General features: G+C 37.3%; 1 pseudogene; it reads right to left on the bottom strand.

Moving 5' to 3' along the window:
• Positions 1-17,733: 17,733 nt before the first annotated feature.
• LOC101614152 lies at positions 17,734-67,668 on the bottom strand (annotated as a pseudogene).
• Positions 67,669-72,089: the final 4,421 nt, after the last annotated feature.

The following is a 72,089-nucleotide window of genomic DNA, read 5'->3' as shown; positions in this document are numbered from 1 at the left end:
TCATGGCCTTTGATGTTTTTTGTGCCTACTCTGAGTTTGGTTATTATGATCAGCTTCTTGTAGGCATTTGAGTTTGGTTATTTGTTTCTTCTCTGTGGAGAATTTCCTGAAATACTCTCTGTAGGTTTGGTTTTGTGTTCATATAATTGTAAAGCTGAGTTTTGTCATGGAAAAGGTTTTCTTTCACCCTCTATTATGAGGGATACTTTTGCTGGGTAGAGTAGTTTGGCTTGGAAGCCATAGGTTCTTAGACTTCAGAGTGTTTCATTCCAGGCCCTTCTAGCTTTCAGGGTTTCCATTGAGAAGTCTGAAGTAATTCTGATAGGATTACCTTTGAAAGTGGTGTGCTGATTTTCCCTAGCTGCTTTTAGGATTTTCTCTTTGGTGTCAATGTTTAGAGTCTTAATGATAATATGTCTTGGGGAGTTTCTCCTTTGGTCCAGTCTGTTTGGAGTTCTGTTGGCATCTTGTATCTTGATGGGCCTTTCTTTTAAGAGACTGGGGAAGTTTTCTTTAATTATTTTGTTAAATAAGTTCTCTATGCCTTTGGTCTGAAATTCTCCTTCTGGTATTCCAATGATTCTGATATTAGGACGTTTAAGTGTATCCCACAATTCCTTCATGTTCTGTTCACAGGAACTTTTGAGCTTACTGAAGCCTTTGAACTCTCGAACTGTTTCTTCCATCTTGTCTTCTAGATCAGAGTCTCTATCCTCCACTTCGCTGACTCTATTCTTGAGAGCCTCTAGAGAGTTTTGGACTAGTTCAATTAAGTTTTCACTTTCTACTACTTTTCTATGTATCATTTCCATTGTCTGTCAATCTCCCTTTTCACATTATTTTTTGGTTTTCTTGATGATTCTTGGAATTCATCCTTGTGTTTCTTTATGTCTTCATTTAGTATGGCCAGCTGATTTTTAAAGTCCTCTTTTTTTCACTCTCCCTAAAAACTCTTAACTTTCTTTGAACTCCTTCCAATCTCTTATTAATTTATTCTGACTTAGTGATGGTAGAATCCACATGATTATTGGTGCTTTGTTGCTTTCCTGAAAGTTCTACCAGTAAGGTTGGTCAGGGTTGCATTGTTCATAGTTTCAATTTGATGTTCTGATCCTAATGACTCTTCTATGTTTTGATTAGATGTATTTTTCATTGTAGGACTGGGTGATCTAACTGTATTTTCTTGCATTTGATGTTTTAATGTTTTTTCTTTTGCACTGTGGTCTGCCCATGACAGTGTATGGCCACATAGGTGGGTGGATCAGCCTGGGTTTTAGCATAATGGGAATCTGAGGCAGCCTGGGGCAAAGGATGGGGCACCACAATGGAGCACAGAGGGACAAAGCACGGGATAGGGTGCAGGACAGGGCACAATGCCAGGGCATGGGACTGGCATGGGCCGGGCATGGCATCTGGTCACCAAACTATTTGGTGGAATGGGTGTTCTACCTGCCTGTGAGGGGATCCACGATTCCCTGTTTTCCACCCCTCTGAGCATTCACACTGACAAGAAAACCCAGAAAAACTTTAATGTCTTGCCTATCTTTCTCTGGGATTTGCAGCACAGTTAGGCGGTCTCCATCTTGTCCAGAAGCCCACCCTGCAATTATCTTAAAAATTACATCCATATACTTTGCCCAAAACTTAAGTCAATTTGTTGTTTAATCTCATAAAAGAAAACCGAGACAAACCAAAATTACCATGTATGTATTTTTATCTGTGAGGAACAACCTTTTTTTTTTTTTTTTCAATTAAGAAACTGAGATACTCAGTAACAAAAGCTAGGTTTTTAGTTTATGTTCTTGCAAGGTCAGCACCTACCAAAACAAAATGACACTTTTATAAAGTTGAGCATAGTTCCCTTTCCACTTTTCCTTCTTGACTAAGTACTAAAAGGATACCGTCTTTCCCTGGACTCACTGAGGTCTTCTTATTTATTTATAATGCATTGTTTCTTTCGCTTCCTCACTTAAATTTGTATTTCCTAATGATGACATTCTCCTCTATTTAGCCGGCCCCCCAACATCCATATCTTGCTTGCTTTGAGATGTACCAAGTACATGGACTTTATCATATCCATTGGCCTATGGGAAAGCATGGCTGTTGATTTATAAGCTATTTGTCAAATGCTCCTATCACTCAGAAAATTACAAAGATCTTAGGAGGTCTATGTCAGTAACTAGGAGTCAGAAAAGAAATATTACAACAGAAGATTCTTAAATATAATTGTTCCTTGGACTCTGTCAGGACCTGTAGATGACATGTGTATCACAGACATATCTAATTTTCCATAATAACTTTTTTTTTCTTTCACAATTCTATCAATACCTTTTTAGATAGCTTTTTTTCTACATATTCTTATTTCTTTAGTTATGCCTGCAGTTTATGTTGTTTCACCATTTACTTCTTGACTACACATTTATAATTTTTGATATTTCTTTAGAAATTTGATTTAGTAACTCTTTTAAGCATTTTATTGTAATATATACTCCCATCAAAGCACTAAACAGGCCTGATAATGTTTAGCTTCCAAGAGCAGACTAGATCAGGTGCATTCAGGGTGATATGGCTGTAAATATATTCTAATATTCTAATATATTTTCATTTATTTCTAAACAGTTTTGCTACTTTCCTTTTTTCCTGTCAGTATTTTGGTGTTATTGATATGCCAGTTCTTTTCTATGTTATTCACTGAATGTTTGGTATTATCCTAGACCCACTTCACGTAAAATTATTGTAATAGGGGACAGTTCCTTTCTATACTTTTTTTACTTCTCTACTGCCTGAGAGAAATATGAATCATTGCAAATATGACCTAAGTGTGTGATTCATTGCCTGGGTCTCTTATTATTTAAAATGAACTGAGTCTAATAATGGTAGCATATTTATTACAGTTACTGTGGAACAAAAGGTATAGACTTTGCACCTCATGGTCATTGTCTTTCCTTCTGATAATTAACACTTACGGTATTTTTTTTCAGTCTGCTACCTCTGAATGACACCATTACTCTTCATAGTAGTTATCTTCATTCTCTCCCTAGTGTCTTCTTATTCCTCTATGCATTATGTCTGCCTCACAATTTTATTAAAAATGTTTTATGGATCATGTACTTATTGTAATTTCTTATTTAGCTTCTATTGTAATAGAAAATCTAAAGATGGAAACAGATATGACTAAGTTACTTATTTGTTTCTCATTTGATAGTGATGTAGCACTCCTGTCTAATGGCTTCTTCTTTCTCAATGAAGTATGAGACATAAGGCAATGGAGAAACTAAATATTTAAGAATAGACAAGGTGTAAAAAAAAAAAGGTGATTTCAGAGGGTGTAAAAGCAAAATTATAGAAATTCTTGCTGAAATTGCTGGAATCTGTTGAGAGTTCACTTGATTTGCATGATCATACATTTAGGGTAATAAAACCAGGATAAATGTTTTTATATCAATTTTTATAGGTGAATGTTATGTAAAAATAAAGCATAATGACTATATAATCATAACAATAGCAGGGCTTTTCAGAAATTAGGAAGACGACAGGTCCAAATACAATACTGTGGAACCATAAGGATTTCAATGCTAACCCATAAGTTATCTGGGTTAAGAAAATAATACAAATCAATGCCCATTTGGGGTGATTGCAGGAGAACTTTTAGATTGCATAAGTAAATGAAGTAAATGTCTAAAAAGTTGAAAACTGAGCATTTTCTAATAATGAAATAGTAGCTTCTACATTCAAAGTAGAGAAAGCTGAATATCGAAGCCGAGTCATCTACCTATCTCCAAGTTTAAATATTCAGCAATTTTCCTACCTGTAGCTAAATCAGTATGAGTAAGTTTAAACTCTTGGGATCAGAAATTCTACAGATTATACATAACATTTAGTGGTAGAATTGGGTGAAGATTAATGAGGACTGCACTTACATGAAGCACTAAGCAAAAGGCCTTGAAAATAAGTCAGTACAGAGAATTATTGTACCTCCTTTCTTTTTATTCTATGTGATACTTAATAAGGACAGACAAAATGGCTTCACTACTTAACAGATGTTTCAAGGACATGCAATAAAGACAACTTTGAAGCATTCTAATAAGCTCTATCTTTAAGCTATTTTGGGTCAGAGACTACTGGTTGGGTCATCTCTTCTCATGTTCCCTTACATAAGTGTAGTATCCCTTTCTTACTCTCATTTCTAATTTTCTTTTATTTTTATTAGATGAGGACATACTTAGTATGTAAACAACACATGTTGGTACCAACGTTTCCCACCTCCTTGCCCCTTTTCTGATGAGGTCTTCCTCCTTTGGGATGCAGGTCAACCCCATGGGGATTGTGGGTCATGCATTAAGGGGAGGGAGAGGCAATGTCTCTGTGCAAAATGTACCAACGTGTGGCTATAATGATCTTTCTGCTCCCTCTTCTGCAAAAATTTCCCGAGCCATACTGGGAGCATTTTAAGTTTTCTTCAATGAAGGACACTTAGGAGCCTCTGGATCTTTGCTTTGGTAGGTATTGAGTGTTCTCAGTGTTTATCTCCTTCACCCTTGTGCTGATATCAGATTCACTAAGAATGTAACACTCTTTATCATTTCCCCAATTCCTCTGTGGTTTCAGCTAGGGCTGGGGTGGGGAGTGTACTGGGTCGTTTATCTCCTCAGGTCCAGCTCCCACCTGAAAAAGAGGAGGAGATTCTCCAATGGAAAATGAAGTCAGCACCAATTAAATGGTTAGCCATTATTAATTTAGAGATAATTAAGGGCTGGAGAGATTGCTTAGTGGTTAAGTGCTTGCCTGTGAATCCTAAGGACCCTGGATCGAGGCTCGGTTCCCTAGGACCCACGTTAGCCAGATGCACAAGGGGGCACACGCCTCTGGAGTTTGTTTGCAGTGGCTGGAGGCCCTGGCACACCCATTATCTCTCTCTCTCAGCCTCTTTCTCTCTCTATCTGCCTCTTTCTATCTGTCACTCTCAATTAAATAAAATTTAAAAAAATAGAGATAATTAAAAGGATGTAGATCCTCTTATAGTCTAAGGTTAGTGGGAGCTTGACAATGGAAAGCAGAACCATTATCTGGATATGATTCTGACTTGTTTCTCAGTTCCAGATATGGTTTCCTTTCCACTGAGCAGATCTTATAGTCAATCCAAGAGCAGTTGGTTACCCGCCATGGCTGTGTGCCACTGTTGTACTTGTGTAATCATCTCGTCAAGTTGTTTGCTTCTGAGTCACTTATACTGAGTTGCTTAGACAGGTGTTGACTACTTTCCCCAAGTAGCTCACGTAGCACCTTCCAGCACTATATGGGTTAATTGTCTGGGGACTAGTTCTCTTTCAGATTCCAACCAGGTCTCTCCATCATCCCTGACAATGGTGTATGGCATCTTCAGCAGTAGGGTCTTACCATTAACCTCTGGTGGGTAATCAAGTGCTCTGAAAGAAGTCAGTCTTGTTTGTCTTGGGACATCTAGTAGGGCTTTCTGATCAACAGCTCATTGTGGATGTAAACTACATCTTAGTACAGGGAATTATAGAACAGTGCCAAGGGAAAAATAAAAGACAGAGAAGAAAGGGAAACAGGAGAAATTTGAAGTTAGGTTTCATCTCACATTGTCCAGGACCCTTAGATTCAGGTGCTTGTTCTAAGGTCCTCTTGAGGGTTGCTCCTTTTTGTCTAACTTCCAGAATATTGTTTGGTACCAGTTCAATTTGGGTTCAGTTTTGTGGACCCCACCCTTCCTCTTCCCTCATGCCCTCCCTATTATCCAAGCCTCAAGATGCTATTAAGATATGTCAGCAACTTGAGCTGATCCAGGTTAGGAACTGTAGATAATGAGATCATGTGATGGTTATTTTTCTGTGATTGTGTGAGTTAACTTAGAATGATCTATTCCAAGTTTGACCATTTCCTACAAGTTTCAATGTGTCATTTCTTTTCTTACAGCTGAGTAGAACTTCATCGTGTATATATACCACATCGCGGTTATCTATTCATCCAATGATGGGCATCTGGGTTTATTCCAGTTTCTTTCTTCATTGAAATCTATCAGAAGAATTAGATTTGGTTATGGATATTTTCTTCTCTTTTTCTATGGTCCTTTTTCTGAGTTGGCTATGTGATACATTTTATCAAAGCTTGTCTTAGGAACACCTCAGGCTCTCCATTCAATATCTTTTGCTACAGAAAAGACAGGGACATATTAACTTTATATTAAATTGAAATTCCCAGGGGTAATTGCCTAAGTATACATGTCACATAATTTTGCTTTCAAAATCTATATTCCTCTGATTTGTGCAGTATAAGAATGTGCTACTTAATAAAAAAATACTTACGTTTGGTAGAAATTTTTAATAGTTGAGTACTTAACAAAGAGCTCTGTCATGATTTGATAATTAATCATAGATATATTTCAAATGTTTAACGTTCCTTCCACATTTGCTTTTCATGTGACTATTATCATAATCAGAGTATGGATGACCAAAGCCCCTCCATATTGAGATGAGAGGATCCAAGCAATTAGACATTGTTGCCTCCCTGATCCATCCACTGTCAAACTGTGACAACAGTTGACAGGGTTAGAGGATACCCTGGGAATATTTCTAGGAGCTCAAATGAGAAGTCTTTTCTTCAATGTGATAGATGTTGTTTATAGATCCCTTGAGGATAATGTGTCTCTCTCAATATGACTTAAATGTTAATGTCTGCACTACACTAAGAACGTTGTCCAGGCTAAATAAGTCATGCCCTTTTATTCAATTTTTATGCAACTGAACAAAGCATCCGCATTGTAACAGCATTTAAACATCGAATGTCTCCAGGCAGCAGTGTCTCTTTCAATTAGCTGTAGATAATATGGTGTATAATTATGTAATACAATTGTGTACTGCATTTGTAGTCTCTTCAAAAAGAAATGAGATGCATTATTCCAAATTAATCATGTAAAATACACATTCTTTGTTAATTAGCCAATTGTTAGGTAGGTACTAAAAGTCAGAGGAATAAAAGGGCATAAAAGTTTAATATTTGCAAAATCCTTACTTTCTACGGGTTCATAACCTTCTAAAATAAACATATCCAGTGACCAGATTCAGAGCACAGCTGTGCCAACTGTAAGATTGAATGCATTCTGAATTCCCATCTTCATTCTATTTTCACAGACTGCTATGTCGTTATTGTGGGTAGTGGCCCACTTAGTTTCAGAGTAGAATGACAGTTTAATATCCACGAGTGACTGTCAGGGGCTGGTGATAGTGGTCTAGAAGAAGAGAGGAAGAAAGCCAGAGCAAATTACACAATAATAACATGTTTGTTGGGAATGGCTATTATATTACAGCAACTTAGCATATTAGAAAATGTAACAAGGGAACAATATATCCGACAGAAGAATAATAAGAAGTGCATTATATGATTTTAAGTCATATTGACTTTTGATTTATTTTTTAAAAATTTGCATACAAATCCAAAAAACTAATATCTGAATGGATTTGCTCTCATATATTCTGGATAATGAATTCAGACTGTGTTCTATATAGTAAATCAGAGAACTGCCTTGATGATGATCACTCTGAACTACAAAGATCTCCAAAGTGGATTGTGTATTTTCTCTGTAACCTTGTCATTCTACATAACATTACTGTACGACTAGGATGAAGAAGAATACTGTAATTGAAATTCAAAAGTTCCATATAACAAACTGCTCACTGATACCTCATAATATTCCTCAGTTATCATACTTCAAAGAAATAAATATTACCTTTCAGTCAAAGCTTTAAAAATGAAAAGGAAACCACAAGAAAACACCCATATAATATTTGGAAAATAATTACAATATCTTCCTGTTTTCATTCACAAAACTTATTTGGTCCCAAATATTTCATGTAACTCAGTATCCTCTGAACATGGTCAATATGATAACACACACACACACACACACACAAAGAGAAGGCTTTCATCATATGTGTTTCATCTAGTTAAGCTGGGAATTTGCTTCAGTAATATGAATGCTGAACTCTCATTTCAATTGTGTGTTTCCTTTTTATACATTTCTAAAATGTAAATAATCAAACTGTTTCAGTTTGTATGTTGTATAAATTACCATTACTAAAATTATGTAGAACTTAGAAATAAGACAAAAAAATTTATTTCAAATATTGCCTGCTGAAGGCAGCAGCTCTTGGATCTTATCTTGCTGGAAAAATGAAGTGCCAAGGTGGTGAATTCACATCATGATAAAGAATGAACTCAGACCAGAAGAGATGACTTAGTCATTAAGGTGTTTGTCTGTGAAGCCTAAGGACCCATGTTGGACTCTCTAGTTCCCACATAATCCAGATGCACAAGGTGACATAAGTATGCAAGGTTGCACATGCCCACAAGGTGGTTCACGTGTCTGGAATTCGGTTATAATGGCTGGTGGCCTTAGTGTGCCTATTCTATCTCTTACTCTTGCTCTTGCTATCATTCACTCTCATAAAAAACAAAAAGGTAGTCTGAAGCCAGGTGTGGTAGCACATGGCTTTAATCCCAGCACTCAGGAGGCAGAGATAGGAGGATCGCCAAGTGTTCGAGGCCACCCTGAGACTACATAGTGAATTCCAGGTCACCCTGAGCCAGAGTGAGATCTTGCCAAAAAAAAAAAAAAAAGAAAAACCAAGAAACAACAAACCACCACCATTAACAACAACTACAAAAAAACGTAGTCTGTTGTGCTTGCTTCCAGAAAAATTATTTAAGAGAGAATGAACTTTTTCTTGTATAAGACTCATAGTTTCAGGCACCTTAGTTTCCTGAAATCAGCTTCCCAGTTTATTTTCTTAATTACAATAATTCTTAAGGAAGAAAGAGGCCATATTTTACTTTTTCCTTAGACTTCACAGAATTAAAGACAACACTGTATAGAAGTAGACAGAGGCCTGGAGAAATAGCTCAGTGGATAAAGGTGATTGCCTACAAAGCCTGGTGACCTAGGTTTAATTTGCCAGTATCCACATAGAGCCACATGCACAAAGTAGTCCATGAATCTGTAGTTAATTTGCGGACACAGGAGGCCCTGGTGCACCGACCCACTTCCATCACACAAATAAACAAATAAATAATTGTTTTAAGTAGAGAGAGAAACTAAATATGAGGAGAAAGGACAAATTTCCAAGTGGTACTCCTAATGATTCATTCTGGCTTAGGTTATTATTATTTTTTTTTTTAGTTGTATGTTCCTTAGTTTTTCAAGTGTCACAAGACTGGAAGATGCATATTTGCTCACCCACACCCTGTATCACTCAAGCACAAATGGAAGACCAGGCATTATAAGAATCACTATGATGTTGGCTCAGAAGAAAAATTCCACAACAACATAAAAGAAATAGCCAAAGTAATCTGCCATAATAATGGTCAGGGAGCTTTCTGAAGATGGTGGATAAGAAAAGATCTGACCTATATAACTTTGTAAAACAGAATTTTGACTACTGTTAAACTGAGGACAAATAAGTGCTATAGAAACACTGGGATCTATATATTTGTCTATCACAGTGAAACACTGTAAGAATTCTGAAATTATATGTATACTATATTTGACCAAATGAGTAAATATATTGTAAATAAGGTGGTCCAGGTTTCACATGGTTATAAAAATAAATTACAGGGCTTGAGAGATTGCCTAGCGGTTAAGGAGTTTGCCTGGAAAGCCAAAGGACTTAGGTTCAATTTCCCAGGATCCACATAAGTCAGATGCATAAGGTGGCATATGTGTCTGGAATTTGTTTGCAGTGGCTGGAGGTCCTGGAGTACCCATTCTCTTTCTCTCTCTCTCTCTCTCTTTCCCTCTCAAATAAATAAATAATAAATATTTAAATAAACAAGAAAATAAAATACAAATAAGCAGGGCATACCATGAAGCTTAGAAAAAATGATACCTGAATCACAAAAATCCTACCCAAATCTTGCTTTGTAATTGTTATGTTCTTACATTAATTTTTCTTGAGATTATATAAAAAATTCAAGTTTTGCCAAATGCCATTCACCAGTTAAAGGAACTATATTAGTTACCTTTGTATTGCTATGGTCACAATACCTGACAGAAACAATTTAAGGGGGGACATTTATTTTGACTCACAGTTTCAGGGTATCTCAGAGAAGGCATAGTGAAAGAGCTCAGTTTATGATCGTGGGACCATATGATGAAGGTATGTGACATTATGACAGACCAGGATACCAAAAGCCATATATGAACCAGGGACTAAGCTATAATCTTCAAAGGACTACCCACTTGACCTAATTCTGCCAGGTAGGTCCCACCTCTTAAAATTTCTAGAACCTGACAAAATAGTATCATTATGCATTCAAAACGTGACACTGTGGAACATGTGTCAGATTCAAAAAATAGTGGGAACCAAAGATATTTTGAAAAATGGCTAACTCTGGGGCTATAGCAGGTAAAATAAAATCTCACTTATAGAATATCATGGTGCATGAAAGTAAAAGTGTTCAAAAACTAAAGAGGACAGAGAAGTTAGTCTAAAAAAATTTAATGGACAAAGTTGGAATAATTTGGGTGGAAAGAAAATAATAGTATTTGATTATAACAAAAAACAAGATGCACATGAATTTATACTAAAATAAATATATAATTAAAAAAGAGATATGAAAAGATAGTCTACAGAATAGGAAAAAATATTTGCCAATTATACCTCTGATAAAGGGTCAATATCTAAAATATATAAAGAACAGCAAAAGTTAAACAAGAAAAACCTTGCTAATTAAAAATAGACTGATGTAATAAATGGAAAGTTCTTAGAAGAAAAGCTGTATATATATGTATGTATATATATATAACTTACATTGGTCTGGTTCTCATCAATAAAGCCATAGAGGGCTGTTGAGATGGCTTAGCCATTAAGTGCTTGCCTGTGAAGCCTAAGGACACCAGTTCGAGGCTCGACTCCCCCAGGACCCACGTTAGCCAGATGCACAAAGGGGCGCACACGTCTGGAGTTCATTTGCAGTGGCTGGAAGCCCTGGTGTGGCCATTCTCCCTCTCTCTCTTTCTCTCTCTCTCTCTCTCTCTCTCTCTCTCTCTCTATATATATATATATATATATATATATATATATATATATATATATATATTTCTATATAAATATATATATATATATTTCTATATATATATATATATTTCTATATATATATATATATTTCTTTCTCTCTCTGTCTGTCACTCTCAAATAAATAAATAAATAGATAGATAATAAAGCCATAGAGACTGCCTATTGAGCCCCAGGGCTCTTTCTATTTCCACCACCCCAGAGCTGAGATTACAGGCATGAACCACCACACCTGACATCTTATACATATCTGTGGATCCAAACTAGGGTCGTTATGCTTGCTTGCATAGTAAGTACTTTTACCCATTGTGTCATTTCTCCAACTACCATTTAATTTGACACTTTTGACAAATGTACCATGGTGTTAGTGAAATCTGGATGAGGCATATAGAATGACTCTCAGTTTGTGCCACTATAACAAAATGCCTTACACAAGGTGACTTTAATAAATTTATTTTCTCACTGTTCTTTTGATGGCAAGACTATGTACACATTGCAAATATGTTAGGTTTATCCTGAAGGCTCTCCTTCTGCCCTACATACAGCCACCTTCTGCCTATGTTTTCAGGGAAGCTTTCATTAGCATATGAGAGAGGCTAAGTAGGAGAGTCAAAGAGAAAAAAGACAGAGAACAAGACTGAGAGCTCTCTTGTGGATGGCAGCTCTATCAGACCAGGGTTCTACCACTATGAATTTATTTGAGCATAATTTCTTAATTAGATGTCCTCTCTCTGAATTGAGTGGTACTAAGGGTTACTTTAGGATTTAATATGTAAATATAGGAAGAATGTAAACCTTCAATACATAAGTGGTCTGTACTACATTAATGATTCCTTTGTTAATCACGTTGTTAACATAGAAAATGTAATGAAAATGTGAGATGATAACTTCTGCAGAGTCACTTTAATGATTTTCTCTTAATCAATATATGATGTCCTGGTGTCTGGCTATAATAAGCAAATAATGTACCTAAAACTTGGGTTGTGACCACCTTTACTTTCATAAACACTAATCTACCCATAAGTATTTTTATATCTGTTAGTATAGCAGAGACACAGGTTTATCTGTGCAACATGGAAGTTGCTCATAAAAAACTAAGAACTGACACTTTTATTAATATATTATAAAACATTATGTGCATACCAATAAATATATATCAATGAGGCAATGGATTGCAGAACTTCATTGTGACAGCAATCCAGCTCTCCAAGGTCATGAGTAATGAGAAAAAGGTATCAACATTTAAGTTAGAAAATAATTTCTGAAGTTTGTTTCTGCTCTCTTTTAATCTCCTATAAAAACTCACACACATGGAAGTAAAAATACAAACTAACTAATTTCTGTGGTTTGTTAATAACTAGTCTGTAGTGAATTAAACCTGAATTCATTCTGTTACAAGTTTTTGGCAGCTTGGAACTCACTATATTTTAGTTTTTCTCTATTCCCTAAATGCAGATTGCTTGATGGTGTGTAAGAGAGCTAATTAGATATAAATACCAGCCAGCACCCAAATAACAAGGATCATGATGATCATACAGTGAGCAGCTGTGCCACTTGATAAATTGCTTTCTTTTCTAATACTGCAGCAATTCAAACATTTTCGAGCTCCAAAAATGGTTTCCCCTTCATAGGCCAGATTTATTTTTTTTAATTTTTATTTTAAATTTCAGTTAATACAGGACTTTAAAAGGCAAGAAAAATCTCAGTCGTGGTGAACTTTTGTTACAAAAGCTAGATAGGATCCTTATTGACTCTGGCCTTCTCTGATTTCTTGATTGAGAACACAGCAACATAGAGGAGTAATGCTAACTGGGTGAGTAAAAGAGGGAACACTGGATTCTTTTGAGAAGTAGTAAGTAGTCACCCTCTATAAAAATGAGATACATGTACTTTTGTTTCTTTCTTACAGGTTTCTGTTTTGATCTGTCATTAAAACTGGCTATAGTGTTTCATCATTATTTAGAACACCACATCTAAGTTTAATTTTACTCTTATTTAACATCTATTCTCTGTCTGAAGCTATTTAAATGATGTTAAACCAAAGAGGCACTGTCTGTCCTTCCCTAATGGTCTGATAATCTAGCATGAAAAAAGTCAAATTTATTTAATGTTATATAATAAAAGTACAGATAGGTAGGGGATGAAAAGTTGAGAAACTATCCCTGAAAATAACAGAGGACTGGGTCATTACCTATGATAAATAGGTCTGGATGATTTCTCTGATGAAGTGATAGTTCAACTGAGACCTAATTTAATCTGATAAAAATGAATAATTCCATACTTGACCCCAAAAAATCAGCAGCAGTCCACATAGCATACTTTGTAAGCATGTACCTCAGGCCTGTTTTGAAGTGATAAAAATTGCTGGCAACTTGTAGTTTAAGCCCAGCACTTCATGGCTTTGCTAGCCTCCATTAAAATGGTAGCAAAATGATTAAAGCAGAAAGGGGCATAATGTTAATAGGATCAAAATAATAGGAAAATGATAAGAGGAAACAAAATGTTGCAATCTGGAAAGCTGGTGGATGATCAGAAATTGACTCAACACACCCAGTAAATGATGTCAGGAAGCAACTACATTTCTATCCCTCTGTCTCCAAAGCACACAAGGAAGGGTAGTTAGTTCCCAGAAGCTTTCTGGAAGTTGAGTGAGAGGCAAAAAGCAGGAAAATAGGTTTTCAGAGTTCACATGAATTTAGTATGAGTTAGAATTCAAGCCTCTTGTCTACTTCATCTAAGTGGCACACTACCATTTCCTTATAAATATGTATAAATAACAATAAAAGTTAATTCTCTAAAGAAGGAAAAAAATTGAGGATCTCTAGAATAGGAGTATGAAGTATAACTAAAAATTGAGCTGCTGTATTAAAACAGGGATTATATGAAAGTTCACATGGTGAATATTAAGAACCTCCTAATACTTCTCCTACTAAGACTTTAGACTGCTGGCAGCCAGGCTTATACCCTAAAGGAGATTAGAAAATTCAAGTGTCCCCCCAAGGAAATAACTTACCCACATCACATTCCTCTGAGGCCATGGTCAACAAAACTCATCCTGCACACAGAGCTTCCAATATGCTCTTTAGAAGATTAACTGTGAAGTGGCAGTCAAGAGGAACTAGGCATTTGAAAAGAAAAATCTCCAATATGAAAAATGAGTATAAAACAAATAGATATAACCAGGCAACTTGTAACAAGCAGATACTGAATTTTAAATATGATTTTAAAAACCACTATCTTCAGCCAACATGGGTATTAGTATGGGAGTATCTCAAAATATTATGACCCTGCTATACCACCCTTGGGCATATACCCTAAGCACTCTTGCACTCTCACACTCCACTTCAGAGATACGTACACATCCATACTTATGGCAGCTCTATTTACAATAACTAAGGATTACAATCAGTCTAGATATTCATTGGTAGATGAATTGGTATGAAAATATGCTACATAAAATAATATAATTCTATTCAGCTCTACAGAAAAATGAAATCATGAAAATTGTAGGAAAAATGGATAGACCTGGGAAGAATTATATTATGTAAGTGACTGACCTAACTCAAAAAGTCCAAAACTGCATGCTCTCTCTGATGTGCAGATTCTAGCTTTTAAAGTCTTTAAGTATATAATTTAAGTATATAGGGGGCAAATGTTAGTAAAACATGTAAAGGAAGAATGGTAACAAGGATTGAATATAAAGAGATGATGTGGAAGAGGGATGAGGGAAGGGTGAAAGAACACAGTGACATGTAAACAGAAGGGGGTAGATGTAGGGGAGATGAGGAATGATTATAACCAATTGTATTTGAACATGCCAGAATCAATGATACCAAAATCTCTGTATATCAACTAGAACTATTTTAAAAATAAATCAACAACCTAGTATGTTTAAGAAGATGACAGAGGATATTAATACATGAAACAAAAGCTTTCTGCTAAAAAACCACAAATGCCATTTAAAGAATACAAAGAATACTTGACATTTAGAAATAATTCATCAGCCTTAACTTCATGATAAGAGTTAAAATGTAAAAATTGAGACAGATTCCAGGAAACAAGAGTAAACAAGGCGATACACATAGGAGAGAAAAGTTGGTAGAAGTACAAGACCAATTCATGAGAACCAAGACTTAGATAACAGGAGTTTCAGAAAAAAAAAATATAGAACTTAGAATGAAGAAAATAATCAAAGAAATAATCCAATAAACACTTCCGGGATCAAAGGACATGGTTTTCCATTGAAAGGGCTCATCAAATGCCAAGAACAGTAGATAAAATAACAACCTTCACTAAACACATCAAAATAAAATTTTAGAAGACTAAAGGATAGATTATACATTTCACACAAAGGATCAAATCTCAGAATGGTGTCAGACTACTCAACAATATCCAAAGTAGAAGACACTGGCACACTTATTTAAAATATCCTAACATAAAAATGTCTGCCAACCTAGAGTTGTTTGGTTATAAACAATCATCCAAGTCAAAGTTAGACATAAAACTTCATATATATATATATATATATATATATATATATATATATATATATAATGATCAAAAACTATGCCACTCAGACATTTTTTCCCAGAAGCCTACTATACAACAGGCAAAAATATCCCAACATGCATACACACACACACACACACACACACACACACACACACACACACACATTCTAAGAATCCCCTTAAGAAACTGCTACAACTTGTAGCAAATGTGCACAATTGGAATGAGTTTAAAGCCAAATTGCTGATAAAATACACTGAAAACTGAGAAATCCAAAAAGAAAATTATAACTGAGGGCAGAACAAAAAGATAGTTTTGAAAAAAGAATGCTTTGTATACTTGAAGTTCAGCACAGCTTAGTATATGCTTAATCCTAATTATACAAGCTTTGAAAAGTTCATTAACACTATTGAGAGGACTGGGCACATGGCCTATAGTTGAGGTTGTGAAAGAAAAGACTCAACTGCAATAAAAGGGAAACAAACAATGTTAAAATTTAGTACCAAAATTAATTTACAGGATAAGTACATTATTTAGCTACCTGGAGGTAACTAAACATCTGGTATTATAAGAATGAGAGTAGTTGTTTCCAGGTGGCTGAAAACAAGGAATAGAGGCAAGAAAATGCATTTAATAGGCCTTACAGAACTATTTGAGTATTTAAATTGTATACTTGTATAGTTTTGATAAAAATAAAAACTAAATTTAAAACAGAATTGAATAAATGCTTCTCTCACTTTTGGTTACTCTCTCTTTTCAGATGGAAGTGGCCACTGGTGTGATTCAAAAGTCACCATAGTGCTAAGAACAAGTGACAGTGTAATGTTTAGCACTAAGTGAGACACCACTTTCCATCTTCCAAGGATCAGGATCCTTTGTGGAAGAAGTAGAAGAAAGAATGCAAAAACCAAAAGAAGAGGAGTACTGCTTAAAATACTATCTTCTAGACACAAGGTGGCCCTGATATTCATGACCTTGCAGTGTCTGACAGAACCTACACAATATTTTCATAATAGGAGGGAAAGATGATGACACCAAAACAAAAGAGAAAGCCAGGCATGGTGACACACATCTTTAATATTAGCACTTGGGAGCGAGAAGTAAGAGAGTTACAATAAGATTGAGGCCACCCTGAAACTATACATTAAATTCCCATTCAGCCTGGGCTAGAGTGAGACCCTACCTCAAAACACCAAGATGAGAGAGAGAAACTAATTGGAAAAGGAAGGGAATTTGATATAGGGTAGAATTGAGAGGAGGAAAATGGGGATGGAGTGGTAATTATCATGATTTTTATGTATATTTATGGAATCTGTCAATAAAAAGTTTAAGAACAAATTCAATAGCTATAAAAATAGAGGCCTTGATATATATGGATTTATATTATATTATCTTATATTAGCAGTTCAAACTTCTTTGAACTGGGTTGGTGGTAAAAATATAGGAAATGATTTATCTCTTATTAAGACTTAATTGAATACAAATTCTGATTTTATCTCTTTAAACTCATTGATATAGAGTCTGGCAGAGAATTTTTCTTATGGAATAGTCATTCTTACCATTTTATTTGGTTATCTTTATCTGTTATTTTAGGCTTTTCCATGTGTTTCTCCCAGTGTGTCAACTGAACACTAAATATCTTAATTCTGAGTTTATCTCCAACTTTCTTAACCATGAACACAAAAAATTTTGAGGAGCGTATTACTTTTTTTTTTTTACAATTAAGACAACAGAGTTTATATATATATACAGCAAGACCTAGTGCTCTGATTCCTCTGTGTTTACTATCAATACACTAACAGTGGGACCGAGGTTGGAGGAGGTGGTAGCGACATTCATTACAAGACAACGTGACAGCGGAACCCCAGCTTGACTTTAAGGAATGGATTCTATCCAGGCAGGAGCAACCAATTCAGCTTCACACACATTATCATTCTGGAGCTCAGGAACAAGAAACGTGTGGTTGTACATACAACTCCGTCTGTAGGTCCTACTTTAGTTTCAGAGAAGAAATGCACTCACTGCATTAATATTATGAGTTGGGGTTTCTTATGTGACTCCTAAATCCATCTACTATTTTTGTTTGGATATAATTTACACCTATGGCAAGAATACTAGCACAAAGAGCCCTGGTTCAGGGGTGGTCCTCAGTGCCACGGAGCTGGCTGTCACTGCTAAATCTGCTGCTTGCGGCGGCCTCGGTGCTCTGGGTTTGCCGAGTGGAGTCCTCACCATTTAGGCTCTTCCTACACACAGGACATGTGCCATGCAGTTCTAACCAGGGCACAATACAGCTACTGTGAAAGAAGTGGTTGCAGGGTAACTGCCGGACTTCCTTTTCAACTGTGTAATCTTCTTTGCATACCGGACATTCTAAACCCTTGTCAACTTGTTCCTGAGTTACTGTCACTGTTGGAAGAGATGTGATTTTTCCATGTCAGCTGGGCATGGCCCTGTATTTTCCAGTTGTCCTAAAAGCTGGGTTACAATGGCATCAAGCCCTGTCTGACCCCAGGTATAGTCCACAGGGTTGGAATGCAGTATCCCGCTCCAAGAAAAGGGGTGTAGAGATCCAGGAATTGCAGAACTTGCAAAGAACCCTGCAAATATCTGTTGTATTATTCCTTCAATAGCTGGAGATCTGTCAGGACGAGCACTTCTTGTGTCATTTGCAACCTTGGAGGCTGACTTGGTCCTCAGAAGACAGTGTGAGTTTGATGACCCCTCTCATTGGCTCTATTGTCTTGGTCCAATGGACTGCTACTTAGAAATGGTCTAAACTCTTGGAAAAACACTGTGTGATCCAAATGGACCCAAAGCTCTGCGAAGTGTGTTGATGAGCTGTTGTCTATCCGGCCACCACCACCACCTAGAAAAAGAGCATGGGTCCCTAGAGCAGCCCCACTGTTGCAGTCAGGTTCGTATTGCTCGAAGAAATCATTCAACGAGAGCAGTTTATGGGGGAAAAATGTTTATTTTTGCTTACAGGCTGGAGGAAAAGCTCCATGATGGTAGGGCAAACAATGGCATGAGCAGAGGTGGACATCACCCCCTGGCTAACATAAGGGGGACAAAAGCAGCAGGAGAGTGTGCCCTGGATTACTTTTTGACAACAGAACATTTCTAAAAGATGAATAGACTTGCTCACTTAAAGTCTATGGATCTTACAATAGATTTATATACACTCCAAAGTTTGTTCTTTTCACCCTAAAATTTGTACTCATAGACTCATGAGATATATAGCTTGTGGTCACACAAAGATAACTAAATAAGGACAAAATATTTTATGGAATATGTGCATATTTGGTGGTACAATTATTCATTCTACTAACAAGAAATATTTTGAAATCTATGTTAAGATATGTGTTGAAAGTCTGAAATTCTACCATTTATATCTAAGTTGTCATTTAAAAAATGTAAACTGTTATTACTCAAGAATATGCAGAGGGGTTTATATGAAAATGAAATAGTGGCATGGACAATAATAGAATTAAATGATTCGTTGCATTGGTTCCATTATTGGCATCAAATAAATGTTCCCCAAAAAGATTTTCAATAACAGAATTTATATGCATAAGAGTAAAGGTCACAATTAGAATATTCTGACTAATAAACTGCTTACTAACAGATGTAGTGGGAAGACAAGTCTGCTTATCCTTTAAGCCCAAGTTGTAGGCAAATCATAGTAGATCTGTGGAACATTTTCATTCCATGTATATTCAGTTCATAATATAATCTTTTTCTTATTATCAAAGTAAAATGAAGAAAATATGATAGAGCAAAAGCATAACAAAATAGCATAATATACAAAAGCACAAGTACAAACTAAAATGAAACATGTATGTAATACTATGCCTAGAATCAGAGATAAATCCATTAATATCATGTCAAGTTAACACACGTCCTCACAATCCCCATTCTAATGATATGGCATATATTTGTATGTACAGACAGACCTTTACAAATTAGATTATGTTGTAGACAGTAGATTTCACCTTGGTTTTTAAAAATTTAATATTGTACCGGGCATGGTGGTGCACGCCTTTAATCCCAGCACTCCGAAAGCAGAGGTAGGTGGATCGCTGTGAGTTCAAGGCTACCCTGAGACTGCATAGTGAATTCCAGGTCAGCATGGACTCAAGTGATTCCCTACCTTGAAAAATAAAAAAAAATAATGTTATGAAATTGTCTTATGTCAATAAATAGACTTCTACAATATAGTTTATAGTGTACAATAAGATGTCAACATATGAATATACCATAACTTACATAATCAGTCTTCTGCTATAAAATTTTTTATTATAAATTAAACCAATATGAGAATCACTATGCATGAATTTTTGTACACATTTCTGATGTTTCAAATTAATTTCTAAAAGTGGAATTTATGAGTCAAACACTTCTATCACTGATTCTGATTCAATAATTTTACCTCTAGAAGTTTAGTCTCAGGAACAAAACTTAAGGCTCTTTTATAATCTATTTTCAAAATTTAAATCTACTGCTCACTTAATGGATTTCAAAAAAGACATTTTTCATTTCATTTTGATCAAATGAATAAAAAATTTCCCACAAGGAAATGTACAGGACTGGCTTCATGGTAAATTCTACAAATATTTAAGGAAGAATGAATACAATCCCTCCTCAGAAAGAAAAGATAACACTTACAAAGGGATCTATAAATTTTATTGTTTGTAAAACTTTAATTATGAAGAAAATAATAGCTAAAGAAATCCAGCAATATGCAGAAAGGTTTACAAAGCATGACCAAGTGGGACTTATCTAACGATCATAGAAAAATCATTTGTGAACTCCAATAGAAAAATAAATATCCTCAACAGTGTAGGAACAAAAAGGAATTTGAAATCCAATAAAGAACATGTAGATGAAAGCACACAAGTATTGTGTGTCAAAGGAAAACAACTAAAGTATCCTGTCTCACATTAGAAACAGGCCAAAAATTCCAACTTGTACCACTTCTATTTAATATCATCTTCGAAGTTATAGTCAAGAAAATTAGGCATGAAAAATAGAACATATTTATTTTGAAAGAAAAATATATTTTTTTCTCTGAACATAATCCTGTATATAAAAATTTGAATCCAAGCATGGAGCACACACCTTTAATCCCAGCACTCCACTCGAGAGGCAGAGGTAGAAAGATCACTGTCAGTTCAAGGCCAGGCTGCAACTATAGAGTGAGTTCCAGGTTAGCGTGAGATAGAGTGAAATCCTACCTTGAAAAGAAAGAAAGGAAGAAAAAAAAGAAAGAATGGAAGGAAAAGAAAAACAACCCTTAAAGCATTCCTGCTAAAATTATACCTAGTACCTAGTAATGGTCAAAAAGATTATAGAATGTAAGATACACATATAGATATCACTTACATTATTATACCCTATTAGGGAATTACCTGTTATATAACACTGTTTTATGTCCTCAGAAAGAGTAAAACACTTAACAGTAAACTTAACAAAAGAAGTATAGGAATTGTCTTGTACTCTAACACCTACTAAATTCTGTTGAAATAAATGAAAGATCTAAATAAAACGAAAAAGCACCCAGTGTTCACAAATTATGATATATATTATAAATATATATATACATCAAATGTCATACACACACACACACACCCTGTTCTCCCCCCTCCCCCAGGCCTCTCTGCTTGAGGTATATGGGTCATGCATTGTGGAGTTAGCATTCAGTTATGTGTAGGAGGCTTTACGAGGTACTGGGGAGCTAGGGACTTGTCACATTATTTAGCTTTAGATTATTGACAACTTCCATAATTATAGCCAATAAACAATGGTAACCCCTTTTCTACTTTCCCCTTCAAACCTCCACTGTCTATCATACCTCCCCACATCAGACACTTTATTTTATTGTTTCTCTACTTTTTTATTAATTAGTTTTGTAATCAGTGAATACAGTCAAGTTGTACCATTGTTAGCCTCCTCCATGTACTACCACCTCCCCCTGGCCCCTCCTTATTGAGATATATGGGTCATGCATTGTTAGTTAGCACTCAGTTATGGGTAGGAAGAAATGTCTCTGTGCATCATGTCCCAATGTGTGGCTATGACATTCTTTCTGTCCCCTCTTCCACAAAAGTTCCCTGAGCCATGTTGGGTTCATTTTTGGTCTGCTTCAGTGATGAGATGTAAGGACCTTCTGTGTCTCTGGATATCTGATTTGGTAGGAGTTGATAGTTCTCTGTGTTGATCTCCTTCCCCCTTGTGCTGGTACCAAGTTCACCAAGAAAACAGCACCCTTGTTTGTTTCACCAATTATATTTGTTTCAGCTGGGGCCCTTTTGAGGTATGATGGGGGGGTTCTCTCTTTAGGATCTACATCTATCTGAAAAAGAGAAACAGATTCTCCAAGAGAAAGTAAAGTTACCACCAGATAAGTGGGATAAACCTTATTTTTTTTTAGAGAGAATTTAATAGATGTAGGCCCTCTTATAGCCCACGATTGGTGGTAGCTTGATAATAGAGAGCGGGCTCATGTTTGGATATGGTTATGACTTGTTTCCCAGCTCCATCTATGGGTTACGTTCCACTGAGTGGACCAGTTAGCAAAATCAAAAGCACTGGGTTTCTCACCATGGCTGTGTGCCACAATAGCACTTGTGTGAGCATCACAACAGGTTATTTTCTGCTAAGTAGGTTAAACTATGAGTTGCTTGGAAAGATATTGGTCATTGTACACCAGTCCCATATGTATCATCTTCTGGCACTAGACCCACTGACTTTCTGGGGACTGATTCTCTTCCAGCTTCCAGCCATGTCACTCCATATTACATGTCAATCACACATGATGTCTTCAGCAGTAGGGCCTTACCACTAACCTTTGGTGGGTCATCAAGTACTCTGACAGAAATCTGTCATTATTTCAAGAAACCTTGTAGGTCTCTCTGATCAAAAGCACTTGTGGATGATAGCCTCATGCTGGTAGTAGGAGTTACAGGTGTGTGCCCACTATGAAAATAACGAAAAAGATAACTAATATACAAGAGTTAGAGAGAAGAGAGAGCAGGAGAGAGGGAAAGGGAGGGAGGGACCCAGGAGTGGCAGCAGTGGCAGACACAGCAGCAGCAGCTTCAGTCGCAGCAGCAGCAGTGGACCCAGCAGCAGCAGCTTCAGCAGCAGCAGTGGCTCCAGAAGTGGCAGCTACAGCAGCAGCAGCATCAGAGGCAGCAGCAGCGGTGGGCCCAGCAGCAGCAGCTTCAGCTGCTGACAGACCCAGCAGAGGCAGCTTTAGCAGCAGCAGTTCCAGCAGCAGGGGTAATGATCTGCAGGGCCACACTTGCCAGGCTCAGTTTGCCCAACAGGAAAAGCCAGTGCCCAGCTCCAGAAATCAGAACAGCAGTCCGACGACTAGGCAGCAACTTGACTGAGACCAAAATCATCCAAGGTAAATGGGATTGCAACAGGGAAGGGCCTCACTTGGTCACAAGCTGAGTTGGATCCCTCAACAGACCAGAACTCTTAACTTCTATGTTGATAGAGGATCTGGTTGTTATAATAACTACTCTGGCATACATACTTGGGGCTGTTTCTGACTGAATGGGTACAGTGTTTAGTTAACTTTTAGAATCTACCTGTATAAAATTCCACTCACCCTACTTGAATACTCCCATAGCAGGGAAACTCAACCCCTAGGAGCACCTTTGTAAATACTCTGTGAGACTTAAGAACCACACCTAAAACCTTAAGCTCCTACCCTGAAGATATATAACATCAAATCAATTGATACAGCTAAGAATACCCAGCTAGCTAGAAAATGCAAGCATTAACTTAATCCAAGATGCAAAAATATATACATTATAACACAAGAAACACTAAAAAGCAACATGATATAAATCCACCTAAAAGTATTAATGCAGCAGAAATGACCTCCAGTGAGAACGAGTTAGAGGAAATACCAGAGAAAGATTTCAAAAGAATGATTGTAAATATGTTCAAAGAAGTCACAGAACAAATCAAAGAGTCAAAGAGGAACATAACAGGAAATCAAAGGAATCAAAGAAGATGCAGGACACCAATTTCATGAAATAAAGAAGGCAATGCAAGACATAAATAAGGAAATAGAAATAATAAAGAAAAACTAGTCAGAATTACTAGCAACGAAGAACACAGTTAATGAAATAAAACACTCTGTAGAAAATCTCACCAGTAAAATGGATGAAGGAGAGGACAGAATATCTAAGCTAGAAGACCAGGTGGCAGATCTAATACAGGCCAACAAAGAGAAAGACAAACTTATAGAAAAGTATGAGTGGGAATTTCAAGATATTCAGGACACTATGAAAAGATCAAATACAAGAATTCAGGGCATAGTAGAAGGAGAAGGACTCCACTCCAAAGGCATAGTAAATGTCTTCAACAAAATCATAGAAGAAAATTTCCCCCAAATTGGGAAAGAGAAACCAATGCAGGAAGCCTATAGAACCCCAAACAGACAAAACCTAGAAAGAAACTCTCCTCACCATATTATAATCAAACTTCCAAACACACACACCAAAGAAAAAACATTGAAAGCAGTTAGAGAGAAAAATCAAGTTACCTACAAAAGCAAGCCCATCAGGATTAAAGCAGATTACTCAGCACAAACTTTTAAAGCCAGAAGGGCTTGGAGTGATATATTCCAACTTCTGAAAGATAACAACTGTTAACCAAGATTACTTTATCCTGCAAAGCTATCCCTTTAAATAGAAGGAGATATAAGGACATTCCATGACAAAAGCAGGTTAAAGGAGTATTTGAAGACAAAACCAGCTCTATAGAAAAGAATTGATAGCATCCTCCATGCTGAAGATAAGGAAAAGCACAGATATAAGGAACCTAGAAAAAACAAGCAATACTCAAATACTAGATAGCACAAGAGAGCACAGGTAGAACTGGAACCACCACCACCACAACAACAACAACAGAAAGGAAAACATAAATACACACCTTTCAATAATATCTCTTAATATCAATGGCCTCAATGCCCCAATGAAAAGAAATAGGTTAGCAGACTTGGTTAAAAAGCAGGATCCTACAATTTGTTGTCTGCAAGAAACTCACCTTTCTACAAAGGATAGACATTATCATAGGGTGACAGGTTGGAAGACGGTGTTTCAAGCAAATGGGCCTAGAAAACAAGCAGGGGTTGCTATCTTAATATCTGACAAGGTAGACTTCAGCCCAACCTTAGTCAAGAAAGATAAAGAAGGTCACTTTATATTTCTTAAGGGCACACTCCAACAGGAGGACATTACAACACTAAACATATGTGCACCTAACATGGGGGCTCCCCAATTCATCAAACAAACACTATTAGAACTAAGGTCACAGATAATACCAAACACCATGGTGGTGTGTGACTTTAACACCCCACTCTCATCAATTGAAAGGACATCCTGGGAAAAAATAAACAGAGAGGCATCTGGACTAAATGAGGTCATAGAAGGAATGGACCTAACAGATATATACAGGACATTTCATCCAAAGGCCTCAGAATATACATTCTTTTCAGCAGCACATGGAAAATTCTCTAAAATAGACCATATATTAGGACACAAAGCAAACCTTAACAAATTCAGGAAAATTGAAATAATTCCTTGCATTCTATCTGACCACAATGGATTTAAACTACAAATCAGTAGCAAGAAAGGCTATAGAGCATACACAAAATCATGGAAACTAAACAACACACTACTAAATGATGAATGGGTCAATGATGAAATCAAGAAGGAAATCAAAAAATTCATAGAGTCAAATGATAATGAGAACACAACATATCAAAATCTCTGGGACACAATGAAGGCAGTTCTAAGAGGTAAATTTATAGCTATAAGTGCATACACTCAGAAATTAGAAAGGTCACAAGTAAACGACCTAAGGCTTCACCTTAAAGCCTTGGAAAAAGAAGGACAAGGCAAATCAAAAATTAGTAGGCAGGAAGAAATAATAAAGATTAGGGCAGAAATTAATGAAATAGAAATTTAAAAATCCAAAGAATTAATGAAACAAAGAGTTGGTTCTTTGAAAGGATAAACAAGATCGATAAACCCTTAGCAAGTCTGACCAAAAGAGAGAAGAGACACAAATTAATAAAATCAGAGATGAAAAAGGTAACATCACAACAGATTCCAGAGAAATTCAAAAAATCATAGAGACATGGTATAAAAGCATATACTCCACAAAGTATGAAAATCTGAAAGAAATGGATGATTTCCTTGATTTATATGACCTGCCTAAATTAAATGAGATTAATCACTTAAATAGACCTATAACAAACATGCAGAACCGAACAGTTATCAATATCCCAACTAAAAAAAAAAAAGCCCAGGCCCAAAAGGATTCAATGTTGAATTTTACCAGACCTTTAAGGAAGAGATAACACCATTGCTTCTTAAGCTTTTCCAGGAAATAGAAAAAGAAGGAATACTACCAAACTCCTTCTGTGAGGCCAGCATCACCCTGATACCAAGACCAGGCAAAGATAAGACAAAAAAAGAAAATTACAGACCGATCTCCCTCATGAACATAGATGCAAAAATTCTCAACAAAATATTGGCAAACAGAATACAAGAGTATATCAAAAAGATCATTCTCCCTGACGAAGTAGGCTTTATCCCAGAGATGCAGGGATGGTTCAATATACGCAAATCTATAAATGTATTACATTATATAAACGGGTTGAAGGACAAAAATCAAATGATCCTCTCATTGGACACAGCGAAAGCATTTGACAAAATCCAACATCCCTTCATGATAAAAGTCCTACAGAGACTGGGAATAGAAGGAACACATCTCAATACAATAAAAGCTATTTATGACAAGCCTACAGCAAACATATTACTAAATGGGGAAAAACTGGAAGCTTTTCCACTAAAATCAGGAAGAAGACAAGGGTTTCCACTGTCCCCACTTTTATTTAATATAGTTTTGGAAGTCTTAGCCATAGCAATAAGGCAAGAGGCATACATAAAAAGGATATAAATTGGAAAGGAAGAAATCAAGTTATCATTATTTGCAGATGACATAATTATCTACATAAAGGACCCTAAAACTCTACTAGGAAACTGTTAAAGCTGATCAAAACATAAACCCATGTAGCAGGATACAAAATAAATACACAGAATTCAGTAGCCTTCACATATGCTAACAACAAACAAACACACAGAGGTTGAAATCGCTCCCATTCACAACTGCATCAAAAAATAAATAAATAAATAAATAAATAAATAAATAAATAAAGTACCTTGGAATAAACCTAACCAAGGAAGTAAAGAATCTCTACAAGGAGAACTTTAAAACACTCAAGCGAGAAATTGCAGAAGACACTAGAAAGTGGAGAAATATCTCCTGTTCCTGGATTGGAAGAATCAATATTGTGAAAATGGTAATCTTACCAAAAGCAATCTACACATTTAATGCAATCCCTATCAAAATTCCAAAAGCATTCTTCCTGGGAATAGAAAAAACAATCCAAAAATTCATTTGGAATCACAAGAAATCTCGAATATCTAAAATAATACTGAGCAAGAAAAATAAGGCTGATGGTATCACCATATCTGATTTTAACCCATACTACAGAGCCATAGTAACAAAAACAACATGGTACTGGCACAAAAACAGACATGTAGATCAGTGGAACAGAATAGAGGACCCAGATGTAAGCCCAAGTAGCTATATCCACCTGATATTCGATAAAAATGCCCAAAATACTCATTGGAGAAAAAACAGCCTCTTCAGCAAATGGTGTTGGGAAAACTGAATATATATCTGTAGAGGGATGAAAATATATTCTTCTCTCTTGCCATGGACAAGAATTAAGTCTGACTGGATTAAAGACCTTAACAACAGACCTGAAACTCTGAAACTGCTAGAAAAAAAGTAGGAGAAACCCTTCAACATATTGGTCTTGGCAAAGACTTTCTGAATACAACCCCAATTGCTCAGGCAATAAAACCACAGATTAATCACTGGGACCTCATGAAATTACAAAGATTTTGCACTGCAAAGGACACAGTGCAAAAAGCAAAGAGGCAACCTAACAAATGGGAAAAAATCTTCACCAGCTATATATCTGATAGAGGATTAATATCTAGGATATACAAAGAACTCAAAAAGTTACATAATAAGGAATGAAACAAGCCAATCAAAAAATGGGCTATGGAGCTAAATAGAGCATTCTCAAAGGAAGAAATACGAATGGCATATAAGCATCTAAAAAAATGTTCTATGTCACTAGTCATCAGGGAAATGCAGATTAAAACTACATTGAGATTCCATCTTACTCCTGTCAGATTGGCCACCATCATGAAAACAAATGATCATAAATGTTGGTGGGGATGTGGAAAAAGAGGAACCCTTCTACACTGCGGGTGGGAATGCAATCTGGTCCAGCCATTGTGGAAATCAGTGTGGAGGTTCCTTACTCAGCTAAAGATTGATGTACCATATGACCCAGCTATAGCACTCCTAGGCATATATCTGATGGAATCATCTCATTTCCTTAGAAGTACATGCTCAACCATGTTTATTGCTGCTCAATTTATAATAGCTGGGAAATGGAACCAGCCTAGATGTCCCTCAACTGATGAGTGGATAATGAAGATGTGGCACATTTATACAGTTGAGTTCTACTCACCAGTAAAGAAAAATGAAGTTATGAAATTTGCAGAAAAATGGGTGGAGCTGGAAAGGATTATACTAAGTAAGGTAACCCAGCCCCAGAAAGCCAAGCGCCATATGTTCTCTCTCATATGTGGATCCTAGGTACAGATGACTGGGCTACTGCGTGAGAATGAAAACACTTAGCAAAGGCCAATAAGTTAAAAAGGAGAAATAAAGGGAAGAGAAAGGAAGGGAGGAGGGTACTTAATAGTTTGATATGTTCTATATCTAAGTACAATAACTGTAATGGGGAGGTAATATGATGGAGAATGGAATTTCAAAGGAGAAAGTATGGGGGGGAGGGATGAATTACCATGGGATTTTTTTTTATATAATCATGGAAAATACTAATAAAAATTTAAAGAACACTAAATAAATAAAAATAATTAATTTTGAACACATAAAAAATGAAAACTAGGGCTGGAGATATGGCTTAGCAGTTAAGTGCTTGCCTGTGAAGCCTAAGCACCCCGGTTCAAGGCTCAGTTCCCCAGGTCCCATGTTAGCCAGATGCACAAGGGGGCGCACGCGTCTGGAGTTCATTTGCAGAGGCTGGAAGCCCTGGCGCGCCCATTCTCTCTCTCCCTCTATCTGTCTTTCTCTCTGTGTCTCTCGCTCTCAAAATAAATAAATAAAAATTTTTTAAAAAAATGAAAACTACCTCACCACTAATGACAGACACTTACTCAGTGTGAATTGGTGGTAAACAATATTCCAAGCAAAAGGGAGTAAGAAACAAGCAAGCACAGCTGAATTAATATCAGATAAAATAGACTTTGAACCAAAAATATTCAAAACAGACAAAGAAGGCCAGTCCTACTTATCAGGGGAATGATCCATCAAGAGGGTATTTCAGCTGGGTATGGTGGTTCACGCCTTTAATCCCAGCACTCAGGAGGCAGAGGTGGGAGGATTGCCGTGAGTTTGAGGCCACCCTGAGACTCCATAGTGAATTCCAGGTCAGCCTGGGCTACAGTGAGACCCTACCTCGAAAAATAAAAAAGGATATTACAATCATAAATCTCTATGCACCAAACACAGGGGCACCACAGTTCATAAAACAAAACATACTTGACAACAAAAACAGAAATATCTACCAACACCATTATAGCTGGGGAGTTCAATACATCACTATGAGTAATACAGATAATCCTAACAGAAAAGTAACAGGGAAGTAAGAGAGCTCAACAAAACCATAGATCATATAGACCTAATGGACATCTACAGAATTTTCCATCCCAAATACACACACTACACATTCTTTTCAGCAGCCCATGGAATATTCTCTAAAATAGACCATATACTAGGTCACAAAGACTAGCTCCACATACTTAGGAAGATGGACATAATTCCCTGCATGATATCAGATAACAATGCTATTTTGCTAGAAATGAAGAACAAAAGACCCACAAAGAATTCCAAGGGCAAGTGGAAATTGAACAGAACAATTTAAACAATAAAAGGATAGTGGATAAAATAAAAAATTAAATTGAAAAATTTCTACAATTGAATGACAATGAGAACACATTGTACCAAAACTTATAGGACACAATAAAGGTGGTCCTCAGGGTAAAATTCATAGCACTCAATGCCTTCATAAAAAAACAGAGAGATCCCAAATCAATAACCTAACCATCCAGTAAATGTACTGGAATGTCAAGAAAAATCTAACCCAAAGAGCTCAGGAAGGAAAGAAATAATTAAAATCAGAGAAGAAATTAATGAATTTGAAACCAAGGAAACAATTAAGATAATTGACAAAACAAAGAGCTGATTCTTTGAAAAAATAAACAAGATTGACAAACCCCTGGCCAATTTGATCAAGCAACAAAGAGAATTTTCAAATTAACAAAATTCAAAATGAAAATGAAGAGATCATGACAGACATAAGTGAAATTGGGTAAATCATCAGGACTTATTTCAAAAACCTCTTCTCTACAAAAGTGAATAACATGGACAAGATGAATGAAATTCTGGATGCATACCATCTAGCAAAGCTAAACTGAAAACAGATTATTCACCTCAATGAACCCATCACACTCATCGAAATTGAAAAAGTAATAAAAAACCACCCCCAAAAGAAGTCTATGACCAGATGGCTTCTCAGCCGAATTCTATTAAACCTTCATTGAAGAACTCAAACCAATCTTCCGCAAACTGTGCCACACAATTGAAGAACAGGGAAAGCTACACAACTCCTTTTATGGAGCTAGAATAAACCTGATTCCAAAACCAGACAGAGATGCCACAAGAAAAGAAAACTACTAGCCTATTTCCCTAATGAACTTAGATGCAAAGATCCTGAACAAAGTCCTCACAAACTGAATCCAACAACACATCAAAAGTATTATCCACCTTGACCAAGTGGGATTCATCCCAGGAACACAGGGGTGGTTCAACATACAGAAATCTGTCAATGTAATACACCACATAAACAAGGTTAAACATAAAAACTACATGATCATTTCAATAGATGCAGGAAAGGCCTTCGACAAGATACAACATCACTTCATGATCAAAACATTGGAGAGAATTGGCATAGTTGGTACATATCTTAACATAATAAAGGCAATATAAAAAGCTCCAAAAGCCCAAATGATACTTAATGGAGAGAGACTGGAGGAATTCCCATTAAGATCAGGAACAAGACAGGGTTGTCCTCTCTCACCTCTGCTTTTCAATATAGTACTAGAAGTCCTAGCTCAAACAATAAGACAGGAGAAGGAAATAAAAGGGATACAATTTGGAAAGGAAGAAGTTAAGTAACCTCTATTCGCTGATGACATCATTGTATATGTAAGAGACCCGAGAGACTCCATCCCAAAATTCCTAAAGCTGATTAACTCCTATAGCAAAGGAGCAGGATACAAAATCAATACACAAAAATCAGTAGCCTTTCTATGTGAAAATGCAAAGATGCTGAGAAAGAAATAAGTGGCATGGTCCCATTTTCAATAACAACAACAACAAAATAAAATACCTTGGAATAATGTTAACTAGGGAAGTGAAATATCTATACAATGAAAACATAAAAACACTCAAAAAATAAATTGAGGAGGACTTGAAACAATGGAAAGATGTTCCATGCTCCTGGATAAGAATTAACATTGTGAAGATAACAATCCTACCAAAGGCAATATACAGATTTAATGCAATTCCACTTAAAATTCCTACAGTGTCCTTCACAGAGATAGAAAAAATGATCTCAAGTTTTACGTGGAAAGGCAGAAGGCCTTGCATATCCAAACATATCCTCAGCAAAAGAAATACCTCTGGTGGCATCACCATACCTGATCAAAAACTATATTACAAAGCCATAGTAATAAAAACAGCATGGTACTGGCATAAAAACAGGAGTATAGACCAATGGAATAGATTTGAGGACCCAGACACTGGGTCAAGCAACTATATCTTCTTGATATTCGACAAATGCCCGAACAGTATAGGCTGGAAAAAAGGTACCATCTTCAAAAACTGATGCTGAACAAACTGGATAACCATATGCAGGAAATTGAAACTTGATCCATTCATTTCGCCATGCAATACACTTATGTCCAAATGGATCAAAGACCTAAATATAAGACCAAATACTTGACTAGTACTGGAAGAATATATAAGAAGAACTTTCCATGATATGGGAATGGAAAAAGTCTTCCTGAACAAAACCCCCATAGCTCACAATCTTAAATAGTCTTTCAACCAATGGGATCACATGTAGCTGAAGTGTTTATTTATAGACAAGCATACAGTAAGCAAAGCCAATAGATTACCCATGGAATGGGAGAATATATTTGCTGAATATACAACTGACAGAGGCCTAATCTCGGATAACTACAAAGAACTCAAAAACATAAACAATAAGAAGTCAAACACCCACTCACAAAATGGGGCAAAGAACTGAACAGGCATTTAACAGAGGAAGAAATACAAATGGCACCACACACTTAAGATAATGTTCATCATACCTAATCATCAGAGAAATGCAAATTAAAACAACTATGAGATTCCACCTTACCCCATAAGGATAGCAAACATCAAAACCTCAAATGAAAATAAATGCTGGAGAGTATGTGGAGAAGTTGGAACACTCATCCACTGTTGGTGGAAATGTAGGATGGTGCAACCACTTTGGAAATCAATATGGAGACTCCAGAACAAGCTGAGTATAGAAATACCAACAGACCCAGTCATTCCCTTACTGGGCATCTATCCTAAAACCTTCAAACCACAGGCCAGAGAGATTTGCTCAACCATGTTTGTAGTGGCTCAATTTGTAATAGCTAAGAGCTGGAATCAACCCAGATATCCATCATTAGAGGAATGAATTACTAAAATGTGGAATATCTATACAGTTGAATACTCTACAGGAGTAAGACAAAAAATGACACAGTGAAATTTGAGGAAAAAATGGTTGAACCTGGACAGATCATTCTCAGTGAACATACCCAATCACAGAAAAAAAAAAAAAATGCCACATAGTCTCACTCATCTACGCACCTAACCTGAATCTACCCAAGATACTTTACATACCTTGTAAGCATTTCGTGGACTAGACACTAAGATGGGTGGGGAGGGCCAGGGGCACAATGGAGGGGTGGGAAACACAAATCTAGACCCAAATGGCAATGGTGAAATAAAATTCTACTTCCTAAAAGGCAGACAAAATGACTGAATCTTCCACAGGCACTTAGGGGGAACTCCTTAGCCACAAGACACTGGAGAGTGTGTGACAAAGACTAAACTTAATCTTTTACAGCTTCCTGATCCCCCCTCTCTTTCTTTCTATCTCTTTCTGTCTCTCTCTCTCTCTCTCTTTCTCCTCTATCTAGCTCTTGTATATTAGTTATCTTTTTCTTCCTTTTCTTAGTGGACACTGTCCTGTAACTCCCAGTACCAGCATGTAGCTATCATTCACAATGAGCTTTTTTTTTTTTAAAAAAAATTTAATTTACTAGTTTTCTTTTCAGCAAATACAGGCATTTTGGTACCATTGTTTAGGCTCATCCATGATCTACCCCCTCCCCATTGGCCCCTCTTTGTTGATATAAATAGGTCATGCATTGTGGAGTTAGCCCACAGTTATTGGTACGATAAATGTCTCTGCATATCATGATCCAACATGTGGCTCTGAAATTCTTTCTGCCCCCTCTTCCACAAAATTTCCCTGAGCCATGTTGGGTTAATTTTTTATGTTGGCTATCCCTATTGGGGTAAGGTGAAATCTCATAGTTGTTTTAATTTGCATTTCTCTGATGATTAGGGATGATGAACATTTTCTTATGTGTGTGTTTGTCGTTTGTATATCTTCATCTGTGAACTGCCTGTTCAACTCTGTGCCCCATTTTGTGAGTGGGGTGTTTGTCTTCTTATTGTTTAGAATTTTGAGTTCTTTGTAGATTCTAGAGATTAGGCCTCTATCAGTTGAAGATTGAAAAATTAATAAAAAACCTCCCCAAATAGAAGAGTCCAGGACCAGATGGATTCACAATGGGCTTTTGATCAGAGAGATCTTCAAGGTTTCCTAAAAGAAAGGCAGATTTCTGTCCAAGTACTTGACGACCCACCAAAGGTCAGTGGTAAGGCCCTATTACTGAAGACACCTGTTGCAGTCTGTTTCACATTGCTGGTAGAATTCACCCAACCAAGAGCAGCTTCTTGGATAAAGAGATTTATTTTGGCTTACAAGTTGAAGGGAAGGTCTATGATGGTAGGGGAAAACTATGGCATAAGCAGAGGGTGGACATCACCCCCTGGCCAACATAAGATGGACCACAGCAACAGGAGAGTGTGCCAAACACTGGCAAGGGGAAACTGGCTGTAACACCCATCAGCACACCCCCAACAATACACTCCCTCCAGGAGGTGTTAATTCCCAAATCTCCATCAGCTGGTATCCTAGCATTCAGAACACCTAAGTTTATGAGGGACACCTGAATCAAACCACCACATTCCATCCCTGGCCCCCATAAACTTATATACAAACATGATGCAAAATACAATACATTCAGTCTGACTTTAAAATTTCCCATAATTTTTTATCATTTTCAATGATGTTCATACATCCACATAGTCCAAGATCTTTTAACTGAGCCATAATACCAAAAAAATCACCTCAAAAAACCCATAATGGCACAGAATATATATTCACACTGCAAAAGATGGCATTGGGCATAGCAAAGAAACATTCAACCAATACAAGATTTAAAACAACCAGGACAAACATCAAACTCTGTAGCTTCAAGTCCAGCAACTCTAGCCAGTGTCAAATATCCAAGACCGATAATTCTAACCAGCAACAAGACTCTGGTGTTCCAATTCTGCCCCTCCAGCTAGGCTACTCACAGATGGAAAAATTAATCAGGGCTGGCAGCTCTCCTTGGCAGCCACCTCATGGTCCCAGACATCTTCACTGGGTCTCCACTGCAATCCACAGTTCATCCTTATGTCCCCATGGGGTCTCCTTGCAGGCACCAGCAAACCTGCTTCACACTGCCCAGGGCCATTTCCAAAACACAAGACAGGGTTGCAAACTCAATGACCCTCTTCCAGCATTTCTTATACTCAATAATACCAGGTAGGGTGACAATTTGTTAATCTGGGAGGGAATAGAGCAGACTTTGAAAAACAGGACACTCCTTGAGCACTCAGCCACCTTCAAAAGAATCAACATTCTTCTTGTTGTCCCAGTGCAGGTCAGCTAACCCAGTATCAAAGGTTGTAATCTCTCAATTGCAACTGAATGGGCAACAGTTCACCCAAAGGTTATGCTTTATGTGCCATATCCCTCTGCTCACACCAGTTAATTTCTATGCAAAGTAACTCGGCACAACTTCTCAGTTCATGGGTATAAGAGCAAGCTTCTTACACAAACTGCTAGCCCAGTCAAGGCAAAGTTCTTTCTCACCCTCATAAGCCAAACCTCACAGTCCATAGTTCTTACTGCATTCAGGTCTTCCAGCTCTGACCAGAATAGTCCATCAAATTGTACTTACAGAGCTACAAGGTGTCTCTTAGGCCAAGGTTTCAAACCCTCCCACATTCCTCTTGAAAATCAGCTCCAAAAGGCCAATGCCACACAGTCAGGTGTCTAGCAGCAACCTCACTCCTCAGTACACTGTTTACTGTTGCAGTCCGGTTCACATTGCTGGTAGAAATCACCCAAGAGCAGCTTCTGGAAAAAAATAAAAAAGATTTATTTTGGTATACAGGCTCAAGGGGAAGCTCCATGATGGCAGGGGTAAAAGATGGCATGAGCAGAGGGTGTACATCACCCCCTGGCCAACATAAGGTGGACCGTAGCAACAGAAGAACTTGCCAAACACTGGTAAAGGGGAAAAGGCTATAGCACCCTTAAGCCCACCCCAAACAATACACTCCCTCCAGGAGGCGTTAATTCCCAAATCTCCATCAGCTGGGAACCTAGCCTCCAGAACACATAAGTTTATGGGGGACACCAAAATTAAACCACCACAACACCTCATGTGATTGACACATAAATTAGAATGGCATGGCTAGAAGTTGGAAGAGAGTCATTCCCCAGACAGTCAGCGCGTCTAGTACCAGAAGGTGCTACATGGGCGATTGGGGGAAAATAACCCATATCTGTCCAAGCAACTCATGGTCTAACCTATTTAGCAACAAATAACCTGTTGTGATGCCCACAGAAGTGCAACAGTGGCACACAGCCATGGTGGGGAACAAACTGCTCTTGATTAGGCTAACTGATCCCCTCAGTGGTACGGGACCTATAGCTGGAAGTGGGAAATAAGTCAGAACCATATCCAAACATAAGCCCACTGTCCATTACCAAGCTACCATCAATCATGGGCTACAAGAGGGCCTACAACTATTAAATTCTCTATTAAAAAGTAAGGATTATCTCATTTTTCCTGGTGCTAACTTATTTTCCATTGGAGAATCTGCTTCTCTTCTTCAGACAGATGTAGATCCTAAGGAGAGAGCCACCCCATCATACCTCAAAAGAGCCCGAGCTGAAACAAATATAATTGGTGAAACAAGCAAGGGTGCTGTTTTCCTGGTGAACCGGAAACCAGCACAAGGGGAAAGGAGGTCAACACAGAGAAAATTCAACTCACACCAAATCAGAGAGCCAGAGACCCAGAGGCCCCCAACACCTCATCACTGAAGCAGACCAAAAATGAACCCAACATGGCTCATGGAAATTTTGTGGAAGAGGGGGTGGAAAGAATGTCAGAGTCACATTTTGGGTCATGATATGCAGAGACATTTATCTTACCCATAACTGTGGGCTAACTCCACAATGCATGACCCATATACCTCAACAAGGAGGGGCCAATAGGAGGGGGTAGGTCATGGATGACCCTAATAATGGTACCAAATTGACCCTATTTGCTGAATACAAAACTAATTAATAAAGAATTTTTTTTAAAAAAATCACATGACCAAGAGCAACTTGTTGCAACAAAGGTTTATTTTGACTTACAGATTCAAGGGGAAGCACCATAATGGCAGGGGAAAATGATGGCATGAGCAGAGGGTGCACATAACCTTCTGGCCAACATCAGGTGGACAATAACAACAGGAGAGTGTGCCAAATACTGGCAAGGGGAAAGTGACTATAACACCATAAGCCCACCCCCAACAGTTCACTGTCTCTGGGAGGCATTAAATCCAAAATCTCCATTAGCTGGGAACCTAGCATTCGTAAGTTTATGGGGGCACCTGAATCAAACCACCACACCTACCAAACCTCCCTCTTGTAAACCTTTCCATTTCTAGTATTCCTACTTTTACTGCCATATTTGATATATCTTCTTCTTTACATTGTTGTGGGCCCATGTATGTTCTCTAGGCTCTACACATACGTATTCCTACATAAAATCATATATATTAAAATTGGAAGCTAGGATCAATATATTAGAGAAAATGTAGTATTTTTCATATTTAGCTTGGGTTTCCTCAGTTAACATATTTTACAGTTCCATATATTTGCCTGAAAATTTCACTATATTCCATATTCCATTTTTCATTACAGAGGAATAAGTTTCCATTATAAATATATATATATATATATATATATATATATATATATATATATATATATATATAATCCAAACATGTTACTATGCCCTACAAAGAACTTTATGGTAGTTGGTCTTCAAAGACTGCAGGCATCAATCAAGATATATATATATATATATATATATATATACATATATATATATATATATACATATATATGTGTGTGTGTGTATGTGTATATATATATATATATATACATATACATATACATATATATATGACATTTACATAATCCATTTACATAACTAGTTGATGGGTATCTCGGATGATTCCATTCCCTTATTATAAATCACCTTTCTTCTCAGGATTGGTTGTGGCTCTGGCTCTTTTTGGCTTCAGTTCAGGATATGGCTAAATATCTAAAAGTAGCTCTGGAAGAGGATTCATTCATTCCTCTTTCTTGGAATGAATGATTTTCTGGCACCCCTGTGCTGAGTCACTACTCAGGTCTGTCCTTTGTGTTCCTTCAGCTTAACTGCTTTTGGCTCCACTAGAGGCACTGTGAGGCTCAGTAGTGGAGACAATGTGTCCTGATGTATGAGGAGGGTAAATCAGCTCATCTCAGCTCACTGGGTCAGTGGGCCAGTGGGTGAGGGGCTTCAGGTTTCAGTATACAGGCCATTACCTCATGTGTCTGGCAGACAGGTGGGCAGGTAGATAGAGTGACACTAGTTTTGGCATATATTCAGTGCCCTTTCATGGTTTGCTGCCTCCTTCACCTCCATCACCTCTTCACTGATTCATGGATCTAACAGTTAGGTAGGCGGGAGTGGCTAACAGTTCTGTTGTGTGCTTGATGTCCCCAGACAGGGTGGAGCAGCTATATAAAGTGTTTTGATGATAAGGTAATGTAGTGTAAAGGTTGCATCAATGGACTTCAGATCCACACTTCTTAGGTTCAAATCTTGGATCTACCTGTGTATAATTATGAGATCTTGAACAAGTTTAACCTTCATAAAACTTAGATTTTGCCACTTGTCAAATGAAAATGACAAAAATAGTACATTTCTCACAGTGGGCGTTTCAAACAGTTAATGTAGTTAGAGCTCTGATAGCAGTACCGGCCATATAGTAAAGCAATATATGTATATAAATATATATTCAATCAAGCATAAGTCAGTAGCACTATTTCTATGTGGGTTGTTTATGTAAAGAGAATAAGATACCTTTTAATTAACTCGATATGCTAAATTCTCAGTTTTACAGTTGACAATGGAGAACGGTGAATTTGTTGTGTCTTTTGATCTGTGTCTTTCCAAAATTGCACATTTCTATAGATGACTTCATGATCTCCTCTGCTTTTCAGATCAAAACCTCAGAGTCCTTAGATAATTCTTTGATTCTTCCTCTGTCAGTCACCACACACTTTAAACACATCAGCAAGTATCTTTAGATCTGCCCTTAAAAGTTTTTTTTTCCAGATATGCCCATATTTCACATCTACTAATACTATCTTGGTGCAAGTCATCATTTTTCTTCTTCTCTGCTATAGTACCCTCCTAACTGGCCTTTCAAACTGTACTTTTGCAACTCTGAGGTCCATTTTCCATAGCAGCCAGAGTATTATTTTAAAAACCTAAATCAAATTACATCACTCCCTTGATTAAAACTTTAAATAGCTTCCTGCTATATTTGGATTATAATCCAAACATGTTACTATGCCCTACAAAGAACTTTATGGTAGTTGGTCTTCAAAGACTGCAGGCATCAATCAAGAGCTAGAGTCTATCTTCCTTCTGCTTGAAATTGAGTTGGCCTTGTTTATTGCTCTGACTGATGATTTGCAATGGAAGTAACACTGTAGGACTTTCAAGCTCAGATGATGCCTAGAACCTTCTGTTTCAACTCCGGTGGAAAGCAGTTAATGTGTATTAATTATAACTACCCTGATGCAACCATGCTCTGAGGAAGTCCAACACAGTTATAGAAATAGAGAAGACATAAAGCAGTACCTATATACAATGGATACAAAAACCTTACTAGATAATCCAGCCCAGTATAGGCACCAAATGAATATCAGTCAAGTGTCTTTAATCAAGTATTTTGTACCACATGAAAAAAAAGTCACTAAATCAAGATGTACCCAAATTCCTAACCACAAAATCCTTATGAGTTGCCATAGATTATACAAATATCCCCATGACACATTTTCCTCCTAATTGGCAAGGCTCTTCTGCAACCAAACTCTCTCTTTTTCTTCTAATAAGAAAAAACTTCTTCTTATTCTTATCTCATTATTCTCTCTCTCTCTCTCTCTCTCTCTCTCTCTCTCTCTCTCCATATATATATGTCTATACCAAGGCATCAGAATCTTGGAAGTTTATGAAGAAAAAATATTTTTCATAGTTTTGTAAGCAAGAAAGTTCAAGATCAACATAACAGAAGAGTTGATGTTGAGTTAGTTTTTATTTTATTTTATTTTATTTTTAATTATTTATTTATTTATTTGAGAGTGACAGACACAGAGAGAAAGACAGATAGAGGGAGAGAGAGAATGGGCGTGCCAGGGCTTCCAGCCTCTGCAAACGAACTCCAGACGCGTGCACCCCGTTGTGCATCTGGCTAACGTGGGACCTGGGGAACCAAGCCTTGAACCGGGGTCCTTAGTCTTCACAGGCAAGCGCTTAACCGCTAAGCCATCTCTCCAGCCCACTGAGTTAGTTTGAGTGTAAAATATCCCCAATACTTTCATATGCTCATCTGCTTGAATACTTAATCCCCATTTGGTGGTGTTGTTTGGTAGGGTTGTGTAGCCTTTGGGAGGTAGAGCCTTACTGGAGGAAGTGTCACTGGAGACAAGCCTTGCAGTGTTATAGGTTACACCCTTTTGTCGCACTCAGTTCACGCACTTCACTTTCTCCCTGCTGATGTGGAGATGTGATGCCCATCTATCTGGCCCTGCCATGCTTTCTCCAACATGATGAAACTTCCCCTCAAAACACCTGTTCAGATGTTTCTCCCAGCAATAGGAAGGTAACATACACATATCTTGAAAGGCTTTGTCATTCTATAATGTCCTTGTTTCACTCTATTTTCAAAAGTTAAAAAGGTCTATCTAGTACACTGTGGTATCTTTTAGTAGGATATTAATATAATTCCTATTGAGAAATTTCATATATTAACACACAACAATTTAGTAGTGTTCCTGCCACATTATCTTCTTTTTCCCCCTTTTTCTCATTCCACTGAGAATCCACCTCTTTTAAGGTAGTCTTACTTATGTTTGTTATCTTATTCATTTTATCATCCTCTGCTCTCTGTCAAAATATTTCTGGACACAGATCAGTCCTTTAGGGGTATCAGTATCCAATGTGGGGACATTAATGTACCAGTCAGATCATATCAGGCAGTCAGTGGCTTCAGTATGCCTTTCCACCCTGTTCCTCTTACATTCTTTCCTTCCCCTCTTCAGCAATGTTCCATGAGCTATGGATAACATGGTAGAAATCTTACTTAGTTCTGAGTTCTCAATAGTCTCTAATTTTTATATTTTTTTGTTTTATGCTTATTTATTTATATCAAAGTGACAGACAGAGAAAGAGGCAGAGAGAGAGAGAGAGAGAGAGAGAGAGAGAGAGAGAGAACGGGCACTCCAAGGCCTCCAGCCACTGTAAACGAACTCCAGAGGCATGTGCCCACTTGTGCATCTGGCTAACATGGGTCCTGCGGAATTGAGCCTCGAACCAGGGTCCTTAGGCTTCACAGGCAAACACTTAACCACTAAGTCATCTCTCCAACCCAATAGTCTCTCATTTTTTAAATGTTTGTTTGTTTGTTTGTTTGTTTCTTTCTTTCTTTCTTTCTTTATTTATTTATTTATTTGAGAGGGGGTTGCAGATAGAGAATGGGCATTGAAGGGGCTCTAGCCACTGCAAACAAACTCAAAATGCATGTGCCACCTTGTGCATCTGGCTTACATGGGTACTTGGGAATTGAGCCTGGGTACTTAGGCCTTACAGGCAAGCGTCTTAACAGGTAATCCATCTCTCCAGCCTCAGCATGTCATTTTTGGTGAGTTTTGAATCTTTTCAGTGTCTATCTCCATCACCATAGAGAAGTATCTCTACAAAAATAGTTCAGAACTAATATTCATTCTGCCACTTGCTGTACAATGTTCCCTGAATCCTGGTGGGTGTAATAGAGATGATTCATCCTTTGAAATTACTGCGCTTTCTTTTCTTCTTGTAATCTCCATAAGTCTTGGGTCTCCCCAGCATTCACTGGCATCTGTACAAAGAAGCTTCTCTAATCAAAAGTAAGAAGAGCATTAATCAAAGCACATAACGTGGGCTTAACACATCCAGTTAGATATAGAACAGTGCTACCTTCCTTCTCGGGTCTATGATGTTTCAAACCCTAGGTGTTTTTTTGTTGTTTTTTTTTAAAATTTAATTTATTAGTTTTCTTTTCAGCAAACACAGGCAGTTTGGTACCACTGTTTAGGCTCATCCATGACCTACCCCCTCCCAATGGCCCCTCCTTGTTGGTGTAAATGGGTCATGCACTGTGGAGTTAGCCCACAGTTATTGGTACGATAAATTTCTCTGTATATCATGACCCAACATGTGACTCTGACATTCTTTCCCCCCCCTTTTCCACAAAATTTCCCTGAGCCATGTTGGGTTCATTTTTGGTCTGCTTCAGTGATGAGGAATTGGGGCCTCTGAGGCTCTGGCTCTCTGATTTGGTAGGAGTTGATTTTTCTTTGTATTGGTCTCCTTCCCCTTTGTGCTGTTATCCGATTCATCAGGAAAACAGCACCCTTGCTTGTTTCACCAATTTTCCTTAGTTTCAGTCGGGCCCCTTTTGAGGTTATGTTGGGGCAGCTCTCTCCTTAGGATCTGCATTTATCTGAAAAAGAGAAGCAGATTCTCCAAGGGAGAGTAAGTTAGCACCCGGAAAATTGAGATAACACTTACTTTTTTGATAGAGAGTTTAATAGGTGTAGGCCCTCTTGTACCCCATGATTGATGGTAGCTTGATATTGGAGAGTGGGCTTATGTTTGGATATGGGTCTGACTTATTTTCCAGCTCCAACTATGGGTCCGGTACCGCTGAGGGGATCAGTTAGCCAAATCAATAGCAGTTGGTTCCCCACCATGGCTGTGTGCCACTATTGCACTTGTGTGAAGCCCTTGGTTTTTGACTTGATTTTCAGTACCAGACATGGATTCCCTCCAAATGATCAGGCCTCAAGTCCAGTCAACCAGAGAATGGTTATTTACCCTCATAAGTTATGTGCCACTTTTGTACCTTTGGATTTATTTTGCTGGCTGGTTGATTTTGTAGCTTGCAGAAGCCACTGTTGATAAATCAGACTGTTGATAAATTTTCTCCCCCAGCAGCTCACATAACAGTTTCTAGCACTATTAAAGCTATCTGGCAGGGAGCTAGCTTCCATCTCAGTTCCAATATGATTTTTCAGTGTTCTTCAACTTGTGATGTCTTCAGCAACAGCGTCTTAGTATCTATATCTAGTGGGTAACCAAGCACTTTAACAATGCTCTACATTGTTTTGAGGATGTCATGACCCCTCTATACCAAAACTTCATTGTATGGGGTGATTAATCTCTGGTACTAGAATTTAGCTGCAACAACCTGTGGCTATAGATTAAAGCTTTCATGACTCCAGCAGAGTACTTCTGTAGGGCACTAATCTCACTCATCGAAACTCTTCCTTCATGATTTATTCTCTTTCTTCTCATGCTAACTTCTAGGAAGTAAGAATTTCACTATATAAACTTAGGAGGTTTATAAATATTCATAACTTTACACCTGTCCAGGCCCCCATTGCTATCTCTGGACAATAGATCCTTATATATAGCTGAACATTTCTAGCTCTGAACAATAGGTCCTTATATGTAGCTGTTCTAACTCATTTGTAGAGATTTTAATGTCTTTCTAAATATGCTACTATATGTTTTTAGGCTATATACACTTAGTAATATATATCTAGAATTGAAAGATTCCTACATATACTATCATTATTCTTTTGAAAGTAAGGACATTTATGGGCAAATTATTACAGATAAATACTTAAACACAATTATACACTCGTGCATAATATATATGTTTCTACTTTCTGATTTGTTTCTTCTAAATCAAACATACCCTCTTACTTCATGCATTCTGTCCTTACCATCTCCAAAGATTTTAATCTAATATGAGCTATATTATGTCTGATAGAAGATTATATAAAAAACATGTAACATATATGATACATGATGTGATACATTGTAAGAACTCAGTTAAGTAGCCCAGATTGGTGGCATCAACAGTGGAAAGGTTATTGGAGCTTGGCATCATATATTAATAATTCAAGCACTCAAGAGTCATAAGGCAAGAGAATCCTGAATTCAAGGACAGCTTGGCTCAGTATAGATAAAGTGTTTGCCATTCAAGCATGAGGATCAGAATTCAGATCCCCATTACCCACATACAAAATGAAGTTGGTAGCATGTACTTGTAATCCCAGCACTGGAGAAGCAAATTCAGGAGAATCCCTAGCTAGCTAAACTAGCCAAATCAGTAAACTCTATGTTCAATGAGAGATTCTATCTCAAGGAATAAGGTGGAGTATAAATGAATACACCCAAACGCTGACCTTTACCACCATGTACACATGCGCTCCCATGCATAGGAACATATACATACTGCCACACACAAATCACACATAAGCAAGTAAAAACTTAACAAGTTGAAAATAATGTTCTACACCTCTAATCCCAACATTTGAGCACTTGAGATAGGAGATTGGTACAAGTTAGATGGCAGCATGGGCTACATAGCAAGTACCAGGCCCAAGCTATGGTTATATAACATGAATACATATATGAGGATAGAATGAAAGAAAGATAATGTGATCTATTTATCTAGATATGCTACAGTGTATTGAAATATTAGTTTAAAAATACTAAAAGTTTTATATAGGCATTAGCAAGATGATTGCAAAGATAATGTAGGGCAACATGCCGACCATGGTGGTGCAATTCCCAGCATCTGGGAGGCAGAGCTAGGAGGATTTTTGTGAGTTTGAGGCCATCCTGAAACTCCATAGTGAATTCCAGGTTGGTCTGGGCTAGAGTGAAACCATACCTCAAAAAAAAAAAATAAAAAAGAGATAGAGAGAGAGAGAAAACAACAAAAAAAAATCTGGTTTGCTAAGGAAACAATTTGTGAGAGATTGTATTGTATTATATTTAACTGAATCTGCCAGTTAACAATAAACTGTTTATAAACTGACCTTGTGAAACAAAACAAAGTTTCTAATAAAAGATGATTTTCAAAAGGTTCTAATATGTAGCATATTCCTACTTCCGTCTTATTAAGATGAATTTCAATATACCAACATGATGTTAACCAGCTTTCAAACTTCTGAAAATTTAACATCAGACTACACAAGCCTTGGTGACCCAGTTCTGGCATACACTGAATTTTTCTGTGTGCAATGCACTTCCATGCTTTAGTTCTAATTTTTATTTGTACCCTTATATAACCATCTGGTTTTTGGCCTCATGCCAACAAATAAAAGATAAATAAAGAGTCAGTCTATAGGCCTTGGAAAAATTCTTCTCCACTGAGTTGCTATGAGTTATTTGGGGTTTTGTTTGTTTTTAGGATTTAAAGTGAAATGCCACTGAAATATCTGTTGATGAAATCAGTGGTAATCCTACAGGTGCATCAGAATATCTACATGTGTATAGATCTTTCCATGCACCAATAACATCTTCTTTTACATGCGCTGAGGTACTATATCTTTGTCTAAGTTGTGCCTCTTATTTTGTCACCCTGGGAAGTCACTCAATTAAAAACCATTATTCTCTTTGACTTCAGTGGGTGTTCTGTGTCCAGACTGGCTTTTTTTTTTTCACCCCAGTGACCTTCTTCCAGGAGTCTCTCATATTGCTTTACCTCCTACTGCCCTTGAGATACAGAGACAGATATAAATTTCCACATTAAAAGGAAAAAGTTTTGAGAAGTAAGGAAAGGAAAATCAAAGAAAGTGTAATTGTTCAAATATTTATGTCAAGGTCATTCAAATGTAAATGGCCTCTTCTTCTTTTCTCTTGTCCAAAGTGTGCAGGGACTCAAGTGTTGCTTTTCTCCATCAGTGTTCACTTAACCTGATCCTCTGTACATTGTAACCCAATTATATTTCTTAAAGTTGTTGCAGCTAATATATCAACTTTTATCTTCTTTGCCCCATTCTCAACTTCTGTTATTAAAATCTTTTCAATTTTTAAATTTTCCACAATTTCTTCTAGTATATATAAGACACTTAACAATGAAAAATAATGATGAGCCACAAAAGTCTATCTTCCATATTTGAATCACTGTGTAAGTTGGTGAAAAGAACAAATCAAGGGTAAGAATTGCCCTGCCCATTTACAGGTAGAATTTTGGTACACAAGTTAACTAAAATGAATTGCTCCATAATAAGATTCCTTTTACAGCATTTTGATTTTTTATTATATTTTAATATTTTATTTATTTATTTATTTGAGAGAGAGAGGAAGAGGCAGATAGAGAGAAAGAGAGAATGAGTATGCCAGGGCCTCTAGCCACTGAAAACAAACTCCAGATGCATGAGCCCCATTGTGTATCTAGCTTACACAAGTCTTGGGGAATTGAACTGGGGTTCTTGGGCTTTGCAGGCAAACACCTTAACCACTAAGCCATTTTCCCAGCCCTTGATTTTTTTTTTTTACTTATTTATTTGAGAGAAAGAGAGAGAGAGAGAGAGAGAGAGAGAGAGAGAGAGAGAGAGAAGGAGAAGAAGAAGATAGAGAGAACCATTTTTAAAACAAAGTTGGAAATAACTTTATTTTAAAATATAGTCAGACCATATGCTACATTTAAGTAGACTAATTTTATAGTTATGGACTCTGTCTTACTACCTATGATAAATTAGTGTCAATCAATCTAATAATTATGTTAGTCCTAGTATGTAATATACCTTGTTGCTCTGATGATTTCATAACACACTCCAATCAACCCATGATCATTTATCTTAATTACTGATAAGTACTTTAAAGGGTGTTGGCCCTTTGATTCTTTTGCCCATTGCCATATTATATAGCCTTTGAATTTGATCTGCATAATGATTTTTACCAATACTACAGAAGGTGTCAACTTTCTTCACATCAAACCATGCCATCTAGTTTGGCTTGTTCTTTTCATGTATAAAATTATCACTATGACAAGAGACTGGGTAACTAGGGAAACTAATCATAATTGAATTTAAAGCTGAAAAATGAAGCAAACTATGATATTTCAAGACTTTCCATTTTCAGTTAATCAGAGCTCTATCTCCATTTGTTTTGTTTGTAAGGTGAAAGGCTCTTTTCAATACCTGATGTGAAATTTTAACCAGAGACTGGAGATTCAAGCTGTGTTCTTTCTGCCTTCTTAAAAATCATAATTAGTAATAATTCTGCAACCAGAACATACCTGACAATTTAGTTGACAGTACATCAGCCACAACAAAAAACTCTTTCGTTCTTCTGCTGTGACCTTGTTGAAGAATTTGTAATAAGATTAAAAACCCCGGCTGGAGAGATGGCTTAGCAGTTAAGTGATTGCCTGTGAAGCCTAAGGACCCTGGTTTGAGGCTCGATTCCCCAGGATCCACGTTAGCCAGATACAGAAGGAGGCACATGCATCTGGAGTTCATTTGCAGTGGCTGGTGGCCCTGGCGCACCCATTCTCTCTTTCTCTCTCTCTCTCTCTCTCTGCCTCTTTCTCTCTCTGCTGTCACTTTCAAATAAATAAATAAAAATAAATAAACAAAAAAATTAAAAACCCAAGTCTATCATAAAGCTAAAATATGATTCAAATGTGTACGGTGTCATACAAAGCCTAGTTAGGATACTGGGTATTTCTAGATATCTAGAGTACTGCACATGTTTAAGTATAAGGTGTATACATATGTTGGCAGAGATGTGAGAGAGGATAAATATATCATTTTATCTTATAAAACCAATATTCCAAAACCTTAGTCAAAATTTTGTGTCCAATTTACTTGTTTCATAATAAGTTGTACTATATTTCAGAGCACGTTATGAGTGAAAATAAAGGATTTAACATAGACATATATTACTGTTTAATTAATAAATGGTTACTAACTAAAGTTATTAGAAGCAAAATGATAAAGAATAGTATTATCTTTTGCACTAATAGCTTTTCTATATTATATGGCTTTGTCCACTTGACTATTCCTTGACCAGTGACAATGACAAAATAATATCTAGTACATTTTTCACTGTGGTAACTTATACCAGAACCTATTGTTCTTCAGTAAATTATTTATTATAAATTGCATCAAAATTCAACCTGATCATTATATGACTTCCCTTTCTCATCTACTATTTTCAACAGAAATATGTATAAAGGTGTAAGGCTTACTTCCATTCTTATACTAGGTAGCAGAATTTCATTCCTAATACAATCTAGGACTCAACCTTACAAAACAGAAGTCTACAGGATCTTCCTACTAGGTGAGAGAAATAAGGACAAATAATATGTTTTAGAATTTGTTTTCCATGCTGTAAACATGGTGCTAACAGATAACTATTACTCAGTTTATTCTTTAGACCATTTTATCATGGTTATCATTTTCAAAAGGAAGAAACTGAAATTTCAACTCAATTTCCTTATGTTACAAATCTCACACAATATGCTGCATTCAAAACACGCACCTAATTTGTAAACTTTAGTATAAGTTTAAGTTCCAAACAATAGAAAAAGTTTGGAATATAATGAAGGAAAACACCCCAGTAGGGGGTCCCCCACGCTCTGCCCGGATATGGCGACACCTCAAATCACTCACAAGAAGCGGTCTTGATGCAAACTGCAAGAGGATTTTATTCCAAGCGCGCTGGGGCCCACAGTCGTACACCGCACAAGGGTAGAGGACTGCAGAGCCCCGAATGCAGGAACAGGACAGTTTTTATAGGGTTTCTAACAAAGCCTGTGCATTAGACCAATCATTTTTTAATATCAGGAGCCCGCAAGGTGTTAGCCAGTCAGTTTGTGCCACCCCATAGTTTCTAAGCCAATTAGTTTATGACCTTGGTGGTCAGCATTTGCGCAGGTCCTTGGGTGGGAGTAGCAGAGTGTGGTACCAGTCTCCTATGACCTTGGAGGTCAGCCTTTGTGCAATTCCTTAGGTGGGGGTAGCAGAGTATGGTATCAGCCTCCTATGACCTTGGTGGTCTGAGGCAGGCTGTTACAGTTTATGGTGCGAGCTACTAAGGCTTACAGTGTGGGCTATTAAGGCTTATAGTGTAAGGCTTATAGTGCAGGCTATTTACAGAAACCAAATAAGTGGTTCACTTCATTACTCATTTCCCATCCTTGAGGGCTATCTCATGCCCTTTTTACCTAGTTTTATATTAGGAGCAGGCTCTGATATAATGAGAAGAGGGATTCTTTACTTGCTTCCAACAGAGAGTAAAGCCTGGAGTTTGAGGTATGCAGGGAGCCCGCTTAAGCTCCCCTTGGAGCGTGATAGTATTTCTGAGCTTCTGAATTCTTGGGCCTTTCAATAACAACTAGAATTTAAAAAAAAAAAAAAAAAAAAAAAAAGGGACTCTTGGTGGTAGTAGGTTTGCCAACCAAGAAGGCCTTACAACTCTGAACACTTGACAGGATTCATCTTACCAACCAATTAAGGTTGTCATCAAGTGTTACCATTTTGAGCTCTTAGAAGGCCTCCAGATTCTATCCAAGCAAGATTCTGTGGAACCTGGAATGAGGACATAATTGAGTGGGTCTCATGAAAGAAGGAGCTAGAACTGCAGTATGTCTACAAGGCAGGAGCAAGTGAAATTACCAATAAGTAGTCAGGTCATGCACAGTTTCAGATCCAGCAACCCAAGCACAGGTGACTCCAGGGCTTCTAGGGCCTCCAGGGGCAGAACAGTTTGTTTTTGTTTTTGCTTTTGTTTTTGTTTTTTTGAGATAGGGTCTCACTCTAGTCCAGGCTGACCTCACTATGTAGTCTCAAGGTGGGCTCGAACTCACGGCGATCCACCTACCACTGCCTCCCAAGTTCTGGAATTAAAGGTGTGCACCACCATGCCCAGCAGGAACAATTTTTTTTGACCTGAGCATGAGTGCTTATTGGGGATCAAGGTCTGAAAACCTGAGATCAAGAGGGTTATTTTGTGGTTATTTGTTCATTTGTGTTTCATTTAACTTCCTCTACATTATTATCTCCTGATCCCAATTCCTGTTAACAGGAGCCCCTCCACAGTGGTTTATGGTAATCACTGTGGAGTCATAAAGGCCTCAGTCAGTCCCTATGGGGGAGTGAAGGAATGTGCCTCAGGGTATTCCTACCCAATTTGTGGCTCTTACAATCTTTTTGCCTCCCTTCCACAATATTCACTGAGCCATGGCAGTCTTGTTGGCAGTCTGATTTAGTGTAGAGTTATTTTTAGTCTCTGGATTTCTACTTTCATAGTTTTTGATTATTCTAAGTGTTTTTCACTATCAACCTATGACTATTTGTCAGGCTAGCAGAAAGAGCAGTATCAATGGCATCACTTCCTCTGCAATTTCTCCTGTTTCCTGGCAGATGCAGTATAGGTAGAAAGTTTCATGGTGATAGTCAGCTATATTCTTTTCTTATTGATGTATCTAGGCTCTCCTTCATTTTCTCTGCTATTTGTAAATTAAAATAGATTGTCCAACCAAGTGTGAAAACAATTTGTATTAAAGGAGGTATGCAAAGTTCTTTAGGCGATTTTTGGTGTGCTAGTCCACTTTTTCCGGAACATGGGATTTTGATTTGTTTTCTAGTACCAGATATGAGTTTCTTCCCACTGGGTAAGCTTCATGTCCAGTTAGAAAACAGTTGGTTCCCAATAATGGATGCATGTCACTGTGGCAAAAGTGTCTACATCTTGCCTGGATAGTTGATTTTGTAGTCTGCAGAGGTCTCTGATTATTCATGCTGTTGGTGATCATTAGCGTTCAGCAACTCCAATAGGGCTCTCCAGCACTATGAAGTCCAGCCAGGAAGGAGTTAGTTTTCCTTTTGTTTCAAGCATGGTATTCTGATGTCCTGTGACCAAAGACTGTGGTTACTTCAGCAATGAGGTTTTACCTTTTAGTTCTGGCAGGTAAGCAAGTGTTTTTTGACAATGGCCTTCACAGTTTTAGGGATCCCATGGGTAGAGTGTTCCTGGTCAACAGCTTACTATGGGCTGTTACCTAATTCTGGGCCTTGGATTTACCAGCTAGAGTCCATGATTGTAAGGTTAAGCTTTTTCAACCTTCTGTCTAGACTGTCTCCTCTCCCCCTTAGTTAGTGGTTATATCTTGTAAAATTATAGTCAAAATAAGGGGTTCCATGGAACTGATTCTTAATGCTCTCTTAATATTTTTGTAATTTCCTTCCCAATTTCCCCACCCAGTACCTCTCCAGTCCCTCCAATCCCCAAAATTCCATCCATCTCTCCCCCCAACCTGTTGGGAAAACTCTATTTTCTCCCCATACCATTTATTCTCTTTCCTTTTATGTCCATATTCCTGGTTTTAACTTCCATTTGCATTCATTTACACTTCATCCCAGTTAAGAACATCATATGAGAGAGCTCATATGACATTTGTCTTTCTGTGTCTGACCTTACTTAGAATGATTTTTTTTCCAACTCCATCTCTTTTCTTGTAAATTTCATTTTTCCTTATTATTGTGTAGAATTATATTGTGTATATTACCACATATTCATTATTTATTCATCAGTTGATGGGCATCTGGGCTGATTCCAGTTCCTAGCTATTATGAATAGAGCAGCAATAAACATGTCTAGGCAAATACCTCTTTGGTAAGGAGTTGAGTCCTTAGGATATATAACCAGGAATGGTATAGCTGAGTCGAATGGTAGATATGTTTTCATCTTTTTCAGGAGTCTACATACTGATTTCCATAGTGGTTGTGCCAAATTATAACCTCCCCATCCCCCGACAGTGGGTAAGGGCTCCTTTTTCCCCAAAGCCTCACTTTTTTTGTTTTGTTTTGTTTTAATAATAGTCTTCCAGCTCTGATTCATGTGCTGTCAGCTTCAATCCACTGCTGGCCTCTCCTTAACCTTTCCAACAAGAGAAATGACTGGCAGAGAATTTGGTTGGAGAAGTAGATAGAGATGAGAACACAAGAGTAATATATTAATATTTGCAAACAATTGGCCAGTCCAGAAGTTTTAAGATGGAAGGACAATAATTGCATTCATGTGAGAATAGTAACTTTGTTACAATGATGAAGCCTATGAGTGTGTAAATACTCATGATTGGAGCAAAAGTGCTCACCCAATTTAAAGCTTTTCAGAAGAAAAATAGAGTACAGGTTAAATTGAAAATACATTAGAAAGGGGCTGGAGAGATGGCTTAGTGTTTAAATGCTTGCCTGTGAAGCCTAAGGACCCCAGTTCTAGGGTCAATTCCCCAGGACCAACGTAAACCAGATGTACAAGGTGGCACATGCATCTGGAGATTGTTTCCAGTGGCTAGAGGCCCTAGTACACCCATTCTTTCTCTCTCTCTCTCTCTCTGCCTCTTTCTCTCTCTCACTGTTGGTCACTCTCAAATAAATTAATAAAAATAAACAACATAAAAAAGACAATACATTAGAAAGTAGAAGTGGTATTTCTGGCAATTTAGTTCCAGGAAGAAAGAAGAGTCCATGGAGACTTCAACCTTGTGCTTGAATTACCATTAAGAAATTTTTATGGGCTAGAGAGATGGTGTAGCGGTTAAGCACTTGCCTGTTAAGCCTAAGGACCTCGGTTTGAGGTTCAATTCCCCAGGACCCACGTTAGCCAGATGCACAAGGGGGCGCACGCATCTGGAGTTCGTTTGCAGTGGCGGGAAGCCTGATGTGCCCATTTTACCCATTCTCTCTCTCGTTCTCTATCTGCCTCTTTCTCTCTCTGTCACTCTCAAATAAATAAATAAATAAAATAAAAATCTTTAATTTTTTTTAAAAAGAGATTTTTATGAAAGAAGAAAACTAACAAAAAAGATGAATATACATCAGTAAATAGACAGACATATTTAGTTTACATGGACACTAGAGAATCTCGATGAAGATTTCCATAAGGGAGTTGGAGGAACAGTTTCATAGCTCAAGAAGGTGATATGAATTTGTGATATGTACCTAAATAAATTTTAGAACGTAGATAAAATTGTTGGAGATGGAAAGATTGCTCAATGAAAACATGTAAAGTTGAAAGAGGACATTCTGTGGGACACTAAAGTTTAAATGACAGGTTGGATAAGGAGAAGAAATCCTAACTTAGCATGGGACTTACACCTAGGTATTAATGAAATAATGCTTGAAGAAAGAACTTCAATAAAGTAAAATGTCAAAAATTGATTGTAAAAATCTAGTAGATATGGCAGTTAGTAAATTATTGATGACCCTTTTAGGAAGATAGTATTATATTGGATCGAATTTACAGAAGTATAGAAAATTATTATATACATACTTTTTCATGTTTTCAGGAGGTTTACCAATAATAAAAGACTATCCAGAGAAGGATACAGTAAGGTTCATTATAGCAGTGTTCAGAGTAGAACAAGTATATAAATGCTTCCATATAAATTTCTCTCTTGCTACTGTACAACCAGACATACATAGAGACAGACATTGTTGCTATCATCTTGGGCTTTCCCTGAATTACATAATTGATGCTAAAAATTGGATTAGTTTTAGGCCAATAGACATCAATAATCATATTGCCTCTAGCTTCAGCCTTTATTGACAGTTCCTATTTGTTCATATTTATTTTTTGCTCAGGTAGTTGTTCTCTGATTATTATAATTTGCCAGTGTTGGATCTACTTTATATTATGAGACACAAGACTCAAAATATAGATACAGGTTTCCCTTTGAGCAATACAAACAGTTTAGCATTTCTTACCCTGTTCAATAAGGGAGCTTTCATAACCATCTGTCACTGCTAAATAGTACCTATTGACCCAGTTTATACCAAACATATATCATAAAACAAGGAAAAATATTTTGAGAACAATTATTATTTTGGTTGTGTTTAGAAGTATGATTCATAACAAAATATCTACATTTTCTCTCATATTTCCTTTGGTCTTCATTCCTTTTTGTTCCTCTCCTTTTTAATAACTATGGGAAATTTGATGGCAAATTTTGCATACTTCACAAACTGTTTTTTTTTTTTTTTTTTACTGTCTTATTTTCATTTTCCTTGCCTAATGCATTCAGAGTCACCAAAGAAAAAACAAAAGTAAATGTTTTCTTGTTGTTGCTTTGTTTTTTTGAGGTAGGGTCTCACTTTAGCTCAGGCTGATCTGGAATTCACTCTGTAGTCTCAGGGTGGCCTTGAACTCAAGGTGATACTCCTACCTCTGCCTCCTGAATGCTGGGATTAAAGGCATGCACCACCACACCTGGCTAAATGTTTTTGCACTCATTACTTTTCTTTTGTCATCAAATATACCTACCATTGTACGAAAATGTAGGTTCCTTTATAGTAACCTTAATATGCTAACTGATTCAACATTATCAATGTCCCTAACACTTGGGTTCATACACAATCACCACTTCATACTGTGATTCTCTGTGTATCTATGAATCACATAGATGAGTGTAAGAATAAGGTTTTGAAAAATAATAATGTGTGTTTTTCACAGTTGACAATAGTGGTATTCATACTTATTAAAGCTTTGCTTTCAACTTTTAATTGGCCTTTATACTAATAATTAGTATTTTCTGCTTCAGACACTACAATCACTAGCTTTAGAGAAATATAAAAAAATGGTACTTCACATTCAGCCTGCTAATGAAAATGTGAAAGTATTGAAGTTACAAATAGATATGATGGTAACCACTAACTTTCTACAGTAAATAACTTCACTAGAGCAAAGAAGCTAAAATTGGAATACTAAAATTCTTTCCTGTGGATAGGGAAAAGCAAAGTAATTTGTTGGTTAATTGGTATGCTATATTGTCCAAACTTAAGCAAAAATATTTTTAGCTATTGTCCACAGAATTTGAATTTTACATTTCAAGTTATCTAAGACGTTGTTAGCAACATACTACTTTTCACAAAACAAATATATAGTTCATTTACTTTGTTTTAAAGTGTACATTGATTATATCATTGAGAATGGAGCACAAATTTCACAAAATGAAAATACTGACAGGATGTTGGTGTTACAAAAATGTTAGAAGCTAATGGGCTAAAGTTTGATGTGCACAATTTTTTGGTTTGAATCTTTATATAATAGTGTCAGTGGTGGTTCAAATCCAAATCAGATCACATCATAGAACACTGATTTTATGTTCTTTGTGCCAGCTTAAAACTTACATTATTCTGTCTTCCAATAAGTGAATGAAGTGTGTGTGTGTGTGTGTGTGTGTGTGTGTGTGTGTGTGTCTTTATAAAATGAACAAAAAATAGAAGGGCAATGTGATTTTTGAATAGTATTTTATTTTTTATTTTTATTTTTAATTTTTTTATTAATTAGTTTTGTATTCAGCAAATACAGTCAGTTTGGTACCATTATCCAAATGCATAAATCTTAAAGACTGCATGATTATAAACTGCTTAACCACATTACCATTTCTCATTTCAATACAGATATAAAAATCTTTAACAGTTCCTCTCCTCACTATTTGCCTTAACTCTAAAGGCAGCACATGGTTGGAGATGTTATGTTAGGAAAAAAACAAAAACAAAAACAAAATGAAGCAAAGAAACAAGAAAGCTCAAATTTCAGGGGTAAAGAAGGAATCATTTCCTTCTATTCAGAGGAAGATGGCATATCTTTTACACTTAGGCCCAATCAAGAAGGAAGCGCACACACACACACACATACACACACACACTCACAAGCAAGCTTTTAACTGAAAGGGGAGCTTTTCTACAAAGTCTGAATTCCACCTGAATCACAGAAACTTCAAACAGTCTACAGGCAGTCTTCAGAGATTTGGATAAAGTTGCAAAGCTATTAAAAATGCTATGGGCTTTAGGTTTTGACAGAGTTCAAAAGCTGATTCTTTTATTTGAAAGTATAATTTTCAAAGGATAAAGGGGGATGGGTATAAGAAAGTAAACACTTTTAGTACTCCACCAATTTTCCTGAAAAGTATTGGAGATATATATATATATATATGTGTGTGTGTGTGTGTGTGTGTGTGTGTGTGTGTGTGTGTGTATGTATGTATGTATGTATATCTGAATTATATATGACATGACATAAATATTGTTTCAACCAGTTACCAAAAATGAAAGACAATTTCAACAGCATGACAAAAGAGAGCATCTTATACAAAAGTATGTGAATAGAACTTGTAAGGGGATGACCAAGCAGTTTCTTTCAGTATAAACCACCTATTCAACATAGGCATTAGGGTTTGATTAGACCTTGGCAAAAAAATAGCCACTTTATTATTTAGCCATTGTTCCTTATCTGAGAGCTCAGAGAATGAAAAATATGATGAACTTGTGGACATAAAAAAAAAACCTCTATCAAATTCTCCTTCTTTAACCTTAAGATGAACAGAAAATATAATTTTGTACTTCAAAATAATTTCACTGATTTCTTTTTCTCCTTAGGATGAAGGGCATGACTTTTTCTCCTCTGTGTAACCCTAATAAGTGGCAGGATTCTACATGGCCCCATGAATAGACTTGCACCTAAGTGAGTAATAGTTCCAGCAGACTCAGGCTATTCCAGGAGATTTATCAGCTCTCCATACAGAAAGCTGAAAATATACATGAAGCATGTATATTATACATCCTTAAAGTTGGTTTGTTTCTAAAAACCCTCCCTGACTTCTGTCATCTAAGTTCTTTTATTGCTATAATTTTGTGTCTCTTTTCCCTGTAGCATCACTGACTCACCCTCCGGAGACCCATTAGCTCCAGTAGAGCACCTCCATCCACTGACTACTCTATACTGACTAATTCTCCACAAGAAACATTCCTTCCCTTTTCCCACTTTGGCAGAAGTCCCCAAACTCCAAAGCCCCTCATTAGATGTCATTCAGACTATTTCATCCAGAAATTATCACACAGCATCTTTATTACATTTGGAGCCTCCAAGCATTATTGGCACATACCCTTACGTGTTTAAAACTATTTCTAGTACAAAGTTTCATCGGGCTTCCCATTCTTCTCATGCCATATAAAAAAGGAAGTAGTACTAAAGTACTTTATTTTGTATGAGAAATCTTAGACACGCTCACATGCTAAGGTACCAAAAATGTAATCCATTAAATCAATACCCCAAAGATGCTAAGTAAACATGCAAAAAAATAATCCTTCACAGCAAGGTGATGATGGCACTATGGGTATTAAACTGTGAAGAAGTCCTTGTCTGAGTCATGGCCTTCTTTCTTCTGACCGTTGTCAATATCTCAATTGAATGAAAAATTCTGTGGCACACACACTTGCAAGCACACAGCCTGAGACATAGTAGAAAGATTCACTCTCCCTGGGTGTGGTGGTTTGAATCAGCTGTCCCACATAAACTCATGTGTTTTGAATGTTTCTTCCTCCACATGATGGCAATTTGAGAGGTGGAGCCTTTCTGGAGAATGTATGTTATTGGAGGCAGACCTGGATTAACCCTAGTTTACCAATGATAATTTAGCTTACTCTCTCGCTGCTGTTTTCTATCTGCTGTGGCAGAAAGTGATGTCCAGCTTCTGCTCTACTATCTTTTCCCTGCCATCATGAAGCTTCCCCTGGAGACTCTTTAAGCAAAATAAATCTTTCCTCCCATCACCTGGGGCACTGGGGCATAGGGTAAACATTGTTAATGTAGTACTACTGTTCAATCATTGTTAATGTTAGTGATAAGCCTCTTTATTGTAAGCATCCCATTTAATGTTCAAGTTTTCCTTTCAATAAGGTAAAATGTTGGGCACCAGGATGATTTCATTCCTTCATTGTCAGCTTCATCACTTCCCTGCTCTCCCAGATGCATGAATTGAGTGGAATCAAGCAGCCAAGCAACAAGATATACAGCCTTCATGGAAGCCCAGCTACTCTGAACACTCTATCAATGCTCGGCCTTAAGAAAGCTACATGGCAACTATTATGGCCAAAGCACACATCTGGCTTCATGTGGCCCTCATCAAACAGCTTTTGCCAGATGTGTGTGTGCCATCACTAACTCTTATGATTGCTAGAAGCCATTTTTACTCAGTTCAAATGGAAAACACTTTCCCTGGTGGCAAAGGAGAAGGCATGTGATGTGTTCAAATGTGGCCACTCATTTGCATAAATTACTTCCATGATTGGTGCTGCTACTCCGCTTACTTTGAGCCAGCCATGACACACCCTTCTATGTGCTGCACCCTGATAATGCAACATTAAGCCTATTAAATGAAAGGCATCTCTCAACTGTTCTTTTCTTGCCTACACTTGATCCTTATCATAGGTGATGTGGACAGAGCTGGTAACACTAAGAGGGGATGACAGAAGTGGCAGAGGAGAGGTTGTAGCCGTAAAGGAGGCAGAAATGGCAAAAGTGGCAGCAGCAGAGACAGGCAAATGAAGAGTTCCAGAGAGCAGCCTGGGAAAATATAATGTGATGCTGATGCAGCAGAGACGATGAGGGATGACACCAAAAGAGATAAGACAGGATGAGAAGCCTAAGTTGAAGAAAGATGAACGGCACTGAAGACTCAGAGAAGAGAAACTGTTCCATTGGCTGGATGGTCTCCAGGGAGCTTGCAACTTCAAGGGCCAAGCATCTCATTCACTTTACTTCAAAGTTCCATAACACTGGCCACTTTCAAGAGCCAAGAATCCCAGGATTCTAAGCCCAAGACTTAGAATACTAGCCACATTGGATCTGCAACACTAGCTGCAACACTCAAAGACCATATCCAAATTTTAACACACTTAGGAACTACAAGTTTCTGGCTGCTGTTAATGAATATTGTTGCTTCCTGGAAGCTGAAGGGTTACAATAGCTTCCAAGTTCCATGGCTATTGGTGGCTAAAATCCAAAAGTAGAAGTCAGACCTAAGTACCTAGAACCATAAGTGTCTGGCATCTACAACTTGGAGCAATAGTCCCCTGGCTCTCAAGGCTTGGATCTGTAAGGCCCTTCTTCCCCAAGCACTAAGCCTTTGACACTCAAGGGCCCAGGTTTGCTAGAGCTGGAAGAACTTCCTTTTAGTTACTCATGATTTCTAGCTAGGTAGGCCAAAAGGACCCAAGTCAGCTGATTGGTATTAACCTCATTTCTACAGTAAAGCAAAGTGAACATTAGACAAAGAAGCATTTTTAATCAACTATTTGTCTTTCACTTCTCACAGTAACCTCACAAAGTATACAGCATGCTGCTCATCACCATTTTATAGAAATCAACTAAAACGCTGAGTATAAATAGCCAGTCCACAAGCTTATACAATGAGAAAGTGGTAGGTCCACAAGAACAATATAATACTTGAAAATATTTGAGAATTTCTGTTAAGATTTAAGTTTAAATACATGTTAATTTTTCTTCTCAATTTTTATTAACATCTTCCATGATTATAAAAAAAAAAATCCCATGGTAATACCTTCCCTTCCCCCACTTTCCCCTTTGAAATTCCATTCTCCATCATACCCCTCCCCATCTCAATCAGTCTCTATTTTGATGTCATGATCTACTCCTCCTCTTATGATGGTCTTATGTAGGTAGTGTCAGGCACTGTGAGGTCATGGATATCCAGGTCATTTTATGTCTGGAGGGAGCACGTTGTAAGGAGTCCTACCCTTCCTTTGGCTCTTACATTCTTTCTGCCACCTCTTCCGCATTATACCCTGAGCCTTGGAAGGTGTGATCGAGATATTACTCAGTACTCCAGTCACTTCTTTCCAGCACTATGATACCTTGTAAGCATATCAGTCTAGTGTAGAAAACAAACTAGCAGAGCTACAAGCACCTTTTGTCCACTGAAATCATTTAACTCTTCCTACACCAAACCAAATTGTGTAGAACCAGATAGACCTTTCCATCCAGTCATGTCTATATCTTCTTATTCACTACAGTGTCCTTATCAGTTTTTTTCTCTTTTAATTTTCTTTTTTTTTTAAATTTTTATTAACATTTTCCATGATTATAAACTATATCCCATGGTAATTCCCTCCCTCCCCACCCCCACACTTTCCCGTTTGAAATTCCATTCTCAATCATATTACCTCCCCATTACAATCATTGTAATTACATATATACAATATCAACCTATTAAGTATCCTCCTCCCTTCCTTTCTCCACCCTTTATGTCTCCTTTTCAACTTACTGGCCTCTGCTACTAAGTATTTTCATTCTCACACAGAAGCCCAGTCATCTGTAGCTAGGATCCCCATATGAGAGAGAACATGTGGCGCTTGGCTTTCTGGGCCTGGGTTACCTGACTTAGTATAATACTTTCCAGGTCCATCCATTTTTCTGCAAATTTCATAACTTCATTTTTCTTTACCGCTGAGTAGAACTCCATTGTATAAATGTACCACATCTTCATTATCCACTCATCTGTTGAGGGACATCTAGGCTGGTTCCATTTCCCATCTATTATAAATTGAGCAGCAATAAACATGGTTGAGCATGTACTTCTAAGGAAATGAGATGAGTCCTTTGGATATATGCCTAGGAGTGCTATAGCTGGGTCATATGGTAGATCAATCTCTAGCTGCTTTAGGAACCTCCACACTGTTTTCCACAATGGCTGGACCAGATTGCATTCCCACCAGCAGTGCAGAAGGGTTCCTTTTTTTCCACATCCCCGCCAACATTTATGATCATTTGTTTTCATGATGGTGGCCAATCTGACAGGAGTGAGATGGAATCTCAATGTAGTTTTAATCTGCATTTCCCTGATGACTAGTGACGTAGAACATTTTTTTAGGTGCTTATATGCCATTCGTATTTCTTCCTTTGAGAACTCTCTATTTAGCTCCTTAGCCCATTTTTTGATTGGCTTGTTTGATTCCTTATTGGTTAACTTTTTGAGTTCTTTGTATATCCTAGATATTAATCCTCTATCAGATATATAGCTGGCGAAGATTTTTTCCCATTCTGTAGGTTGCCTCTTTGCTTTTTTCACTGTGTCCTTTGCAGTGCAAAATCTTTGTAATTTCATTAGGTCCCAGTGGTTAATCTGTGGTTTTATTGCCTGAGCAATTGGGGTTGTATTCAGAAAGTCTTTGCCAAGACCAATATGTTGAAGGGTTTCCCCTACTTTTTCCTCTAGCAGTTTCAAAGTTTCCAGTCTGATGTTAAGGTCTTTAATCCATTTGGACTTAATTCTTGTGCATGGCGAGAGAGAAGAATCTATTTTCATCCTTCTGCAGATATTTATCCAGTTTTCAAAACACCATTTGCTGAAGAGGCTGTCTCTTCTCCAATGAGTATTTTTGGCATTTTTATCGAATATCAGGTGGCTATAGCTACCTGGGCTTACATCTGGGTCCTCTATTCTGTTCCACTGATCTACATGTCTGTTTTTGTGCCAGTACCATGCTGTTTTTGTTACTATGGCTCTGTAGTATAGGTTAAAATCAGGTATGGTGATACCACCAGCCTCTTTTTTGTTGCTCAGTATTATTTTAGATATTCGAGGTTTTTTGTGATTCCAAATGAATTTTTGGATTGTTTTTTCTATTTCCATGAAGAAAGCCTTTGGAATTTTGATAGGGATTGCATTAAATGTGTAGATTGCTTTAGGTAAGATTGCCATTTTCATGATATTGATCTTCCAAGCCAGGAACAAGGGATGTTTCTCCACTTTCTAGTGTCTTCTGCAATTTCTCGCTTGAGTGTTTTAAAGTTCTCATTGTATAGATTCTTTACTTCCTTGGTTAGGTTTATTCCAAGGTATTTTATTTTTTTTGATGCAATTGTGAATGGGAGTGATTCTCTGATTTCATCCTCTGTGTGTTTGTTGTTAGCATATACGAAGGCTACTGATTTCTGTGTATTTATTTTGTATCCTGCTACATTGCTGTAGGTTTTGATCAGCTCTAACAGCTTGCTAGTAGAGTCTTTAGGGTCCTTTATGTATAGAATCATGTCATCTGCAAATAATGATAACTTGATTTCTTCCTTTCCAATAATTTTCTTTTTTTTATGATGACTATCTTTTTTTCATTAGTTTTCTATGCAGCAAATACAGGCAGTTTGGTACCATTATTAGGCTCATCCGTGACCTACCCCCTCCTCAATGGCCCCTCCTTGTTGAGGTATATGGTTCGTGCATTGTGGAGTTGGCCCACAGTTATGGGTAGGATAAATGTCTCTGCGTATCATGACCCAACATGTGGCTCTGACATACTTTCCGCCCCCTCTTCCACAAAATTTCCCTGAGCTATGTTGAGTTCATTTTTGGTCTGCTACAGTGATGAGGTGTTGGGGGCCTCTGAGGCTCTGGCTCTCTGATTTGATAGGAGTTGATTTTTCTCTGTGTTGGTCTCCTTCCCCCTCCTGCTGGTATCTGGTTTATCAGGAAAACAGCACCTTTGCTTGTTTTGCCAATTTTCCTTAGTTTCAGTCGGGACCTTTTTGAGGTATGATGGGGTGGCTCTCCCCTTAGGATCTGCATCTATCTGAAAAGAGAAGCAGAATCTCCAACGGAGAGTAAGTTAGCAACAGGACAAACGAGATAACCCTTACTTTTTTAGTACAGAGTTTAATAGGTGTAGGTGTTTTAATTTTCTTTAGGTTATTTATTACTTTTCAAAGAGAGAGAGAGAAAGAACTAGAGAGTGAGGGGAAGAGAGAAGCATAAGTCAGGGTTTCATTCTGGGACTTACTTTATAACCCAAGCTGACTCAAAATTGTGGATGAGACCCTGCCCTAAGTGCTGGGACTGCAGGTGTTAGCCACCACAAGTCAGCTTGTCCTTCTCATTTCTAAGGACAATGGATGAATGAGGTCAATGTCTGCTTTGTCCCCCAATCCAGCATTCAACCAGTAGATGAATTATAAACGAAGAACATGGTTTTTGTAGTTCAACCACAAATGTATAACCTTCTATTCTTCCTTGTTTCTCTTTAACTAAATTCTAACAATTATAACTGATAAGAAGAATAGCAGTTATCTGATGAATCTGAATCACCTTAATTATGAACACCAACCAGGACAAGAAACTTACTGATGAAACTTCTGTGCTGTACAAAGCTGCAGGAAGTAAAAAGACAACCTTGTTTTGCTAATTTATAATTTTTGGAATATCTACACTGCCTATTATAGAAAAAAAAAAAATACAAAGACTTCCAGCTGAAAATTAAATGAGCCGTCATAGGCCTGGTGTGATATCTTATACCGGAAATCCCAGCATTTGATGCAGGAGGTTCATCTACCAGTTGGAGGCCAACCTGGGCCTATCAGATGTTCTCATTGGCTAAATAATACTACTGGCAAGACATGTCCAAATAGTAACCAAAGTGGCTTGATATCAATAATCCTGTGAAGATCTGCATCTCTGCTTAAATTGATTTCCATATTGTGGTCTAAGTTAGAGATTCTGGATCAAGACTTTCATTCTGCATGAGCCCCAGGGCTGAAGCTGTAAAAATCTTCCAGGAGAGGCAACACATCACTTACCTTATTCACTCTGAAGTAAAAATGACTGGTATCAGATTTTTCCCTGAAAGCAGATTCTTTAAAGGAAACAAAGTTTTAAAGACTGCCTTTACCTCAGGTTTTTTATTGTCTAGCCTTGTTAAGAAAATGATAGATCTTTTCATTTATTTCTCTAGTTTAACCAAATTTAATGATGCCTGGTTTAACAGAAATCCTCTAAAATCTTCAAACATGAGGAAAAAGGTAGGTTCCAACTTAAGATCATTCTTGCTGATGTTGCGTAGATACTGCTCACATTGTGTCGCTGCAATCCTGATCTTTTTAGGTTCAAGGTTTTGCACAGTTTTCAGCCTCTGTAATTACTGCTCATTTTATTGCTTTCATTGGCTCTAAATATCTCATTCATTCTGTTCTTTAATATCTATATGAGTATTACAGTTAAAGGCAATCACCTGCTGACTTAGTGATCTGTTCTTGAACAAGTACCCTTTTGGATTTTTTCCAAACAGACCATGAAATTAGTTAGCAAATCTCTATCATCATATATATTTCTGGCCTATTCCTCCATTTTACCTCAGGAATCCAACAAAATCTTGACTCTTTTACTCTATCCAAAATAGTAATAGGGCGATTTTAATGCAGAGAGTTGATATAAATATGAGTACTTCTTGTGTTATTTAAAAATGAGAATATTGCTCATGTCAAGAAGGCACAAGGAAGCTGTTAAGTTAGCAATTAAGCATTTAGGTCCAGGTATCACTCTAGCTTTCAAAGGCTAACTTTTCTGTTCATTAGTTTCAAGAAATTAAGCAAGATCCATCACTGCTCCATCTTAGCATTTCATTTTATAAATCATGATAATAATACTGTCTATCTCATAAAGCTAATATGAACATTAAATATTTTAAAATTATAATTATGAATATCATTATAGGTGATATGTTCAGAAGCACAAGAAAGTGGCCAATGATTGTAAACTGATAATCACAAGTATTAATTTTTTTTTGTTTTTCTGAGAATGAAAATAAATCATAATTTCAAGTGGTTGTCAGAAAGTGTTGAGGTGTAAAATCCAAATTTTGTAGTACACCAACATGGTTAAATGGGCAGTAAGGTAAGCAAATATGAAGGGCACTGTCAAGCTAGCATTTCAATGGTTGATAAAAGTAGAATAATTTGCATGTTGGTGTTTTACTCTCTGTTGGGTTGTATTCTTCTCATTCTTAGAGGTTGTTTTCGTTTCTCTCCATTATTAATCTTTGATTTATTAGCATTTTGGCAAGCTCCAGGGTAGTAATCCATGTCTGTTACTGTGCTATTTTCTCAGAGTGAAAGATTTTTAGTTTTGATTTTTTTAAGAACACTTGGAGGTAAGGTCATACATCTTTAATACTGTTTGGTTTGCAAAGGAAGTCAATATGATGTATATTTTGCTTTCAAAGAAGAGAAGCATCAAGTTTGAAAGGCCTCCATGAACCCACATATCTGGAATATTGTATTAAGCTCTCAATTGTGATACTTAGCAGGGGGTCAGTGGAAAAGCACACTCTTCTCATACTATCTGACTTTAAAATGAAACAAAACCCACAGGCATTTTGGGCCAGTGATGTTCTTTTTCATTCTGACATCCAAGTATGTCCACAAACTGATTGTCCTCCTGGGGGATATGAGTGCACACTTTCCTAATATAAATGCACCATGGTCAAAATGCTACATGTGTGGAAGTACAGCCCTGTGATCTTGCTGTATTTACCAAGGAGGAAAAGGGAAATAAATTAAACAACAAGGAAAATTAAAGAGAAAGCAAGTTTAATCTGGTGAAAGACATTCATTCACTGACTCAGAGAATTTAATCCTTTCCACATGCTCTGATACAGTTTCAAAAAGTCAAAAAATCGCATTGTGAAGCCAGGAGTGGTAGTGCATGCCTTTTATACCAGCACTTGGGAGGCAGAGGTAGGAGGATCACTGATAGTTCAAGGTCACCCTGAGACTACATACTGAATTCCAGGTCAGCCTGGGCTAGAGTGAGACCCTACTTTGAAGAAAAACAACAACAACAAAAATCACATTATGAATTAATGTTACACTAGGGTTTATAATTTCGAACACAACAGCTAACAAACAAAACACAGCTTCAAAATTAAAAGTTGAATGCTTCAAATTGAGTCTAGATGCTTATAAACTATAACTCTAATCATTACCAATGACAAGTTCTGAAAGCAATTATAGACAGTAAGTAAAGGACACATGGAGAGATAAGTATGGAAGGAAAGACAGACTGTAATACACATTCCAGGAAGAAATCATGTCAGCAGTATTATCTTTTATCATGAAGGACAATGAAATACCTAACATCTGTTTCACATTTTGAAAGCCATTCCAATCTCAGTAAAACATACTAGGAAAAGATATGGAAAATAAACCTTCCCTGAACCCTGCTATAATGAGGCTAATACCATAAGAAACAAATGGGCTGCTTATGCATTTGCTTCCACCTGTTACAGATAGTAAAAGGAGCTGGAATCACAAACATTGATTTTAATGTACTTTTGATCTCAAAATATTATGTGGACACTCAGAAGCTTTTCAAATTTGATTTCCCTTGTAATGATTAAACAGAAACATAATTTTTAGACTGACAAAATGCCTTAGTACATATTAAAGTTAGTTGGTGCCAAATTTCTCTTTTAAAAAAGGAAGATGTTTCTGTAACAGTAGCCATGAAAGGATAAAAAGGACTAAAATGAATATGAATTTTAAAAATTCTATTATAAAACATACAACATATGACCTCTTGAGAAATTTTACATGTACAATAAAGTATTGTTAAATATAGGCATCAGGTTATTCAGCTGATATGTGGAACTCCATGGTTTCTGTAATTGAAACTGTACTGATTGAATGACAACTCCCTATTTTCCCCACCCTCCAACCAATGGCAACCCCCATCTTACCATCTGTTACTATGCATATGACTAACTTAGATATGTAGGTGGAATCAAGAAATATTTGTTCTTCTATGACTGCTTTATTTCACTTAACATAATATCCTCATTGATCATACATTATATAGCATATGACAGCTTTTCCTTACTTATTTATTTTTATTTTTTGGTTTTGTTTTTTGAGGTAGATTCTTGCTCTAGCCCAAGATGACCTGGAATTTACTATGCAGTCTCAGAGTTGCCTCAAATTCATGATGATCCTCTACCTCTGCCTCCCAAGTTCTGGGATTAAAGGCTCATTTTCTTCTATTAATATGGAATTCTTACTTTCCTAAAACACAATACATGTGAAATACTTAGTTTCTACATCTAAATTTACTTCCAGATTGAGAATTTCCCACTCACTCACTATCTGTAAAGAACAAACATGACTTTCTTGAAGTTATTAAGTTTTATCATTTCTTATTCAAAGTTAAAGTAGCAATCACCCCTAACTAAAGAGGTTCAGATACACTGACATGCTTTAAAAAAAAAAATTCTTAAATAATAGAAGACTCAATTGAATAAGAGTATGCACATTTTCTCTTTAGGGATTTAATAGACACAATAATCTGACAATTTGGAGAAGAGACAGTTTTTATAAAAATAAATCTGTTTTACAATTGATAATGAAAATTCTCATGTATATTTGAATTTTGGAAAGTTACAAAGGGCCCAGGAAAATATACAGGCTAAGGAATATATTAAAGAAAAAAGATACAGGAAAAGCTAACCAAATAGGTATGAATGATGAGAAAAATATGACATTTCTTGATGTATTCAGCAATTTTATGTTCATATTTCCAATATATTATATTCTCATATTTCCAATATCAAACGCTGAGTAAGGGAACACGTAAAGAAGGAAATAAGAAATATTGTGTGGTAGTTTTAATAGATGGCACTGGATATATTCAGTGTTTTATTAGTTTGTAGTTTGCATCTGCAGCCACCTGGCTGGAGGTGGTGTCACTGGTCAAATCTTAAGGTGTGGAGGGTTTGAGATTTCTCTCTAAAGATATGCAAAGTGTGCCTAGCTAGAGTTCCTGAAGTGTGTTGTTCCCTGTGACTTTTGGCTTGTGCTTCTCTCTTTCCATGTTTGGTGCTGTGAAAAGCTACTTCTGCCATTGTGGTAATTCCCCTGGATCTGTAAGCTTCAATAAATCCCTTCCTCCATAACTGTGCCTGGTCTGGAAGTTCATTGTAGTGAACCTGAAGCTGTTACACTTTGTGACCATTGCATTTCAATGCTATAATTTATATTGTGTTTTGCATTTGTAATATAACTGCTATCCAGATAATTACTAAAATTTGGACTATATTACAGTCCATTTATTGGCAGTCTTAAGCATATAAAACACAGTATTAGGTATGGTAGAGAAGATAAAAGTGATCAATACAATTCTACTGTTAATGGTATAGATACACAACATTGTTTTATTCCATGGCTTGAGAGTATTTAGTAAATGCATTAACAGGCATTAAATTAAATTAAAATGCCTGACTTCTAGTAGAAGATATTTCTTAAAAATGCATATATAGTGGACTTCTGGCCAAGATGGCGACTGCCTACCTGCGCTGCAGATACTAGGGAAAGAAAGGCAAGATATTAAAGGTTATCAGGGTCTTCTTGCCAGTGGGAGGGCACAGAGTGGGGAAAAACAGGGAATCACGGATCCCCTCTTGGGTGGGTAGTCTACCCCCCCCCCATACAGCCACTGTGCCCCAAGCCGCTGTGCTCCCATCGCTTGCCCGCTGCGCTGACTGCACAGGGACATCCGCCATTGTGCTCTGATTGCGTGTGCTGGCTGTGCTCGATTCGCACACCTACAGGAGCCACCGCTGCTGTGATTAGGCGGCTGCCAGACCCCCCACTGCTGTGCTCCGATCGCTTCCCCACAGGCCAGCCTCTGCTGTGTCCCAATCCCATGCCCACATCAGCTGCCTCTGCACTACAATTGCATGTGCAGCAGGCCCAGTCCCACAGCAATGGCCACACAAGTCCACCCTGAGTCACTAGTGCAGCTCAGGTGCCATCACCTACCTGTCTGTCGCCACCCTTCCTGCACTCCCCTGAGGCGGGAGAGCACAGACTGTTTGCAGGTCCCAGTGTTCCCAGCCAGACTTTGGGCAGCTTCAGGGCTTGCTACCTCAGTCCCCTTTCAAGCTTGAAGGCAGGCAGATTTGGTGCATTACTGGGTGAGAATTCAGGCAACTTTGGAGCCCCTGTCAGGCAGTAGATATGCGGCTTTGGCAAGAGAGAACAAAAACCCAGGCTGCTTGCAACTGCCCCAGGCTGCCTTGGATTCTCATTGAGCTAGAGCCCAGGCTGCTCCACCCACCTACCTGCCCATACACTGACATGGGTAGACCACAGTGCAAAAGAAATAACATGAAAAATAAAATGCAAGAAAATCCAGACAGACCACCCAGTCCAACAAGGATTACATATAACCAAAACATAGAAGAGTGTTTAGGATCAGAATATCAAGTGGAAGCTATGAGCAATGCAACCCTGACCAACCTACAGCTAGAACTTGCAGGAAAGCTACAAAGGACAGATAATCGTGTGGATGCTACCATCACTAAGCTAGAGCAATATGATAAGACAGTGAAAGGAATTCAAAGAGAGCTAAGAGAGTTGAGGGAGAGTGAAAAAAAAAAAAGAGGACCTTAAAAATCATCTGGCCACACTAAATGAAAACATAAAGAAATGCAAGAATGATTTCCAAGAATAATCAAGAAAATCAGAAAAATGAAGTGAAAAGGGAGCTGGACAGAGCGATGGAAGTGATGAATAGGAAAGTAGCAAAAAATGCAAACTTAGTTGAAGAAGTCCAAAACACGCTAGAGGCTCTCAAGAATAGAGTAAATGAAGTGGAGGATAGAAACTCTGATCTGGAAGACAGGATGAAAGAAACAGTTCGAGAGTCCAAAAATTTCAGTAAGTTCAAAAGTTCCTGTGAACAGAACAAGAGGGAATTGTGGGATACACTTAAACGTCCTAATATCAGAATCATTGGGATACCAGAAGGAGAAGAATTTCAGACCAAAGGCATGGAGAACTTATTTAACACAATAATTGAAGAAAACTTGCCCCATCTCTTAAAAGAAAGGCCCATCATGATACAAGAAGCAAACAGAACTCCTAACCGACTAGACCAAAGGAGAAACTCCCCAAAATATATTAACATTAAGACTCTTAACATTGACACCAAAGAGTATATGCTAAAAGCAGCTAGGGAAAAACCACTTTCAAAGGTAACCCCATCAGAATTACTTCTGACTTCTCAATGGAAACCCTGAAAGCTAGAAGGGCCTGTAATGAAACACTGCAAACTATAAGAAACTATGGCTTCCAGCCCAAACTACTCTATCCGGCAAAAGTCTCCCTTATAATAGATGGTGAAAGGAAAACTATCCATGACAAAACTCAGCATTACAATTATATGAACACAAAATCAAAACTACAGAAAGTATTACAGGAAATTCACAACAGAGAAAAAACAAATAACCAAACACAAATGCCTACAAGAAGCAGATCACAACAACCAAATCCAGAGTAGACACAAAAAATTTCAAATTCCATGAAAACACCAACACACCTCAACCACCAAAACATGGCAGGGATCAAACCAAATCTCAGAGTCATCACCCTAAACATTAATGGCCTTAATTCACCCATCAAGAGACACAAGCTAACAAGGTGGATCAAAAAATTAGACCCCTCGATCTGCTGCATTCAAGAAACCCACCTTACCACTAAAGACAGAAACCTCCTCAGGGTGAAAGGGTGGAAAACAATATTCCAAGCAAATGGGAATAAGAAACAAGCAGGTGTAGCTATATTAATATCAGATAAAATAGACTTCACACCAAAAACAATCAAAAAAGACAAAGAAGGAAACTTCCTACTTATAAAGGGAACAATCCATCAAGAGGATATTACAATCATAAATCTGTATGCACCAAACAAGGGGTACCACAATTCATAAAACAAGACCTACTTGACAATAAAACAGAAATAATCTCCAACACCATCATAGCTGGGGACTACAACACACCATTATCAGTAATAGACAGATCATCCAACCAGAAACTCAACAGGGAAGTAAGAGAGCTCAACAAAACCATAGAACACGTAGACCTAACGAACATCTACAGAACTTTCCAACCCAAAGCCACAGAGTACACATTCTTCTCAGAAGCCCATGGAACATTCTCTAAAATAGACCATATACTGGGTCACAAAGACTGCCTCCACACATTTAGGAAAATTAACATAATTCCCTGCATGATATCAGATCATAATGCTATATTCCTAGAAATCAACAACAAAAAACCCACCAAGAATCCCAACGGCAACTGGAAACTGAATAGCACACTCTTAAACAATGGATAGTGGATGAAATAAAAAATGAAATTGCAAAACTCCTGGAATTGGATGACAATGAGAACACATCATACAAAAACTTATGGGACACAATGATGGCAGTCCTCAGGGGAAAATTCATAGCACTCAATGCCTTCATAAAAAAAAGAGAGAAAGATCCTAAATCAATAGCCTAACCATCCATCTAAAGGCACTGGAAAAACAAGAAATATCCAACCCAAAGAGCTCCAGGAGGAAAAAAAATAAATAAAATCAGAGCAGAAATTAATGAATCGTAAACCAAGGAAATAATTAAGGCAATTGACAAAACAAAAACATAAGTGAAATTGGATGAATCATCAGGACTTATTTCAAAAACCTCTACTCCACAAAACTGGAAAATGTGGAGGAGATAAATAAATTCTTGGATGCATATCATCTACCAAAGCTAAACTCAGAGCAGATTAACCACCTCAATGAACTCATCACTCTCATGGAGATTGAAAAAGTAATAAAAAACCTCCCCAAAAGAAGAGTCCAGGACCAGATGGATTCCCAGACGAATTTTATAAAACCTTCATGGAAGAACTCAAACCAATCTTTCTAAAACTGTGCCACACAATTGAAGAACAGGGAAAGCTACCCAACTCCTTCTATGAAGCTAGTATCACCCTAATCCCAAAACCAGGCAGAGATGCCACAAGAAAAGAAAACTAACGGCCTATTTCCCTAATGAACATCGATGCAAAGATCCTGAACAAAATACTCGCAAACCGAATCCAGCAACACATCAAAAAAAAATCCACCTTGACCAAGTGGGATTTATCCGAGGAACACAAGGGTGGTTCAACATATGAAAACCTGTCAATGTAATACACCACATAAACAAGCTTAAACATAAAACCACATAATCATTTCGATAGATGCAGAAAAGGCCTTTGACAAGATACAACATCACTTCATGATCAAAACATTGGAGAGAATCAGCATGGCCAGTTCACATCTTAATATAATAAAGGCAATATACAAAGCTCCAAAGGTCCAAATAATACTTAATGGAGAGAGACTGGAGGCATTCACATTGAGATCAGGAACAAGACAGGGATGTCCTCTCTCCCCTCTGCTTTTCAATATAGTTTTGGAAGTACTAGCTCAAGCAATAAGACAGGAGAAGGAAATAAAAGGGATACAATTTGGAAAGGAAGAAGTTAAGTTAGCTCTATTCGCAGAAGACATGATTGTATATGTAAGAGACCCGAGAGACTCCATCCCAAAACTCCTGAAGGTGATTAACTCCTACAGCAAAGTAGCAGGATACAAAATCAATGCACAAAAATCAGTAGCATTTCTGTATGCAAATGACAAACATACAGAAAAAGAAATAAAGGACATAGTCCCATTTTCGATAGCAACAACAAAAAAATAAAATACCTTGGAATAACGTTAACCAAGGAAGTAAAAGATCTATACAACGAAAATATAAAAAAACTCAAAAAAGAAATTGAAGAGGACTTGAGAAGATGGAAAGATCTCCCATGCTCCTGGATAGGCAGAATTAACATTGTAAAGATGACAATCCTACCAAAGGCCATATATATATATATATATATATATATATATATATATATATATATATATATATATATATATTTAATGCAATTCCAATTAAAATCCCTACAGTGTTCTTCACAGAGATAGAAAATATGATCTCAAATTTCATATGGAAAAGCTGAAGGCCTTGCATATGGAAACATATCCTCAGCAAAAGAAATACCTCTGGTGGCATCACCATACCTGATTTAAAGCTATACTACAAAGCCATAGAAATAAAAAC

The sequence above is a fragment of the Jaculus jaculus genome, chromosome X (assembly GCF_020740685.1).
Source record: "Jaculus jaculus isolate mJacJac1 chromosome X, mJacJac1.mat.Y.cur, whole genome shotgun sequence".
Lineage (NCBI taxonomy): Eukaryota > Metazoa > Chordata > Mammalia > Rodentia > Dipodidae > Jaculus > Jaculus jaculus.
The sequence above is the reverse complement of the archived record's forward strand: the minus strand, read 5'-3'. Positions and strand labels throughout refer to the sequence as shown.